We start from the raw sequence: 58,768 nt of genomic DNA, 5'->3' as shown, positions 1-58,768 counted from the left end.
AACATTACTTTTAAGATTTTTTAACTATTATTTTCAAGATTTTATTTTAATATAATTTATTTTGTTTCTTTTAATCATGTTTATAAATATTGAAAACAAATTAAAAAACATTTTCTATTAAGCGATACATTAAACAACAATTAAAAAATTCAAAGTTTTATTTTCTGGTTTTAGAAAAAGCTAAAACTTTTTATACATGCTTTTTTGTAATTTTTTAATTAATTTGTTTTTTAAAATTTTTAAGTTAAAATTTATCTAAAAATGCAGTCTTTTTTCTAAGGTTAAACATTTAATAAATGAAACAAGTAACTGATACTCTTTATAATTATATGCAATTTTAATTTCACTTTTTATTAACCGTATTATAAAAACATGGAAGACCATTAAATATGTATTCCAGTTTAATTTTATTAAAGGTATAAGTCGGATGAAATTTTAGTTTTTACTGATCATAAATTTGTAATATATATATATATACATAAACTACAAACGAAAACAAAAAGATTAATAAACTTGTTCCTTTTATATTACTGTTGCATTTATATTTTATAATGCTTCAGTTAAAAATTGTGAAACGTTATGTATTTAAGAATAACAATTCAAACATGTATTAGTGATAGTTCATTCTTTAAACTTATTTTAATTATAATATATATATTTTATATAAATTTTTTTGGATTTATTTCTATTTTTAAGCTTATACATCACTATTTAATACAAAAAAATATTTTCACAGTAAGTAGTTTATGAGTACTAAAAGAAAAAAACCAATTTTCCCCGGGTTTTTTCAAATAAACCCCAATTTTCCCCGGGGGTTTTCAATAAAACCCGGGGGGGATTCAAAAATCCCCGGGTTTTTTCAAACCCTGATTACAATGGACAATCTCTTATTTTTTTTAAAAAAAATTTCAGTCCTAACTTATTGAAAATTCTCTCCGGAATCCGAAAATCTGATTGTTTTTCCCCCCCCCCCCAAATGTGTATTTAGTTAATTATTAAACATTTAAATTGGTTATGATGTCGCATGTGCTGAATGGAAACGTGCCGTCTTCATCCTCTAATGCTATTTCTATACCCTTTTTCAATGAAAAAAAGATTTTTAAAATTTCAAACTGTTTATTTTTAACTAAAATAGCTGTAGAAATGACTATGTAGCTTTCACAGCAAATCAACACTTCTTTTCGGCTAAAAACAGTGGTGTTCAAGTTCGTAGAAAATATTATTTTATCACACTTATTTTTAATAAAAAGTAATATGCTCCATTAGAGCCTAAGTACTTAATCAAAATCAATCGTAGATTGCATAGAAAGAGTATACATTTAGATATAGGGTGGATGATTTTATTATTCGGTATTGCATTAAAATAAGTCAGTGTTTTCTTAAAGTTCATTGAAATATACCCATAATCGTTACAATCTATGTGCTAAATATTTGGGCAATATAATTTAATTGTACCTTTTTTTTTTACTAAAATTAGAGGATTTTCTTTTTTAATAAATATTTACATGTACAGTTTCTTTTCTTTTTTTTTTTACTATGCATTTATGCTCATGTCTATTCTCAATATTATTCTTTGAGTAAATACGAATTTCGCTAAAGTTAGAAAATTATTTTTACTTTTAAATTTTAATTTCTCTTCCTGCAGCAATATAGCATTTACCATGTTTGATAATTGTTGATTTTTCTCCGTATTTCTGCAAACTATTTGCTAGTGCTTGCACAGATGAATTCTAAAATAGTAAAATTAATGCATTATACATTTTTAATGAAAAAGATTTACTTAAAACAGATGGAAAAAATCTCAAGGTAAGGTTTCGGTATCGCTAAAACAAATTTTATGCTTAAAATTTCAATTAATGTAATTTAATTTAGTCTCATTATTTCAGCGAATATCATTAAGCTAAATATTTTTGTTTCACTAAAACTAAAGAATTAAATTAAATTAAATAATAAAAAAAACTTATGCGAAATGAAAAGAAATTCCAATTCACGTTTTTTTATCATTTATTAAATGTACATTAATGTTAATATCATTTCTTACCATTTTTTATTCTTTGAGTAAATAGAAATTTTTCTATGGTGAAAAGTTATTTTTGTATGTATTTACAAAATTTTATGTTAAACTAAATAAATGCATATAACCTTGATTTTAATACTCTCATAACATATACTAAGGCAATTAAAACAAAATCTACTGGAATATATTAATTTCTTTCTTTTTCGTTCAACTTAATTTTTTTTTAAAGAATGAATTTTTTTTAAAGAAGTTTTGCTGGGATCACAATTTTTTTTTAAAAAAGCTACAGCTACGCTGAAGTTAAATCCTTGCATTAAATTCAAGCTAGAATAAAAAAATAAATAACTTAAGCATTTCTACATTTTTAAAATCTAAAACTATTCAGTATAAAAGAAAATTATGAAACATTTTTATCTCTTAACATGAAAATAATTCGAAATATACCTTTAAACTAAGATTAAGATGGTTAAAAAAAAGGAAAGAACAAATTATTTTGTATTTCTAACGCATCATTTTGCAAAATTATATCAGGCATCCATAACTCATTCTAACCCTTTTTTTCTGAACTAAAAAATCTTTAATGTTCAGAACCCTCAACTATTAACAATGTTTCAATGAGTACCATATAAATCATTATATGTTATTATTATTAGAAAATATAAAAATACGTTATTTTAAACCATATTGAAGTGAGACTTCCAACAAGGTTGCGTTAAACGTTTAACGCTACATTTTTATTGGCCGGGAAATCACGTGGTAGGATCCAGTTTTCCCTCATTCATTTCCATATTGTTTTGGTTCTCACTAGCATAAAAATAATAAAAGTATTGTTTTTCTATAAATATTTTTTTAGTTTGTTTTGATACACACATAATTTAATAGGGTAGTATTTTTTATTTTCAAATTTAGCGGATAACAATTGTTAGAAATGAGTGAAAACAATCCCACGGACAATGCGACGGATTCATAAGGTTATGTCAAGGTACGTCTCTTGTGAATATCAATTGATTGTTAGGTTTTCTCTTCTGAAATTACATTATGACGCATTCACATACATTATTAATACAAATACGTTTTCCAGGGCGAGACGACGAGGCAACCACAAGCACTTCCACTGGTTCAAGAGGTCCACGAGGGAAAAATGCACAATATTACCGTGATTACAGAGCTCGGAAGCGAGTGGAGCAGGAAAAAGAGTCGTTGAATAGTACTAGTGATCCTTCTACAACTGCTGATTCTTCTACAATTAACGTCGCAGGTTGCGGAGTTTAACTTCTTCCGCGCGGAGGGACTCCACGCACTATTTTTTTTCTTTTGGATGATTTTACAATTTTAATAATATTATTTTATAAACTTCTCTTCCTATGATGAGTTTTATGTCTCAAATTTTCCAATTATTATTATTTTTTAAGTGTTTCTTTTTTCTTGATAGATTGCACTGAAGTTTAGCTTACCATTTTTTTTATTAAGCTACATTAGGATATAATTTATAATAATTATCTTTGTTCTCATATAGTTCATGTACCATCTAAAACTGTGGGATTTAGTCACGAAAATTCAAACGAAAGCAACAGTGGGTTTTAGATGAAAACGGAAGTCTTTTCAGCAATACGTATTTCTACATGGTTTTGAAAATCCTGATATTTTTAATATGTATTAATACGAAACTCGAATTGGGCATTTTTTTTGCACTGATTTTATCTAAAATCTAAGAGATTTTTTTATCGTCCTTTTAACTGTTATTGTTACTTTTTCCACAAGGTTTCGAAAGTACTTTTATTTTTGATCCGCTGCTATATATGACTTTCGAATCAGTCATTTTAATTATCTCCTTTGACCCGCGTTTTTTATTTTATTTTTTTTGTCTTAACACGTTCACGCCGGGAAAAGTGAAAATACTGGTAGCAGAACTATTTCAATATTAGATAATATTCGGGAGGAGTTATTCGATTTTCAACAATAACAATTCACTGTAAGGAAATTTATCACGGCGAAGAAGCAATTCAATATAAAAATTTCATCCGTTAAAAACAATTGGTAGTTATGGATTTTTATTATTCCCGGAAAAAAAACTAAAAAATGAAATTTATTGTTACCAGTTTTTACTTCGGTGAGCTTCCAAGATGAGACAATCTAGCGTGACCCACCGGTGGGTCACCCCGGTGTGAACGTGTTAATATTTTTATTATAATATGCTACAAAACGTGAAATTTAAATTCTGCTTACTGTTTCTGAGCTTTAAATTCTATTTTTTTGTTGCTTAAAAAACTGTTTTATGATTTAACATTCATGAAATCTATTATAATTCGCGAAATATCAGTGTCCTTGAGTTAAAAATATAAAAAACTGCATATTAAATCTTATTTTGAGCTTTTATGCTTTTGTTTTATTTTAAATGATTTTGAAGAATATCCAATTTCTTTAATTAAAAGATTTAATTTCCATTTATACTGCACAATGAAATATTTATTTTTTTCACTTTGATTAAATAACATTTCAGTTAATTTATTTTATAAATACCCGAATGTCACTTTATTGAGTTCGTTTCATATTATAATTTAGAAACAATTGTGTTGCGTTTGGGATAGAATGCATTTTTAAATCTTGCAGGGGGCGCACCTATGTACGCTACTGTAATTAAAGAAAATCGTAACGATTGGAAACGCCCATTTTCAACTGCATTTTTTCCCCATTCTTTTAGAAGTAACGCCTACACTCCTAAAGCATTTCTCAAAATACGAGTTGCATTTTATTTAGAGTTTCTGCATTTGATATGATAACTGCATTTTTTTTCTGATGCATTCCTGAATTTTTCAGAGGTGTATTCCCGCTTTATGAATCTACGCAATCCCACTGTCCGTCCTGCTCACCTCTGATTTCAGAGTAATCGCCCTTTTGGTTCCCTGTCTTTCCAGTGCAGCAGCAAACTGTCAATTCTAGTTTTCGCTGTAGTCATCTGAGATCATAGACATGTAAAACATAGCAAAGATTTTCCCGACATATTCTAAGATTCTAAGCTCAGGTGGTTATCATGTTCATCAGGCTACCAGACTTTAAAAGTTTCAAATAAAAAAATAGATATTTTTTTTAAATTTTCATTGTACCTACCAACCACCATTGAAAATGGTTAGCAAATACTTCAATAAAAATGCTACACAGTATGGAAATTTCCTGTGAAGTAATCAGAAAAATAAATCTATTACATAAATTTTTTAATTTAAGGTGGTAGATATTCAATCACATAAATATATCTATTGAGAGGATATATATCATGAGAGGATACGTTTAAATTAGTGATAAAGAAATGCCGTATGAGTTGATATATTTATAAATGCTACCTTTGTGAAATTAAATTCTTTATAGTTTCATGACTTTATTGTATTGTATAGAATTTATGAGGGAAAACATTAAGTAATTTATATAAATAGAAATTTACAAAATAAAATGTTTTTAGATTCACGTAAAGCTAATAATTTATTTTAATATTATTCTTTAATAATTTTTTAAAAAACAGTACATGTATTTAAATACTGCTTCAAATAGAAGTAATGAAAAATAAGTATTTTTCAATAAGTAATTTTTGCCGACATTCATCTATAAACTGAAATGTTTATATTCTTTATGAGTTAAATAGTATTTATTTGTATTAGCTTTTTTTCCAAAGTAGTAAAAATTGCACTGTGTATTTTCATCTTTCACAGAAGTAAAATAATCTAACTACCACTTCACATTAAATTTTCTGATCTTTTGATATAATTTTCTTCTAATAATACTTGATATTTATTTTATTTTAATCAACTTGGGTTGATTATCGTGCGTTGTAATTACTATATACATATATTTTATATTTAACCCAGACCTTCTTTAATAATATCGATCAATATAATCTTCACGATTATTTTATTTCATATTGTTTATGATTTTACTGTCATTTAATTATGCACCATGCCACTCTACATTTCTTGATTGTCTATGTCGCACGAACCCCCTCTCGATTTTTTGGTGTTGAGCACCCCCTCTTCCTCCCTACTCCATTCCTCCTCACTACTCCTCATCATCGATTTATTACTACAAATGAATCGGTTAATGCCTCTCCGCGGCAGCGCGCCCAGATTTATGTGATTTCTACCATAAAATTTGACATGACGGAATATCAAATAGCATCGATGAATACCAAGAAAGCGTGAATTTGTAAATGTTAGTTAAAGTATTAAGGCCTGTTTACACGGTCCAAGTTCTTGAATCCGAGAAATTGGAGGGATTTCTCTGTCCAAGAAATTGGATGATTCGTTGACACTGCCCAAGTTCTTGTATGTCACTGATTCGTTGAAAGAAAAACTTGCGCATGCGCATTGTTCATATTCAACATTATAATATAATACTTACAAAAGCTTAAAATTACTAAATAAATTCAAATAGAATCATAATAACACAAATAAACCGCAACACATCAATTTATTTGGACTAAAATGAATGAAAACAGAGAACAAAATGACATAATTTGCTGCCTGCTTGTTGACGTCACAAAACCTAAGACGCTGATTGGTTAAGGGAGAAAAAACTTGGATGTAAAGTAGACCATGCTCTACTATCGTCCAAGAAGTTGGACCAAGTTCTTGGATGATTGTTTACACGATCCAAGCTCAAAGCAAAACAAGTTTCCATCAATATCAATCAATCTCTGTACAAGAAATTGGACCGTCTAAACAGGCCTTTACAGTAATTGAATTTAAATAGTGGCTAATAGTACTAGGAGACTGTACTTTTACGTATCTGTAGTTATATACGGATAGTTTTCGTGCGTGTAAAACAATCTTCAGCTCCATAACATACAGGGAAAGGCTGAGGGGTGTAGGACCGAGACAGAAAAATAGGTGCTGTCTGTCTCTCAGAACATGGTGATTGGTGGTTGGCGACTGCTTTAACAAGATAAGTGTATTTTAAGTAGGATTGAGCAGTGGCCAAAAATAAGAACAAAACAGAAGAATTTCTAATGTTGGACGTTTGGAAACAGGAAAGTGCTCTAAAATAGCAATTTAATTTTCAGAGTATGAAAGATTGCTAGATCTGAAGCAATGCGAAATTCTATTACGTGTTATTCTCGATTTCTTTTTATCGATGAAGGTTGAAATTGTTGATAACGACTATCCCGACACTTAGAATAAAAAGGACTACTAAGTATAACGATTATTTGTTTTAATCGATTACGTAAAATATTGATGATATCTATTGACTTTAATGAAAACTAATTATATCTATTATTTATTAAAAATATTTAATCGATTTATTTATACCAAATTTTAAAAAAATATAACGATTAATTGAATTTTTTGATAGAAAACATCGATTAATTTTATATCGATCTTGAATCACAGTAGCAGAAGTAGCACTTTTTCCCACCTCTAATTCTAAGTGTACTGCCTGTCAGGCAACACCCGACCAAATGCTCGACGGCCTAGGTTTTTTTCGAGATCTTTTTGTGGATCTACTCTACGTGCTTGATATGCTTTGACTTGCTGGTGTTATGGACTTGATTTAGCTTTGTTAACAACTGAGGGCTAGACACAACAAATAATAACACATTCAATTTAGTCAGATAAACAAATTAAAGTTAGATAAAGGAACTCAAATTTCCTATAATAAATTAATTGTTAGTTCAAGCGTTCTGATAAGAAAGACAACTCACATTTCGCCAATGCGAACTTCGATAAGCAAAATATCTACGATATTTTAATTTAAATTGCCATTAACAGGAAACTAATGAAAGTTATTGTCATTTGATACTTTTTTAAATAATAGATTTGTATTTCTCATTATACTATTTTCGGTAAGTTTTATATTTTCAATTGTGCCCATTACTTGGACTTAGATGTTGCTCAGTATGAGTCTGAAGGCTTTCGCGGGTTCATGTGAAATGGTAATAATAGGAGGTGATAAAAGCGAATCACGGGGGAAAAAAACAGAGGCCAAAAAAAAAAAAAAAAAATCCCGAACCCCCAAAGCAAAGAGCACTGAAAAAATAAAACTAATTGCTCTGCTGCTGTTTCCTTTTTAAGATCATAGAAACCCTCTTGAAAGAAGTTAAAACTAAATAAACTGCTTATTATCAGAGATTATATGGCGACGGTAAACGGAGAGAAACTAGAAAAACATTGCTATGATTCCAGTTTTTTAAAAACATTGAGCAAGTGCTCAATGTTTTTAGTTAACTGATATGCATTGAATTAATTTTGCTGTTTTAACATATTTTCCCCCATTGAAACTATAAACTACGAATAAAAAACTACTGCAAAACGATTGTATGTTTTTAAACAGTGCTAAAATTTAAATTATATAATTCAATTTTCATGGACCTAGACATTGTGTTTAAGAAATTTAAGGAGAAGGATGGCGTATACAATATTTTTTAAATAGAAAAAAGTATTTTAAGCAATATATAATAAATGCTGAAACTGGTATCGTTTTTATGAAGCTAAATTTAAAACTAAAAACTAAATAGTAAAGTTTCTAAAAATCGAACTCATCGCTTTATTTGAGGCTTCATTCCCCCTCTCCGAACCTACGCCTATGGTTATCGTTTATATCAAACCAACAGTAGTTTACGATTTGTTCCTACGACACAATTTTAATTCAATTTGAATAGAGCACAACATAAAATAAAAATAAAAAATGCATAAATACTATTTTAATTTTTAAACTTTAGTTTTAATACGTCTATTCTTATATGTGATCAAGAAAATAAATCACTTGAACACGTTCACGCAAGTAGTAACCATTTAATTAAAGTGGTTGCTATATCTAACAAATAGTTTTAAGGATTAAAATGTACTCCTCCCTCCCCAGGGATTATTATATACGGGAAAATCTCGTATACCCTCCCTCAGGAGACGCAGCTCAGGCCCGCGCTGGAGAGTGCTGGCCGAGGGACCCGGTGAAGTACCCCCGTGGCATTTATTATACCGTTAAGATTTGCATACTGGATGGCAACAGTCTTCAAACAAATTCAAGGTACTATGCGGCTTTCAGGAGAACTCCTCCAGACATCAGTTTCCATTCGCGGCGGTTACCATGGTTACGAGAGAAAGTCACTTCGAATAGGAGTGTTGGGTGAATAGTTTTGTCTTGATCTTTGCATAGGTCAGCTTAAGTAAACCAATCGACACCTTCATATCTCCATTCCACCCCCATTAGAAATGTGCTCTTCCTTGTTACCGTAGCAGCAGACAGCCCTAGACTTATAGTCTGGCGGAGTTCTCTTCAAAGCTGCACTGTATACAATAAATAAAAACAGCTGAGTCAAAGAACTCTTAAGTACGAGTACAGAGATTATAATTTCGTCATGTATTTATGCACAGAATAACACCCAAAACAAAAGTTGAGGAAATCGTAAAAATGCAATACAAGGGAAAATTAAGACCAAAATCACAGGTACAATAAAACTGGAATGGTGTGTTGGGTGTCAAAAGACCCTTATAGCAGAACTAGTAAATTCATGAAATCGGAGCAAGAGTAGTAAATTCATGCAAAAGCGAAAAATTTAGTCAGCAATTTTAAAAGTTTAATTAGGTCAGAATAATTAAAAAATTTTAAAAGTAATAAGAGTTATGAGAAACTTAACACATAATTCTTATACAATAAATTTTCAATTTCAGTTCAAATAGTTTTAATTACAAGTTGATTATTTTTTTGGCGATGAGTCCTTTTAATATTAGTTAGATTTCACAGATTATCTTCGGATTGCTGTCTTCGTCAGCAATGCTCTAAATTCTTGAATGTCCCACGCTACTTCGCGGAATTTTTGAATCACCTATATAAATTGGATTAATAATAAAATAGAGCAGTTCGTTTTTTAAGTTAAATTCGTTAAAATAAAAATGATTGTGATTATAAAATATATTAAAATAAATTTTAAAAAAAATCCGTTTAACCCATTGGAGTCCTATTTATTAAAGTACCAGACTTGAGAGAAAACAGTCAAATTAAAAACTTGTAATAAGTTTTTGATAAAAGATTACTGAATTTTTTTTTTTATATCCAGTATCTACTTACAATATCATTTATATAATGTAGTTATCAATGCATTATCACTTTCTCAACTTAACTTAAGAAACCCACTTTTCAAAATATGCTTGACGTCTTTGAGTTATTTCAATTACAAGACAAGCTCGATCATCAGACTGCAAACGCAGAAGGATGAGCTAAGCTTTTGTTAGAATAAAATTGATTAACAACTAGATCACGATTTCAAGTGATGGATTAATAACTCTCTCATTTTAAAATAATATTAATAAAAACATTTATATAAAATTTGTAGTTTAATTTATGACTGTTTTGTATTTATTATTATTAAGAACAGCAATTCCCAACCTAATGGGGCGAAATTAAAAGAAGCTGCGACATAAAGTTTTTGATTAAATGTGATAGTTAAAAAAGATTGTGATTATACTAAAGGTTAAAATAATTCGAAATAAAAATCTTGATTTTTGAGTTTTTCATTCGAAAGAAGAAGCTTCTATAAATTTAATACCATACGATATTTTCCGCACTGTATGAATTGTGTTTGTTATACATAGTTGCACAACTTTTGATTTTTCTTATAACAAGTACTTCAGAAAATCAAATGCGTAGCTTTTTTTCGCATCAAACATGTTTTAAAAACTTTCAGGTGTTTTATATCCTATATGAAAAATGCATTTAAAGAATTATTGTTTTGCAAGTTGTTTTTGATAGCTTCTATGAAACGTTATTGACGTATGAATGATAAATGCTTTATTGTTTCAAAATTATGGATAAAGGTCATAGTTTATTGTAAGAAAAAATGACAGGGTAGCATTTGAGCTGTCACATAATGTTAATTCGTCAAAAAATGTTCTTTGGAAGAAAGAAAAGACTAGAAAGAATCGAACGACAGATGGTCAGAAATAATAAAAGCACAAGATTTTTAAGCAACTTCACCATTTACAAAAGAACTTTTTTAGTTACACACTGTTTGATAATTTTCAAATAGTACATCTTTTATGGTAGACTATTTTCGAAACAACATGGGTCTTAAACAAAAAATGTTGCTTTCAAATGGTAAAACGCAGTCACTTTCGAAGAAGGTGAAGCGAGAACTTACCAAGAAACAAATATGCAAAGGATTGGAAATTGGATCGATAACAGCCGAACTTGCAGCTAACGTTGCGGGTGATGTAAATTCCATACCAGTGATTGGCGAAGTAACAGGTATTTTTACCGCAGGAACTGCTATAGCAAGCCATACTGCAAAAGCCGGTATAGATATTACTCGTGCTGTTATGGAATGTGATGATATAAATTTCGATGAAATCAAAGAGATAATGGACAAAAAATTCAGCGAAATGGAAAGAAAACTTGATCAAATCACTAGCGCGTTAAACATGGTTTCTGAACTGGTGGGCAAAACGCTGTACACTGTAGAGAGAACAAGGCAGGAAATGAAAGAAGGATTTAAAAGAGTCATAGATTCCATCGAGAATTCAAAAATTGAAAAAGTTGTACTGAAGATAAAGAACTTTGTAGAATACTTTGAGAGCGAGAAAGAAAGAATTCAAAGTTTAGAGAAAGATGATTATGTTTCTGACCTAAAAGAATCAGAATTATTGGATTACTTGAAGAAGTCACGAACGCCGACAGGGGATAGTTTACAAACAGCCATTTTCGAAATTCTGGAGCAAAACTATGCCATTCCCGACGATCGAGAAGATAAAATAGCATTTACTGCTTTGTATGCTTTGCTTTATGGTACTCAAGCATACGTTGAGGTAATGTATTTCTTAATTGAGAAATACGCTTACCTAGCAAATGATTCTTATGAGAGATACAACTTGAAAAGTTTTAATGACTATTTCAATTTGATAAAAACTACATTTAATGGATTTAAATTTACTTTTATTGGCACTGCTAGCAAAAAAGGTTTGATTGATAAGGTTATTAAAACTTTTGATACAGTATTTAAAAGCAATTTTGATAAAAATACGAATGAGGACATAAGTCAACGGATTGATTCTTTAAATGTTATGAAAACTAATATTAAGAACATGATTTTACCTATAATAGAACAGGTCCCTGAAAACACCATTGAAATTTCATTTACTTTATCACAAGTGTATGTTCCTATAGGAGACTGGAAGACAGGAACCAAAGTGAAGTATGCTTTGCAGTACGTACAAGATGGTAAATATTCTAAAGTCAGTGATTGGACGGAGTCTTTTACAGTGCAAGAGAAGGCCAGCCCTTTCTTGAAATTATCAGTGGATCCAAATAGAAGAACAAGATTGGTTTTTAGAAGGTTGAACAGTGAAAAACCAAAACTTGTTGGTGTTGTTGATCCCTACACTACTGAATTCAGGGACATCAATAGGGATTTATATGACGCTGCCGGAAGTGTTAACGAGCAATCTGTTCTAGATGATATGGCAGAGTTGATACGAAATGGAGCAGACATTGAAATTGATTTTGAGAAGGGCAGGAAAGCTATACATGCCGCTGCGCAACACGGGAATGCCGTATTAGCATTACGTTTCATATTAGGAGCTAATGATCCGAATGTTAATGTTACTGACTCATATGGTTACAGTCCCCTACACTTAGCTGCAGACGCAGGGCGAGATGATTTTGTTCAATTGTTAGTAGACGCTGGGTCGGATATAAATGCTAAAACAGTTTCTCTACAACTAACACCACTGCATATGGTGACTCGAAAAGGTTATGAAAAAACAGTTAGCAAACTATTGTTTTATAAAAAGCTCAATGTAAATGAAAAGAATGTCGATGGGTTTACTCCTTTGCATACAGCCGTCATAGGTGGTTATAAAGTAGTCGAAGCTTTGTTCGCTAGACCTGAAATTAATATGAATGCTAAATCCAATGCTGGACTTACTCCTTTTCACCTTGCAGTAATGAAAAATGATAAGGTAGTAGTTGAATCATTACTGAAGAGTACTAAAGTGGAAGTGAATGCTGGAGATAAAAACAATATGACGGCTCTTCATTTCGCATGCATGGTGGGATATTCAGACATGGTTCGTTTGTTAGTCAATACCAAAGGAATCGATGTCAATGTAAAAGCAATTGAAAACAAATGGTCACCTTTGCATTACGCGATATTTTTTAAGCATAATGATGCTGCCATTGAGCTTTTAAAAGCAAAAGATGTAGACGTTAACTTGTTAACTGATGGGAACGTTACGCCACTTCATTTGGCAATTGTAAAGGGTCTGACAATTATAGCTTTGGACTTGTTAAGCAAAGACGCGATCGTTGATAAAACTACAGATGATGGATTAACTCCACTCCATGCAGCAGCTTTCCGTGGTATGAGCGATGTTATTCAAATATTGCACAAGAAGGGTTCAAATATTGATGCAAAAACGAAGGAAGGTCTAACACCTTTGCACGTGGCTGCAACTTCAGGACATCTAGAAGCAGTGAAAAGCCTTTTAGAACTTGGTGCTGATGTCCGCATCAGGGACTCTGAAGGTAACTCTTTTTTCTATCTCGCTGTCCAGAATGGACACACTAACATTGTCAAGTATTCCGTTGAAAACAATAAGATCGATATCAACTCTAATGATAACTGGAGACCCCAACAAGGTAAAGGACTTCAGAAAGTTGCCTATTGGGCAGTTTGCGATGCTCTCAACTTTGGTAAGATGGAAGTCGTTAAGTATCTAGTTGGACAACTGAAAAATTACGTTTGTAATCCTGTACAAACAGCAGCTGGAGCTGGATACTTAGACATTGTTAAATATTTAGTTGAGGAGGTACAAATGGATGCCAATGGTGAACCTGGAGTTTTACCTCCAATCCTTGCAGCAGCCGATAGTAATCGTTTAAACATCGTCAAATATCTAGTTGAGAAAGGCGTTGATGTCAATACTGATTTCCGTGGTATGTTTCTTATTACTCTCGTCGTCATTCGAAGACAACTTAGAATGTTAGAATATATAGTGGAACAAGGGGCGAAGGTTGATGTCAAAACTCAATCCGGTGGTACACTTTTACATGAAGCTGTTACAAATGGAAAAAATGTTTTAAAATTTCTCGTAGAGCAAAATAAAATAAACATTAACGCGCAAGACACAGATGGGAATACTGCACTGCACGTGGCTGCAAACTACAATGATTTAGAAGCTATAAATTTTCTTTGTAGTAAAGGCGCTGATGTTACGATAAAAAACAGCATCGGTGAAACTGCGTATGACACTATTCAAAAGCAGGGTGTCAAACCGAAATGCTTGACCCCAAAAAGTTATTTGCTTTTGAAACGAAACGTAGATTCAATTTTGAAGACTGATGAACTAAATTCTGAAGGAAGAAATTTATTATCTAACAACGATATTGATAATTTTCCAACAAAAACTTTTCAAGCGGAAAATAAGTTAAACAGTGGATTGAAATTTAATATGAATGACCGTGTAAAAAGTTCTTTCAAAGCAATTCCAAATCATTCCGATGGCTCTAACATTTACGAGCCTCATGCAATAAAAAATATGGATATAAATGGTACAATGCTTTTAGTTGATTTATTACTAAGAAAAATCACCGACAATAAATTGAACTTCAAGAAAGATAACGTTATGACACTACTTGAAGCTCGAGCTGGCGCTCTTAATATTGTTGAAATTTTCGATTCACTTATGGAAACTGCTGATGACGATATCGATCTTTTTGACTTGTATTCTGCAGTACGAAAAGCACTAATGAGCGGAAACAGAGATAAATTATTGGACATTTTACATGATAACATGCAGAAGATTCCTCAATTTAAATCAGAATTGTTCTTTTCCATTCTTGGAAAAAAATTGCTAAATGATAAAGTTTGATTTGAAATTATCAATTCACTTTGTTAAGTGATACTATAAGATATTGAAAATGTTCAAGTTTTAATATTTAAAATAAAATATGATTTGGAAACTTCAAGACTGAAATAGCATAAAATTTTATGGTTTTCTTTTGCTTTTTTAATTAAAGTAGGGTTTCTTTTGTTTGGAGGGGGGGGGAGATAAATAAAACCTAAAAACAATTAGCACTAATGTAAGAAATTAAAATATATACTGTTATCTATGCTGCAACAGAGATGCCTACTTGCTTCCCTTTGTGAAAAGTTTTTTTCTAGTGGTAGTGAACTTTGTGTTTTGATGTATGATTCTTATTTTAGTAAGTTTGATTAGAAGTTATTTTGCCCATCACCACCTATAAATAGTCAGGTATAATATATATACCTTCATTATATAATAAATACTACTTAAATACCCGGTTAATAAAATAATACCCCGGTTTTCTAAGATCAATCCTTTGAAAGTGTTGATAAAAGTCTTTAAGATTTAGTATTTAATTTTCTACCACTTCATAAAATATTTTGCAGAAAGAGAATCTGAATTTATATCAGATTCTTCTTATTATCAATACTATTGACTTACTGCCACAAGAGAAATTCAGAAAAGGAGCCGTATCTGAAAATGAGATGAAACCGATAGTAAAATAATTTTTATCTAATTTGTAAAAGGAGTTATATATATGACTAGCTATGAAATAATTTTGATTTTTGTCGATACATGGAATCGATTAAGAAACACAGATATTTTACTCCTTCTCGAAACAAACAGAAAAAAAATTTACAAATGGATTTTTTTCCGGTTAAAACACCTTTTTTTTCTCCTGGTCGAAGTACTTGTAACTGATACGATAGTATTTTACTTCACTTTGAGTAAAAAAAAATTTCTAGAGGATTTATTTTTTTAACCCTTTGCATGATGAACAATATTGCTTTTGATGGGGGCTCGACACAAGTTACTTATTAGAATTCATTGAGCAGGGGAATTAAACAAATTTCGGCCTTCCTAATGTTAGATGCAACTAAAGCCTTTGACCGAGTTTGGCATGACGGTCTTATAAATAAATTAATAAATTTAAATTTTTCCAACATACTAAATTTTTATCATAAGCAACTATTTAAAAAAGCAGGTCCTTTAAAATTAAAATAAATGATATTCTCTCAACCAATAGAATAAGAAGAGCTTAGGTATTCCAGGACAATATACTCGGCCCAATTTTATACATTATTTACACTTATGATTTTCCTGTCGATAGAGATGACTATATCAGCCTGACTGCTTATTTTGCAGATGATACGGGTTTTATAGTCAAATTCAGATCTGTTACTAGCACCACTAATAAACTACAGACAAAAATACACGAAATCAAAACCTGGTGCTCTAGCTGGAAGGTCGAAATTAATGCCCAAAAATCGAATTTACTCATTATTAAAAAACCTAGATGATGTACAATTAATAATACCTAAACTTTTTTTTAGTAATCATATTTATATTGTTGATAAGGCCGCTTATCTGGGCCTTACACTAAATAACAACCTGGACTGGAATGATCTTGTTAATAAAATTATTGCCAAGGCTACTGAAATATACAATAAATTAAACTGTCTATTAGGTCCCTATTCTAAAATGTCACTTAAAAACAAACGCTACACTTATCTCACACCTATAATTACTTATGCAATTACAAAGTAAATGCTAAAAAACTTAATGTTTTCTTTGTTGTTGTTGTTAATTTACGTCGCACTAGAGCTGCACAATGGGCTATTGGCGACGGTCTGGGAAACATCCCGGAGGATGATCCGAAGACATGCCATCACAATTTTGATCCTCTGCGGAGGGGATGGCACCCCCGCTTCGGTAGCCCGACGAAATGCGCGCGAAGTCGAGCACTTTAAGGTAGCACAGTTTAACGAGGACCAATACCGCACACCCTCGGTCCCTAAGCAGACTAATCCAAGTGGTCACCCACCCGCACACTGACCGCAGCCAGTGATGCTTGACTTCGGTGATCTGCTGGGAACCGTGTCTTAACGATCAGTTCACTGCGGGACTTACAATTTAAGCAAAAATTGAGATATTTAAAAAAAATTCAATTCTTCCCTCCAAAATTGTAGTAGAATTGTAGTAATGTTTTCTAAAATAAACTTCTTAGAAAGATGTTTGGTGTACCATATTTTATCCGAAATAAGGACATACGGAGAGATTTTAAATTAAAGACCCTCACAGAAAAATTAATGTCATACAATTTTTATTAAAAGGCCCAAAATTGCTCAGCTGCAAATTATAACAATATTTTTGAAGCAGAATTGCTAGTTGAAGATTCTGACATTAGACCCAATAGCTCACTTTTTTACTAGCGATGCTATTTCATCAGAGAAATTGAAATAATCCTTCCCTAATTTAATTGTTACTCTTGTTTTTATTTATAACACTGCAAGCGATAGGCGATGCAAATGATCCTCTTCTACTACGCTTCTTTCATCAACTACGCTTAACTAATTGAAAAGTTACGTGAACTCCACTTTGTATCAGATATTTGGCGGGAACCTTTCAGAGCGTTGACAAAAATAACTTTATATCTGTACATTTTAGTTTTTATTACCCAGCCACTTCATAAGAACTTTTGCAGACATCGGAGCAGTTGGCATCCAAGGAATTTCTACTATGTATGCTGAACGCATATGGATACACGTCTGAAAGCTTACACAAACACATGAAACTAACCCAGACTAGTTTAAAGTAACTTAACTAAAGACTAACCAAGTGAATATACTGAGAAAGCGAATTCGCCATTTTATAGCTGAACCATTCATTTCAACATCATATTTGAAATAGAACATAACGACACAACGACCAATTCTAACTCACGAACTTCTTCCTTTTAATTGGAAGCTGACTTCAGTATCATCTACATGTTGCCAGCAGTAGCCACCGAGAGTCACTGCCTCTCAGAAGGTTTGTAACGTCATCCTCGAAAGTGTAAGCGAACCAATCAGATTTGTATTTAAAGAGACTATAATAAATAGTTCAAACTTTTGAGCGACGTGAAATATTTTTACTTTAGCTATTTTAATAGCACTAAAATATTTTTAAGTATTGAATTTTTAGCTTTTTATTAGAATAAATCAATGTTATTTATCACGTTATAACTCAATAACATGAACTTGTAGGACTGTTTGATGCTTTTCATGAAGCAATTTTATGTGTATTTCACAATAGAAAATGAAATAAGAAATTTTTTTCTTTCAATTTTAAATCTTGATTCATAACTATTTATAATATCAAAATAATAAACCTCACTTAAGCGTATAATTTATTATTTTCTAATATGTAATCAAATAGTATTTATTTACTTATGCATTTGAAAATAAGAAATTATAGATTTTAATATGGAAACGAATACGAGATAATAAAAATATTGGATCACGACAGAAAAGAGACAAATAAAGAAATTATAATTTTATTGGCACAGTCATAAAATAGCTATTTTAAAATATGATCTAAAGAATTCTTACTGAATCGTATGATATACATTTAAATTCCAAGTGGAAATAATACAAACATAAAGACTGCAATTATTTACAAATAAACGATGCATATAATATAAAAATGGGACAAAATAATTTAGCTAAGTAATAACTATAAAGTAATAATAATAAATAAATTCTAAATAATTTAACTAAGTGTTTCGATCCTTAAGATTGCAAAACTTTAATATAATATTTACTATTTTCAAAAATAAATATAGTTTTTTGTTGTTATTGATTATTATAAGAAGAGTAAAGTATTTTCAAATCTTAAACATATAAATTTATTGATGATAATCTTTCTTATAAGATTTGTTAAAAAAATATAAAAAAATAGAGATAGATCTAGGAAATTATTTGTATAATATTCTGAGCTGAAATTGCTCAATCATTAAAAAAATTACGCACAGTAAAAGACAAGAAAAAATTGAATATTTTTATGAATTGCATTTAAAATTGTCTACAAAATTTGCTAAATCGTAATTTTAAAAAAAAAATAAGATAAAAAAATATAAAAGCATTTATTAAAATCATTTTGCCTGTTACTCAATAAGATACATCTCACTAATTGATATATTTTACATAAGGTACATTTGAATGAATATGTATACCTATAAATAAACTACTGTCTCAAAACTTATTTACATAAACTCCTACAGACTTATAAGATAAACATAAAAATAGGAATAAATAATAATAGCACATTTAATCAGGATTTTCTTAAGATTGCAAAAATCTAAATTTAAAATTTTTTTTAAATGTATATTTCTTGTTTTAGTATAGGTTATTATAAGGCAGTTCGAAAAATAATAAAGAAAATAATAACATAACAATTTAATAATATTTTTCTTATTTTGCCAGATTTGTACAAAAAGATATTACAAGGAGTAAATACTGATTGGATAATTTTAGGGAAAAATAGCCTATTCTAAGAACATAGTGAATATTCATTAATATAAGCGAACTGCATTGAATATTAATAAAAAAATTTCCTCTTTAATATTTTCTAATTAATTGTAGAGATAGAAGATTAAATTACTAAATCTAATAACTAATTATTAAGTAGTAAAAAATTATATAAGACATCATTATAAGATGTACAAAAACCGTTTATTTGTGTTATAAAGATTCATACTATACTAGGAGGCTTCGCCCCCTGCTCACTGGCGCTCACCAACCCCCGGAACTGTTTTCGCAGTTCATTTCGGATTGCTTCGCAATCCAATGCTTGCTTTGCTCGCTCATTGGATACGTTCTTAACGTATAGCTTTTGTATACTTTTTTGAATACTGAAGTTCCGAATAATCACACTATTCTAAATTTCAGTTGTTGAGAAAAGTAATTGTTGTAAATTTTGTTTTAAAGTCTTTCCCAACAGAGGGCTAAAACCATGTGTTGTAAAACAATATGAAATAGTAGTCTGCCACTGAACGCCGGATGTAAAGCATCGGCTTTGATGAAGATAATTTTGTATTTTTAATTCTCTGAAGAGCTCCACCCTAATAATGTGGAATTTGTAAAATAAATGTATATATTTTTGATTGTTGATGAAGCCCATCATTTTGTGTTTTTATCTGTGCTGAGAAGCAGAACATCTATAAGTTTTTATTTTATCACAAAAATATAAAATGTATAAAAAACAAAGAAAAGAGTAAGAAAAGGAGTATAGTCATAGAAAAAGTTCAAATTATAATATAGTATTTGTCAGTTAAAATAAAACTTTTTGTTTAAGTCATTGCTAACAATTCAAATTTCTCCGAGGCAATTCTACAGTATAAATTAAGGTAGCATTGTTAAGTTGAAACACAATATTTTTAGTTTTGATGTCAACAATACAACTCAATTTTTCACAAAAACGATTGTTTCCATTCTTAAATTCAATGTCAGCAATTCAAATTTTTCTGAGGCAACTCTTAGCCTCTAAATATTATTTTTATGTACACATTTCTAAATGTCAGTATTCAACTACAAAACAATTTAAAGTCCTCAAATTTCGCATGAAGTTGTAAAATGTAATGAAAGAGGGTCATAGCAATAATGAAAGTAGAAGTAAAGTTAGTACTGTAAAATTAAAACAATATTTTTAATCAATGAGCCAAGTTCTTCGAGAAGCAGTTGTAGAAGTAGGTTGTTTATTTAAAACTGTTTATAGAATTTCTTTAAAAACTCAATTGTTAATTTGGGCATTTGGCGATACAACACTTATAGAATTGAAGGATTTGTTACGTCAAGCGCTCAGGTTTCATAATTTTGATCTAGATTTAACAATTGTGTTTTTAAAGAAATTCTATAAAAAGTTTTAAATAAACAACCTACTTCTACAACTGCTTCTTGAAGAACTTGGCTCATTGATTAAAAATATTGTTTTAATTTTACAGTATTAACTTTACTTCTACTTTCATTATTGCTATGACCCTCTTTCATTACATTTTACAACTTCATGCTAAATTTGAGGACTTTAAGTTGTTTTGTGGTTGAATACTGACATTTAGAAATGTGTACATAAAAAAGTAATATTTAGAGGTTAAGAGTTTGCCTGAGAAAAATTTGAGTTGTTGACATTGAATTTAGCAATGGAAACAATCGTTTTTGTGAAAAATTGAATTGTATTGTTGGCATCAAAACTAAAAATATTGTGTTTCAACTTAACAATACTACCTTAATTTATACTTTAGAATTGCCTCGGAGAAATTTGAATTGTTAGAAATGACTTACAGTTGTTCTGCTTCTGAACACTGATGAAAACACAAAATGATGGGCTTCATCAACAATCAAAAATATATACATTTATTTTAGAAATTCTATATTATTAGGGTGGCGCACTTCAGAGAATTAAAAATGCAAAATTATCTTCATCAAAGCCGATGCTTTACATCTGGCGTTCAGTGGCAGACTACTATTTTATATTGTTTTACAACACATGGCTTTAGCCCTCTGGTGGGAAAGACTTTGAAACAAAACTTACAACAGTTACTATTCTCAACAACTGAAATTTAGAATAGTATGATTATGAAAGATATGTGAACTGTTTGCAATTTCAAATTAATATTAAAATGAACAGGTTTAGAATTTTCTACAGTGAAAAGTTTTCGGAACTTCAGTATTCAAAAAAGTATGCAAAAGCTAGACGTTAAGAACGTATCCAATGAGCGAGCAAAGCGAGCATTGGATTGCGAAGCAATCCGAAATGAACTGCGAAAGCAGTTCCGGGGGTTGGAGAGCGTTAGCGAGCAGGGGGAGAAGCCTCCTAGTTATATATAATAGAATAGATGAAGCATGACTTACAATTTCATTAATATTCATTTAAAATCACAACGTACAAAAATTAAAATGACTAACAATGAATTAAATTACTTTTTTATTAATATCATTTAATGCTTCCGAATTTTTTTTTTTTTTTTTTTTTACTTTTATGTATAAATATTTACAAAATTTCACTCATAAAAGTAAGCTATCGGTAAGAATAAATAAGTTTCAAGTGTTAAATAGATTTAGTAAAATTTAATAGATTTAGTAAAATTCAAACTTAGGAATTTAGAAACAAACTTAAGTCTAATTTAATTCAAGTAAATAGATTGTGTCTAACATTGCGGTAATCTGACTTCCACTTTAGGTCCCTTCTGCCCACGTCAGCCACCCACACAAAACGATGAGGTTAGGGATCAGGAAGATCTCTCACCCAGTGTTGCCAGGTGCCGATAGCCGTTCACCCCCAAATAACGTTGTAAAATCCCCTAAAAATTTGAAGGAAAAAAACTCAAAATTTTTAACTTAATGTATAAGTATTAAAAAATAGTGCAAAAGTTAAATAATGTATAGAAAATGTTGTTTTAATACTTTTTAATATCAACAAATTAATATTTTTTACATTTCAATCGTTACATTTTCTTTAATTTCTACTAAAATATTTAAGATATTTTTTTTCAATGCTTTTTGACTCGCACATTTTTTCATAAATATTTTATTATCAACGATATAGTCTTTTCAATATTTTAATTCTAACATTATGCTTAAATTTCTGATAAAATATCCAACATATTTTCGTCAACACTTTCTGATTTGTCTATGTTTTCGCTATTAAACATTTTTAACATGGAAGAAGTAGGTATTAAATTTTGACAACCATTCGAACGTTCATATGGAATGCGCAAAATAGCATCAGCTGTAGTTATAAGCATTTTATTTCTCAATTTGTCTTTAATAATAATTAATATGGAGAAACATCTATCCACAGCTGCATTTGAAAACGGAATACTTAATAAAGGTAAAACAAGAGTCGAGCTAAGTAAACTTAAGTCGAGAATCAAGCTAAGTAATAACTTACTACATTCAAATAAAGGGATAAAGCTCTAAAATTAAATCTTAATCTTTTTGTTTTGGTTTAACATTTGATTTTCATATTACCTTCTCACACATTCAGTTATAAAATTTGATATTAGAACGTAACCAAAATGAAACTAGTAAAATTCACAAATAGCCCTTAAACAAACCCCTAAAAACAAATTCCCCTAAAATACCCACTGAAGATAAAAAAAAATCCCCCTAAATTTAGGGGGAAAGCCCCTAATCTGGCAGCACTTCTCTCACCTCTTAACATCGTAACCTCCCAGCTTAACGTCGTAATTATACGAGGTTAAGCTAGATGCTAGAGGGATATAGCCACTGGGACATTGTCATTTCTACGGAAAGAATCTTCTTTCTTCAAACTCAAATCTTCGCCCAAAAGCTTAATCTCTTTGTTAGCAATGTCAGGGGCTTGGAGAGTTGACATGGTAAAACAAATCTACACAGATGCCGTGAATTAATCAACAACACGTGCCAATATGGCAGGTCCTTCTTCTTGAAAAAAGAACTAATTTGGGTAAAATTGAGGTAACTGATTTACCCCACTATTCAGTTCCACCCCAATCTCCTCTACATATAATAAATTAATGAATTTTCATGTGTGTGAGTAGGTCTGCATACCGGATTGTGGGTATATCATAGGAACTAAAAAACGGTATATCATAGTGGTGGGTATATCATAGGAACGAAACTTGATGTTCGATTTTTTTTTAAATAAAGTTTTAAATAAAATTAAATTTGTATTAATATAAATTTTTCCTAGAATTTAATTTTTTTGCATCATATAGTTCAGACCTTTTCCTTCAATGAGATCCATCTTATTTTTTTTCTCAGGACGATCTCTTTCTTTGAGAAATCCACTTTTTTGCCATCCCCCATGAAATTTTTAAATTGAGACTTTCGTGAATCTATTGCAGATTTTAACTTCGAATTTAAATAAAAATATGCTGTGAAGTTTCCTTTTTCACTTGAGACCCAAAACAAGAAAAACAAAAACAAAAAAAAAAAATTTAAATTTATGGAAAATTAAAAAAAAATTTTGACGCAATTTTAAAGACTGGAAGAGATTAGAAACTACACCATTCTTACCTGAGCAAAATTGAAGCTAAGAAATTGAAGCCGTGAACATGAATGGAAAACAATATAAAAATTATTTAATTTGATATCGAACAAATATTTCACAAAATATCGTTTTATGTAAATTTCTTGCGTGCCTACATAGATAAAAATAAGCATTTTATTTTTAGATTTTTTTAAAACTATTTTTTAAAAAAAATGTTTCCAAAAGAAATTTGGGATGACTGTTCAGATGTAGAGTGATTAATGCAAGACTTTGCTATGATGTGGAAACATTCGCTAATAGTTGACATTATAATAACATTGATTATTCATTTGATTCACTTAAATTTTCAATAACATAATGTAGCTTCTGTTGAACGTTGGATATCTTAAAAATATTTGAACAAAATGACAATAAATTAAATCAAAAATGTTTTAACTATCACAGTTCAATTTTTTATTCTTCGATAATTATAAATTAGTTAATGTGCATTAAGATTTACCTCAGTCATCACCTCCTACATCAGAAAGCCTCTACACGGTTTCTTATAAGTAGTCTGCGCAGATTATTCAAAAAGCGAACAACTTGTGCGCATGAACCCAAATTCAATTTTTAAAGTACTTGAGAGAAATTTATCATATATATTTGAGAATTGAATCTGTAGTGGTTGAGAAGTAAATAAAGCAAACCTATTATATTGATAAATTAAGCAAATTTTTAGACATATATTTGCTACCACTTTCCTTTTTTAATGGATTTCATATTAGATGGTTCTTTAACCTATTGGTTTACCTTCATGGTGGTCTGATCGGACTACCTGCAAAAAGAAAAAACCGTGTGGAGGCTTTCAGTTAGAGGAGGCGTTGCCTCAGTACAATCTCTTAAACTTCTCGATACTCGGTGAGAAATTTTATATTAAAAGTAAAACTTATGTTGAACAAAAGAATTTATACAGCGGCTTTGCTGTTCTTAATGTTACAATTCTATCTCTGTATCTAAGTAATTTTGAGTCCCCGAAAAATCTCCCAGATCAAACAACTTATCTGAGGCAATGTAAAATTACCTCAGATCCTTAATGTAATTAGATCCTTAATCCTTAATGTAATGTAAAATTACCTTTCATGTGTAATTTTTTTTTTCTGTGAAACTAACGTGTGTTGGCTTTACACGAAGGAAGAAAAAAAAAAGAAAGCCTTCACACGGTTTTTTATAGGTAGTCCGATCAGACCACTGTGAAGAATTTCCAATTACCGAGCGAGTCATTTAATACAGAATATAGTTAAAATAAGAAAGTGGTAGCAAATATATGACTAAAAATTTAGTTTATTTATGAATTTTATTGGTTTGCCTTATTCACTTGTCAACCATTACAGATTCAATTCTCAAATATATAAGATAAATTTCTGTCAATTTCTCTTATAAAAGTTTTTGGGTTCATGCGCACAACTGGTTCACTTTTTAAACAGTTTGCGCGGACTACTCATAAAAGACCGTGTGGAGGCTTCTTGATGTAGGAGGTGATGGTTAGCCCGATGATAAGAGAATTTTACCAGACTGGCTGGAAAAAAGAGAAAGCAAAAGGGAAAGAAACAAGCTTTAAATTAAAAATTTAGTTTGAAGTTACCAATGGCTAATTTTATTCATGCATGCTTCTTTTTGATACATATGCAAATAAGCTTAGACTGAGATTGTAATAAAATGTTTATAAAAGAGTTTTTAAGATAATGAGTTTAGTTATGCGAAAAAAGGTTCTACTTTTGTCTTTTAAATAAAAACTACCTTCCGAAAAATGCCTTTTGTTTACATTTTTGCTAAAATAATTAGTTTGGCCCTTTAATGTGGGTTTTTAGATACTGAGAAATTAATCTTCAAATTAGTTATAGTAGTAGAATGATTAATGTGCCGTTTATTGAAAAAAAATTATGTTTTTTATTTTTATTTTTATGTGTGAATGCTTTGTAATTATACTTATAAAGAAATACTAAATCATCAGCAAACCCGGATAATAAAATCATATTACTGCATTTACTCATTTGCTGAAAGCAAACTTAGTATAAGAGTAATATACATCGTATTTTTTGCAGCTATTTTTTACTTTTATTCATTATGATTTTATTAACTTGAAATAAATATCAATGTTATTCCCTATTTCGAATGCATTTAACTATCATGTATAGTTTAAGTAATTTTCAGTATTCTGAATTTCAATGGTATAGCTTCTGAATTTGTATGTTTTTATACCTACGTCGAAACTTTCCATTAACGAACATATTTCTCTGTCCCAAAGGTATCCACTTTACCAAGATTCCATTGGATTAAAAGTTTGTACAAGAGTAAGATATGCAATGCCTAATTTAGTTATTTCAGCTTGATTTTTTAGAAACTGATTTAATACTCGGATTTCCAAAACTACAGTTGTATTTGTGAATTATTAAGGTTATTGCAAGTCCAAACATGGATCTGTCGAACATGAATGAGTTTTATCCGGCACTGGGTACCCGATTCAAAATTTTAAAACTTAAAACTACCTCCGGGTCCCCGGTACCGGGTGCTGAAATTTTGTTACCGCTTCCGGATAATCACAGGATAAGGAAAATCTGTCCCGGTTTGGATGTCATTATATGACTTTCCATTATTTTCCCATCATTTTTGGTAATGACATTCGAGAAATTGTTTGGAAGATCCGCTTCATTGAAACTATGAAATGTCGAATCCATATTTAACTTGGTGAATGATAGATACGCGATACCGAAAACAAAACAAAAACATGGACGGACAACTGTTTGGCGATGGTCGAGAACGCTCCTTTAACGCCAATAGAAATTTTCTCTGTGTCCCATCCCTGATAGCGTCTGCTTATATACTCGTGCCTAGTACATCTCTAGCCTCAAGCTTTAATGCTACAAATCCTAACTTCCAGGGTTTCGATAATAAAATCATCACCATTTCAGTGTTCACAAAATAAGAGTTCATTTAAAAAAATTATGTTTATTTTTAATCATTCTCATTTTTTCAATATTTGGTTTGTATACTTGGCTTATATAACATGTATTATAACCATAATCAACTAAAATTTTATTAACATTATACTTTAAATTATCTCGTTAGCAGCCGTGATTGCATCGAGATTGTCATTTTTTAAAATTTTAATTGGAAGCAGAAAGTACGTCAAGAAATAAAACAACTTTCAGAGAAAAATATGTTTCATAGGCGTAAAAACATTTTTCTCTGAAATCTGTTTTACTTGTTGTTGTACTTTCTGCTTGAGTTTTCAAAATTTTTTTTATTAAAAAGGGAAAATCTTTATAACCAACTGTAAAAAAAAATTATTTCAAGATGTTAGAAACACAATACAACATTTTTTCCCCATCCATTCTATAACAAGATTGTCACATTTGAAGTAATGTGACATTTCGGAAATATGGTATTTAAAAAAAATGTAAGAAACAATTGCAATTTCGAAAAACAAAATTCCCGTAACGAATGGTTATTCTTCTTTAACATCATTCACAACTGTTACTTCATGACATTTACCATATGTGCCGAAAGTTACAACACATGTTACAAGATTAAAATTATTTATATAACCAACAAATTTTCAAATTCATAAATCTAGCTCTCGTAATATACAAAATTTATTTGTAGATACCATTTACGAAAAACAGAATGTCGAACGAAACTCTTTTACAACCTATTTCGTTTAAGAACCATAATAATATTTTCTTGGAACGCTTAAAACGAGAAGACGATGAAATAAATGAAGCTGAACTGCAAGAACGAGACAAAAAGTGCAAAGATATGGAAATATCTTCAGGAGTGTTTGGAGCTGTTAGTGATTTCTATGGCGATATTGGCGATGCTCTTGGCGCTATACCTGTCATTGGAGATATTGCTAAAGGTGTTGCACAGGGAACTGTTGCTGTAGCTAATCTGGTAAAAAACGGATTAGACATCGCTCAAACTGCTTTGGATTGTGATCAAGTTCCCTTCGATGAACTTAAACTTGTTATCAATAAAAAATTCAACGAGGTTGAAAGAAAATTGGATAAAATGACAGAAACACTTGGCGAAATTTCAGAAAAAGTAAGCACCACCTTAATAATTATTGAGACTGCAAGAGAAGAAATGAAACAGGGATTTAAGAACATTAAAGATACTATTAAAAATATAGATATCAATAATAAAATCTTTGCTATTAACAATTTTATTAGCTATTATGAGGAAGAAATGAAAGAAATAAATAGATTACCAAAAGAAGATTACATCAGGAAACTCTTAAATGAGGATAATGTTTTGAAAAAACTAAGAGATGTAAGAACTCCAGCTCAGTTGCGAGCGCCTTTAACTCAACTTTTAGATACAATATCTTACATTTTGGAAAAGGGTGAAGACGGTGTGCCTTTTTCAGCAATTGATTCAATATTTCAAGGAACACAAACCTATGCTTCCGTAATGTTTGTCCTCCTTGGGCACCATAATTATCTTGCGAATTATTATTATCTATTAGGAAGACTTGATATGTTTAATGATCAACTTGATATTATTAAAGACGTGTTCAACATGTTTTCGCATTTTTTGGCTGGGCATCAAAAACCGTTGATTGACAGAGTTATTCATATTATTGAAAGAGTCGCCAGAAATAAGGAATATTCCAGAGATAAATCCTTGCTTCCGAAGATAAATTTTCTGACGGATCTAAAAAATAAAATTAAAAGCATCAATCTGTCAATAATTGCTGAAACCCCGGGAAATGATATAACCATATCATTCGAGGAAGCTATTGAAAATCCTGGAAGTGACTGGAAAATGGGAAGTGTTGTTAAATATGCTCTGCAATTCAAACGAGGGGACATTTACTCTAGAGTAAGTAAATGGAAAAATTTTAAAATCAATCAAAAAGGAAATCCATCTTTACGAATGCCCACAGATTTACGCAGAGATCGACTGATATTTCGGCAGATTGATAACCATAAAGCAGAATTAGTAGGAATCATAAAGAAGTCAGAAATCGATTTTAAAGATATCAATAGAGATCTTTACAATGCGGCGGGAAATCCAACAGAACAAGTTGCTTTAAGAGAAGTAAATCTATACCTGCAAAATGGCGCTGATATTAGATCAGTTTTTGAAAATGGTAGAAGTGCTATTCACGCAGCTGCCCTTGCTGGCCACGATGATCTTATAAAAGTACTGCTTCAAAACAAGGTTGATATAAATGTGAGAGATGATAAGGGTTACACGCCCTTGCACATAGCGGCTCAGGCTGGGAGAGGGACTCTGGTTAATCTTTTAGTTGAAAATGGAGCAGATGAAAATGCTAAGACGAATGATGAATTACTTACTCCACTACATCTTGCAAGTCGGAGAGGTTATTTAGATTGCGTAAGAAATCTATTGAAAAATGAAACCGTGAATGAAAAGAACAAATTAGGATTTACACCACTTCATTCAGCTGTTAGTGGAGGTCACGTTATTGTTGAAACTATTGTCGAAAGAATTGAATACAGTCCAGATGTAAATGCTCAGTCAGAAAAGGACCAACTGACACCTTTGCACTTAGCTGTAATAAACGGCGACCTTAAAGTTGTCCAAAGTTTAATGAGAAGTGAAAAGATAGATTTGAATGTCAAAGATAGAAATAAGCTAACACCTCTTCATTACGCAGCCCTTGCTCCAGCATCGATAAACAACTTGATGATCGTCCAAAACTTAGTCAATGCTAAGGAAAGAGTTAACCCAAATCTAGCAAGTGAAAATCATTGGACTCCATTACATTTTGCAATATTTAACAGAAATACGGATGTAGCATTGGAATTGATAGAAACTGGAATTATTGATTTGTCTTCGCTCGTTGACGGCAATTACACGCTACTGCATTTAGCAACAGCTACTGGACTGATAAAAGTTATCCGTGAACTGTTGCAGAGGGGAGCTATTATTGAAGCCGAAACAAAGGAAGGATACACAGCACTTCATTTAGGGGCTATGAGAAAAGAGCCCGAAATAGTTCCTATGTTCATTGGGAAGGGCGCAATTGTTAAAGCCAGAACAAAAGATGGTTCCACCCCTTTGCACTATGCAGCTGCTGCAGGTAGATCTCACACAGTTCTGTATCTCTTAGAAAATGGCGGAAGTATTCGGGATGCTAATTCCGCTGGTCGATATCCCATTCATGAGGCTGTAACACGTGGTCATTCACAAGTTACGCAAATATTTCTCGATAAAGATTTTAAACTTGTTTATGAACGGGATAAGCAAGGTAAATCACCGTTTGACATAGCAGCCGAACATCTATGTGCTAATATAATTTATGACTTTGTAGATAGGGGGCTAAATTTGACTGCATGGTATGGAGATGGAAGACCACCTTTAAGTATTTTCGCAAAGATCGGAAGCTTAGAAATGGTGAAGTTCTTCCTCAGCAAAGGCTCTGATCCAAATGCTATAGACTTTGAAAACAAAAACTTTTTCGATTTGGCCGCAGAGTACGGTTTTGAAAATATTGTAGAATATGTTTTTGTCAATCAAATAATAGATTCTACAAAAATAGAGCAAGGTGTTTGTAGAGCTATTGAACACGGCCAACTGAATATTGTAAAATATTTCATCGGCACTCAAAAAGAGATGTTATGTAATCCATTACAAACCGCTGCGTTAAAAGGCCAAATGCACATTACTCAATATCTAGTTGAAGAAGCTGGCATCTATGTCAACGCTGTACAAAACCACCAAACGGCTCTGTGTAATGCTGTGAAAGGGGGATATTACAATATTGCAAAATATTTAGTTGGAAAAAGAGCAAACATTTACGATGATTGCTCCACAGATTCGAAAAAATACACTTCGCTGATTTACGCAGTCGAAAATAAGCGTGCTAAAATATTTAAGTTTTTAATTGATAAAATTCCAGATCCTAATAAACAAGATGGTTTCGGTAATGCACCTTTGTACTACACTGCGTTATTCGGATGCTTGTACTGCGCCAGGTATTTGATTAAAAAGAAAAATGTTGACGTAAATGGAAGAAATAGCAACGGAGATACAGCGTTACATATTGCATATGAAACAGCAAATGATGAATTCGTAACATTTCTTCAAAAGAATGGAGCTGAATATTTTTTGAAAAACAACGATGGAGATATACCTTTAGCAAAATATGCATCGACTGTGTCTCGAGCTCAAGCCATGATTCAAAATAAAGATCCAGAATCAGTTGGAAAATTATCAGTAAAAGATGTGATTCAGTCGATCAGAAATCAAACTCAATATGGTTATCGTTTTCGCCGAAACGTAAATTACTCTAGTAGAGTTAGATCATCAAAGACTCTCGATTCTTTAACAACAATGAAGCAATATATTATAAGTCCAGAATTAGTTAGAGGCCACTATATAAATCCAAAATCAGTTAGAGACTATGCTGCGAATCTAGAACCAGTTGGGGAGACAACAGTAAATGAAGTGAAACAGCTGCCCAGAAATCAAACCAGTTACGGTTACGTTAATTCTTCTCGCATAATAAGTTCATTAAAGGCTCTAGAACTTTTAACAACATTGAGACAAAATAGCATAAACCCAAATTCAGTTGGCAACATTGATATGAAGACAGATCCAGTTAGAGAATCAACAGTAGATGAAATGCTTCAGTTGGCCAGAAATAAAACTGAATATGGGCATAGTTTTCGACAAAACGATGACTCTTTGAGCAGATTAAGTCCATTAATAGATCGAAAATCTTTAGTAGCAATGGAACCAAAGCAAACACTAAAAACAACATATGCAGGTTTTAAGAATACAGACGTGAATGGCACGTTATTATTGCTGGATATTTTGTTGAGAAAATTCACCAAAGAAAAATACGCGCCATTTTTAGAACAAGGTACGTCTGAGATGGAGGTGAATGCTTTTGCGTTACGCATTACAGAAGCTATTGAAAAGTTTTTGACTTTGTCTGCTAACTCTCAAACAATTAAAGGTATTGATTTTTTTGAAGTGTATTTAAAAATATTTAAAGCACTCATTAGTGAAAACGAACATAAATTATCCGATATTTTATATAATCTCCTTCAAAACGCCCCTGATAAGACAATAAATAATTAAAATCAATCCTTCATATTATTAAATCTATTATCAACTTGATAACACTGGGGAACAATTTTTTTTTGTTTTATATTTCATGAGATTTTTTTGAACAGAATTTATATATTTTTGTGCAGCTTTTTTCAAATGTGCAATCAGTATCTCTCTACACCCTACAGCTTTTATGTAATTTAATAAAATAGTCCTAACGAGGATTTCTTTAAATTCATTCGAGTGAATAGTAAATGTCCCCACTTCTTTGGTATGTAGGACGTGGTAGAAAGAATGCAATACATTTTAATTTATGTTTCGATACGTTAGGAACATGCGTCTTTTGTCGTCAGTGTTATTTTCAAAAGAGCAGACAAGTGTATCCATGTGTATTTAAACCTATGTGTTCCTGATAAACTTATGCATACAAACACTTTTGCATATTAACACTTTTGAACTAAGCGGAGCAGTTGGCATCCCTGGAAGCTACTGTGCTCTCTGCGAAAGATTTAATAAAGTGGTTGAAGCTTGAAACTTCCAGAATTTTGATTAATTTTGTTAATAATTAAGAAGTGACCAATGAAAGATTGAATTTTTTACATATTAAAAAAGTTATTGTATTCATCAAGCTCTCCTTTCGGCACCTGCCTCTTTATCTGGGTTAGATTGAACGAGAAAATATAATTGGAGAATTGAAATATATGATATATACAAAATTACAAATGTGGTGGCATAATTGGAAAACATGGGCGTTTTATTGACCTTGTGTATTATTTGCTTGTCACGACTGAGACTAATTGGTATATAAATAGAAGAGTTGAGGCAGTTGGTGGCTGAGGAAGCTTTCAGTTATAACTATCAGATCATGATTTTAATATCGAGTCGTGGTGGATCAGGGGAGTGAGACTTCGCCTTCCAATGAAGTGAACCAGGTTCGAATCCCTGCTTTGGCTGGTCTATACAAATTCCGCACCCGCCTCGCACCGACCTCAGTTCTGACGCAAATTATCCTCAGTGGTAGATGGATCATGAGCTAAAGTCCCCTTGCCCTCAGGCTAACTATGGGTGGTTTTCATGGTTTTCCTCACTATGTAACGCAAATGCGGGTTAGCTCCATCAAAAAGTCCTTCACGAAGGCAAAATTTTTCCCTGTACTTGATTCAGGAGTTCCCTTGTCTTCTGGATTTGGTTTCAAAATTACGAGGCTACGGAGTTGAACATTGATAATCGTAAACTTAAAATTAGGCCGGTTGTTCAACAACAGTTATGAAATAAAATAAAATAAAATTTAATATCAAATAGTAGTAAAAAAATTAAAAATCTATTGCTTATTATAAGGAATCTAAATTGTAGGGAATAATTAGGCATATATCCAGGGATGGTATACTCCCGATGCTAGAATCACCCTTGTTCATCTCTTTACCTCAGGAACATCCCTGTATAAGAATGGGGGGTGGAGCTATCTATTAATTTTGCCTGAAAGTATCCCATCTGACAGAAAGAAATTAGTTATCGGATTATGAGTTTCTGTAGAAATTTTAAAAAAATAAGTATAGTATAAAGTAAACTGAGTTTTAACTTAGTTGATATATATTTCTTTGGATTTATTTAATCCTATTCCCAACTCTATACTGATATTTAGATGTTTGAATTTTATGGGAGTATCACATAGAAAAAATAAGTATTGTAAAAATTTTAATAGACCGAACTCAATTTTGATGCTATGGTATCAATTAATTTTAAGATATAAACACATTAATTATATGTCTGAAGATTGAACTGAATGCAGATTTTTTTAACTTGATTCTTTAATAAAAGTGTCCGCGACGTATGAAATAGTTACAATATGACGCTGTTTGTTAACGATTTAAAACATAATCAATTAATAAATGGCCAACGATTACAATTCCCACTTTCAAAATTAATTGTAGCAACCATAATTCTGTATGCGGCTGGGATTTCATTTTTACTATTTCACCGCAAAATTTAAAAAGTTATCTTAGTTAATAATATTTTACTAAGATTCATTTAAAAATAATTGTGTTTGTCGCAGTTGAACTGTACATTATAGAATCACTAGCTTGCAAACTCTTATTTTTTATGAAAATTTATCAACATTTTTAAATAAACTAGTTTTAACAATTAAAGGAATTTTTAATCTCAAATAGTAAAACATATGATTTCAAGAAATTTACCTTATAATGATAATTGTAATATTAGTATTTAATAGGTTATGTTGTTAATGAAATATTTTAAACGAAAGGAGTCAATATAAGCTTTGTGTAATAGAGACTGCTTTACTTGTACAATTTACGCAGGAGTTGGAGGAGTGGACAGTGAAAGGAGGAAAAAAAGTTAAGCATAAACAGGATTATAATTTACATTCAAAGTTTATTTTTGCTTTTTATTTCATTTAAGCACATATCTCTATAAATATGTTCATTTTATTTTTATATTAAAATTGACAATAGTATTACAAATGACTCAAATTATTGCTATTATCTCATCAAATAAACTATTGCTGAAGAAATTGGTTGGCTATCACTTTTTTCTTATGTATTATTTTCTGTTCTTATGTATTATTTATAAGTATGTATTTATTGTTCATGATAATAAGTTGACCAGAATTCTGCTGAAACTGAAAAACTGGTATAGTTCGTTCACCAGGAGTTGGCACTTGGCTCCACCTCCTCGGACGCAGAGTTCATTTCAGGGGGAGTAAGAGGAAAAACATTTCCCCGCTTGAAATCGAGATAATCTCTAATGAGTGCAAAGCCTCCACACGATTTTTTATATGTAGTCCGATCAGACCACTATGAAAGCAAACCAGTTTACGAAAGAGCCCTTTAATATAAAATCTAGTAGAAATAAGAAAGTGGTAGCAAATATATGACTTAAATTTTTTTTTAATTTTATAAGAAACCGTGTGGATTCTTTCTGATGTAGAAGGTGATGGTCAAACACAAACAGTGAATTCTTTTTCAGTCACTTACTTCGCTTTATCATCAGCTATTATACCTTTCGTGATTCTAGCTAATTTATATTTAAAAACTTTTTCCCAGCAAAATATCTAAAAAAGAACAGACTATTCAATAAAAAGAGAGAAATATCAACAAGTTTATGAAATACAATGCACATGTTCAAAATATGCACATGAGGATTGCGAAATAAATATTTTTTTTCATACGATCGCCAAATAGCAGCCTTGTTCACATCCTTCTCCCCAAAATAGCGAAATAGTGTTGTCGTTGCTAATTCCCATCTGGTCTGACGGGGTCAGACCAGATCAATGAATCCGTTAACATTGAGAAAATCCGAAACCAGAATGGGAGAGGAATGAATATTGTTCCAGTCCAGCCCTAAACAGATCAAGATGTGCTCAGGTGATGCCTGGTTTTGTTGGCATTTAGGGCAAAGAGGAAAGATCTTTTGATTTGCAGAAAATGTGAGACTTTTCAGGTGTCCACTGGCCAGTCGGGATAGGCAGGTGTTGGTTTGCCTGTCACCAGGGAGAGATAGAGAGAGTCCTGGTCTTTTTGCTTTATACCAGTAGTGAATAGGTGGAAGCAGCCACTTTTGTTTATTCTAGGCCTTTTGCCTTGCAAAAAGTTCAAGGTATGTAAGCTCTGAGGTGGAGGGGACTGGATGGTCTAGTCCCTTCTTTGCAAGAGTGGAAATCAAGGACTTCAGTGAATGGGGAGACTGTAACTTACTTTTCGGACAAGGTCCTCTGCCTAAACCTTGAGCGCGTACCTGATTATTCTGCGCGACGGACGATGCAGCATCGGGTTCATTTGTCAACTGATTCATGGGAGGGGGTATGCAGCTTCTGTTGTCCAAAGACCGGAGCACCGTGAGGTAGAAGACTGTCTTGGCTCCTGGTGGTGTTCTTTTTAGTCTGGCACCTACCCTTCGGCCTGTCAGGCTTGGGAGACCAGCCTGACCAGTAGGCTTGGGAGGCCAGTAGGCTTCGGCCAGTCAGGCTTGGGAGACTTGCTACCAGTAGCAAGCTACCTCCGGCATAGCCCTCCGGGTCATTGGTGCGCTCAAGCCTCACCGCCCCGTCAAGGCAGGAACACCATCTGGAGAATAGTATCATCCGATCGAAATAGTATCATCCGATACCACGTGATGAAGGCGGAGCCAAGTGCCAACTCCTGGTGAACGAACTATAGCAACATTTTTAAGAGAGTATTCAAAAACTCACCTCCTTACTTCTTTTAATTATTACAAAAATTATTTCTGTTAGAAAATCTCTGAAAAGAATTTCTGTTCTTTGAATAATTAATTGAAAAAGTAAAACAGTGAGTTTTTAAGGGACTCTATGGAAATTTTACTACCAGCCTTAAGAGGTTTAAGAGGACACTGGTCAGCTTAATGATAACCACATAAATATTTATGGCATTGGGATAATGCTAAAAATATTATAAGACTTAAAATAAATAAATGAAATTAAAAAAAAAACATTTAATACTGAAATACAAAAGAATGTACTGTAAAATTTATAATACCAAAGTAACATTGTAACCATTTTCCAAGAAACAATAAGAAAACAAAATACCGGGCTAGCTCTGAAATTATTTATTTATTTAGTTACTAGCAGAGCACAGAAAACAGTTACAAATTACTAAAAAACATATTAACAAAACGAAACTCACATAACACTAAACGGAGAGATTATTTTGGAGATGTTCTCCAATCGGTTGCCGCAGTTCAACTCAAAAGTTTCGCCACAAGATGGCGTGGTGGTAATTCAGTTTTAAAGTAAAGTAGTATAGTTCTGTTACAACCTCCCCCTCTGACTTCTTAGACGTCTCGGCAAGGAGTCAGGATCATTCTTATGTCTATTTAGTGCAGAAGGTGGAGATGTAGTTGGAATACCTGTTGCTACTTGAACATCTTGTATACGCTTTGGGCGTCCTCTTTTCCTCAAGGGAGCCACTGGAGTTATCTGATGTGCAACACGAAATTTATTCTGTTCTTGAAATGGGGTTAGGGCTGATACATGATATTTGCCGAGAATTTTATCTGGTTCATTGGGATCAGCAATATCGAACGTTGTTGGAGATTTTATAGCAACAATGACGTAAGGACCATCTCTCTTTGGCATGAATTTACTAGTTTTCTTCAGATGACCCTTGCTTACCGGGTGGAGGGTAACCCAAACTTTGTCTCCAAGGTTGAATATAGGATTTTCTCGGCGGCTCATATCAGCATATTTCTTTTGTTTATCTTGATGTTTCTCAACTCTCTCCTGAACTTAGTGTACAGTTCTGGAAAAACGTTTCAAATACGGAGTTATTTCTGGAACGAAATTATCATTCTCGATAACTGCTTTTATATCATGTTTAACATCATCAAGTGTTCGTAATTCTCGTGCAAATTGGAGAAAGGCGGCAGATTGTCCTGTTGATTCACATTTGGCTGTGTTTAAAGAAAACCTTATGAATGGCAACTTTTCTTTCCGTGATTGATGGTCATTACCAACAAGTATGGCCAAACGAGTTTTTAAGTCTCTGTTCTTTCTTTCAACAGGGTTAGACTGAGGATGATAGACAGGAGTCAGACATTGGTCTATATTCAGGATATAGCATAGCTGTTGCATGACCGCACTTCTAAACTGAGCACCGTTGTCACTTATTATTTTTCTGGGTAGCCCAAATCGAAGTAAGACTTCTTCCATGAGAGTTGTGGCACACTCTCTGGCTGTTGCTTCCTTTAACGCAAATAGTTCTGTCCACTTTGTAGCACAGTCCTGAACAATAAAAATCCATTTCTCACCAGTTGGTGTTTCCGGAAGAGGACCGAAGAGGTCAATTGACAGGGTCTCAAAGCGTTGACCATAAACAGGAGTTTGAAGTAACCCAGAAGGCTTTTGATTAGATGGTTTATAGCGACAGCACTCAATACAACTTTTAACATATTCTGCTATATCTTTTCTCATTCCAACCCAGTAGTATCTTTTTGCGATACGATGAAATGTTCCTTCAGATCCAAAGTGACCTGACATTGGAGAATCGTGATATTCTTTAAGGATTTCTGTTTTCCTTTGTTGGGGTATGACCAGTTGCGCCTCTTCTTCGTCTGAATCTGGAGAGTACCGGTATAGCACTCCTCTGTTCATGATATAACCACGGCCAGTCCAGGTGGCAAAGTCTATTGGTTTCTCAGGTTTCTCAAAAGCTTCAATGATCTTCCGAAGTTCATCATCTTCTAGCTGTGATTGACGTAATTGAGCTGGAGTAGTAGTGGGGATTTCAATTGATACAGCACAGATTTGGCAGGAATCTGTACTTGAATGTTCACAAATGGGTCGTGAAAGCAAGTCAGCAATAAAGTTGGAACGTTCGGGAATGTAATTGATTGCCAGGTTGTAGGATTGGATTAGTAACGCCCATCTTGCAAGTCTACCGGTCGGTGACTTAAGCGTCATCAACCACTTCAATGGTTGGTGGTCAGAAGTGATTGTGATGGACTGGCTTTCAACGTACCCTCTAAACTTGTTAAGTGCCCACACTACTGCTAGTGCTTCTTTCTCTATAGTAGAATAGTTTCGTTCTGAAGAGGTCAGCAAACGACTGGCATATTCTATTGGATGTTCTTCATTCTTCTCCCCTTGAAGCAACACTGATCCAATAGCTATATTGCTAGCATCTGTCCGAATAACGAAAGGCTTTGTACCATCAGCTTGCTTAAGAATAGGAGCGCTTGTTAATTTCATTTTTAGATCTTGGAAGGCATTTTCTTGTTCGGCTTCCCACTTCCACAATGCTTTCTTCTTTGTTAGATCGGTCAGGGGTTTAGCTATTTGCGAGAAATTTGGAATATAACGCCGATACCAGGAGCATGTCTGTACAAACGACTGCACCTGTTTGACAGTCCTTGGTGATGGCATGTCTGCTAAGGCAGCAGTCTTCTGAGGATCGACAGATATACCCTCGTTGGTTATGTAATGGCCTAAATATTTAACTTTTTCACAACAGAAGTGGCACTTTTCTCTATTAGCATTCAGCTTAAACAACGTCAATCGTTTGAAAACTTGCTCTAAGTCTGAAATATGTTTCTTGAATGTAGGAGACAGCACGATGATGTCATCCAGAAATGATAGAGCAAAGACGTCATCCAATCCGAAACGGAACCTATCCATTAGTCTTGAAAAGGTAGCCGGAGCATTTCTTAAGCCAAAGGGCATTCGGGTGAATTTATATATGCCAAATGGGCATACAAAAGCAGTTTTATGTTGGTCTTCTTTAGTCACTTCTACCTGATAATAGCCTGACCTGAGGTCAATAGTTGACATATATGGGGTAGGTTTCGCTTCATTCAACAAATCGTCTATGTGTGGCATAGGATACGTGTCGGGAACAGTCTGAGCATTCAGTTTGCGATAATCGATGCAAAGTCGCATTTTCCCAGAAGACTTGGGAATCAAAACAACAGGAGAGGCATATGGGCTTTCACATTCTTCTATAATGCCTTGTTCTAAGAGGGAATCGAGCTCCTGTTTTAACAACTCTTTCTTACTTGGGCTCATTCTATAAGGAGGTACGGAAATTGGAGGACTGTTTCCTGTGTTAATATGATGTTCGATGAATGGGGTAGTTTCTCCCCCTACTTCAAAGACACTCTGGTATTTCTTCAGTAGTACATCAGTTTCCAACCGTTGCGAGGGAGTCAATTGTTGCCCTTCATTTTCGCGAAGTTGGCAATTGTTTACTACAATCGAAGTTTCTGACTGTTCTTTATGTTGATGGGGCTTCACAAAATTATATTTTCTTCGAGGATCATCTGAAAAACTCCACTTGTTTTCAAAAAGGTTCAGCACAATTTTAGCCTTTTGAAGAAAGTCTATACCTAGAAGAGTGGAGTTGTTTTTAGCACCAGGCAGAATTATAAATGAATTTCTGAACTCTCTACCTTCTAAACGGATACTTTGTTCAGTGCGAAGTACCTCTTTTTCCGATTCCAAACCATCGGCAAAAGACACCTGCAGTGTCGTTTTTTCAAATACTGCATTCTGTTGCTGCAGAACTTGGTAGAGTGATTCACTTGCAATGGAATGACTTGCCCCACTATCAGCGAAGGCAGTACCGGACACACCTCCAATACTAATAGGCAATACAGCCGTTCGGTTAGCACATGATCGGATTTGCACAGTTCCAAAATTAAAAGAATTTACATGCCTCGAAGGATTACAATCTGGACATTTAGCCTTGGTAAAACCTGATTTACCACATCCATAACATACCAAAGAACGGTTTTCTTGTCTTCGCTGCTCCCCATGACTTGAAAAAGTCTTATTGTTTCTATGAATATCACTGGGGTGATAGTCTGTTCTACTTCTGGGTGTATAATTTTGCTTGGGAGAATAATTCCGCCTTGCAGAGGCTTGAACTTTATGATTCTTGTTCTGAAAACGTACAGCTTCGCAATCATCTAGTGTCTGCATCAAGTCGCTCGAACTTTTTATCGCACCCCAAGAATCAACGAAATGTTCTCTAACATCATTACTCACTCTTCTTTTAAGTTGGTCCGTAAGCATCAGATCTTTGAGGGATTCAAAGTCAGTAACATCTAGGCTATGTAGCCATTCTTCCAAATAATTATTTAATTGATATCCAAAATCTTTCCATAAAGTCCCAGGCAGTCTCTGGTGAGTGGTGAATTTAATTCGAAAAGATTCAGCGTTCAATTTAAATCTCTGGAGCAGGATTTTCTTTATGTACGGATAGTCTTCCAACTTGTCTTTTGGTTCAAGTAAAATAATTTGTGAAATTTCTAAAGGCAGGAGGGGTAGAAGGTGAGTTAGGTAGTCTGTTTCATTTACCTTCAATTTTTGACATTGTCTTTCGAATATTTGCAGGTAGCCTGCAATATCAGAAGTTTCTTTAAACTTGGGAATTAGATGTTGTATATTTATTTCAGCAGTTGCTTTTGAAGCAAATGTGCCAAAAGTAGGGTTTGAGCTAGCAGCCGCCAAGTTTAACTTCAAGCGTTCGATCTCTAACAACAGTTCACTCTCTTGTCTTTTACGCTCCTCTAATTCTTTGTTATCACTTTCTGTTTGATGTCTAGTTTCTATTATAGTATCAAGAAGGGTTTTAGTGAATTCTTCATCGTAAGTGTCAGATTTTAGGATAAGTTCCTTTAAATCAATAATGCGCATGGTATCACTTACCTCCAAGCCCAATTCGATGGATAAAGTTTTTAAATCGTCTTTACGGGCCTTGGCTAAGTAAGTCATTGCTATTTGTGGAGTCAGGGGGGAGGGAAAACGATGCAATATGTATTTTAATCGTTCAGATATTGTTTTTCTATTGTTCAGTTTTTAGTCCTTGCAGGTAATCTCTTTCACAAAATTTGTTTTTTTTTTTTTTGTAAATTTACCCAATCAAATAATAAAACACCTTTATTTTTAAAAAAATAATAATAATAACCCCTACAATTGTAGCATTGAAATCACAACTACTTTGTAAGTAAAACATGTGAAACAACTACATAATAATAAAACAAACCAATATTTTCAAAAGAGAGGAAATCTGGTAAAACTGATAAAATTTCGAAATCAACTTCAGTATGCACATATAGAAATTACCCCTTTAAATGCAAATTATAAGCATATTTGCAAGTTTCAATGTGTTTTACCTATTTTTTTTTTAATATTTTAATTTTTAACAATATACATGAGCACTTACAACGCTTTTCTTTACTTAAAAAACACGCAAAAGAAATTTAACGCCTTTAAAATAATACAAATATTTATAAAAATAATATCATTTTATACACCTACAGTAATGTAACTCAAGATATCAGTCACTTTTAACTCTATTACTATTTAAAGCACTCATCAACAAAGCAAAAGTAAATTAACATTCCTAAATTAAAACAAGCGGATATCATTAATTTTAACCCAATATCATTCCTTAGGTTAACTTACATATAAATCAATAGGAAAAAATATAACGAATAAAACACACTTTATATTTATCCTTCATCAAATTAATGAGAATTACTTCATGACTAAATCAATTCCATAAATTATTATCATCAAAACCATTAAGTATTAAGAATGAGCTTAAAATATAAGTCTGGCTTGAAAATCAAAAAATAACATCTGCGCCAGAATAAGTGTATATCTTATTTCTATAACAGAACGAAATATAAACTTTTTACATAAAATATTTCTCTTAAGCACCACATCTAATTACTTTTTAAAACATGTATGACTAATAAGTAATAAAACTTTCCCGTGATGCGCTATCTACTGATTTATCGCAGCTACTTAAATGAGTGACCTTCAACTTAATATTTAACAGAGCTGCTTGCTCTTATTATAAAAGATTAACTAAGTTTCAATGAATAAATTGTATTTTCACTCAAAACACTTAAATATTCTCACTTAAATTCCATATAAGAAATGATATATTTTAAGCAATATTTTTACGTTCACAACACATACATTGAAACAGTAACTTAAGTTTCTCTACGCAGTTAGAAATATTTACCATTCACACAACGTAACTAAAATATTTCTCAATAACACAAGAATTTACAATTTGGCACTTGAATATAAAAAGATTTGATGAAACTATCTCATGATCTATAAGTACAGGCTTAGAGGGAATTAAGCTAAAAAATTACACATCAGAAATAACAAACTTCTTTATATACTATTCTTCAAAAGTGCATTCTAATTGCTGATAGAAGCAAAATTATATTAATTATACACTATAACACATTTAAAATTAATTTCAAAAATAGTACTTGTTCTTCCAAGGAAAGCTGTTTCGCTTTCGTTACTCTCAATTTTAAATCTTTTTATTGTTAAAAATGCTTGCTACGAGAAGCAATTTATTTTACCATTTATCTCAAGAATAATAAAATTTTGACACTTATCTTAACTCCTTAGGAAGAAGCTTTCAGAAATGCTAGCAGCATTTTAACATTTATCTCAAGAATAATAAAATTTTAACACTTATCTTAACTCCTTAGGAAGAAGCTTTCAGAAATGCTAGCAGCATTGCTCGTGGTTATCATCCACTGTGTTTTATTCCGCCACACTCTTCATACGTAAGACTAGCAGTCTTAACCTAAAAAATGGAGTTGATCTCCAGCAACCAACACTAAAATTTTGAAAGCGGGCTCTTCAAAATAAAGCGGATATTTTAAACAAAAATTTTGTTCGGGCCCCACGTTGGGCGCCAAAATTTGTAACCATTTTCCAAGAAACAATAAGAAAACAAAATACCGGGCTAGCTCTGAAATTATTTATTTATTTAGTTACTAGCAGAGCACAGAAAACAGTTACAAATTACTAAAAAACATATTAACAAAACGAAACTCACATAACACTAAACGGATAGATTATTTTGGAGATGTTCTCCAATCGGTTGCCGCAGTTCAACTCAAAAGTTTCGCCACAAGATGGCGTGGTGGTAATTCAGTTTTAAAGTAAAGTAGTATAGTTCTGTTACAACATAACATAAAAATTATTAAATTCTGAATCCAAAATTATCATAAATTGAAGAATTAACAGATTTCACCAGTGACAGCTAAAACCGTTCTATTTTTGGTTATATGACGCATATGGCACTGCTGTAGTTGTCCTTTGAGTGTCTATACCAGGGGTGTCAAACTCACGGCCCGAGATGAACATTTTTGTGGCCCAGTCAATATATCCGGCGCAAAGTCAAAATAAAATAGAAGTGTGAATTAGAAAGGAAACTAGCATATAAAATTATAATATACTTTATTTATAAACTATTCGGATCATTTTAAATTGTACACTAGAAAATGTAAAATTCTAATTGGCTTGCGGCACCTGCCCTTCCAGGGATACTGCATCGTATCAAAAATACGCAGAAAAGAATTCAAATCTTAGATCAGAATTTGAAACAAGGTTTAAAGATTTTAATTCTTTGGAAGTCAAATTTTGTTTGTTTTCTTCGATTTTCTCAATAAATATAGACTCAGTACCCATTTATATGCAAATTGAAGTGATTGAGATTCAGTGCGACTCAAATTTGAAGGCAAAATTAATTGAAGTGGGCGTGCCTAAATTTTACAAATATTTACCTGCAAGGTTTGAAAATACTCGAAAATTCGCATATGAAATTATTTCCATGTTTGGAAGTACTTATCAGTGTGAGCAATTATTTTCTGTTATGAATGGAAATAAATCTCCTGTCCGAAACCGTATTAATAACGCTCACGTTGGATCAATTGGGTATAATATGAAAAAAGCACAACTACTTCCACTTACTAGGAATAACATTTACCTTTTAGTTTAATTAATAAACTGAGTTTTAAATATGCTTACTAAATTCATAAACTTCGGTAAAACAACAATATAAATTATTTCCAAAGGAACTAGACTAATACAATTCCAACCTGGCGAGTAGCGACTTATAACAAGACACTTCGTTTGATGCTTTTACTTGTTGCTAGAAATCAGGTTCGCAGAAAATGTTGTTTAATAGTTAAATTTAGTAGGAATAACACGATCTGTGACGTAGGCTATAGTATACCCAATTTTGAAAGTAGTCTCGGCCAATAAAATTTCTCCCGACGTAGGAGAGATAGTAGCAGAGAAGAGATGTCGAGTATCAAACAATAATTTAACTTTATATATGTTTATTACAATGTACTATTCAAAATAAAAGTATTTATTACAATGAACATTGATTTTTTTTTCTTTTTTGCGGCCCATCTAAAGTTAAACATTGTTTATTTGGCCCAAGTTAGCTTTTGAGATTGACACCCCTGGTCTATACCGTCTCGAACAAAAATATCTCTTAGTGTATGTGTTAATAATTACTTTCTTTTTCAACACTAATTCTCATTCCTCAATATCAGATTCGTAGGAGAAATTGTATCTTAAAAATTAGTTAGCTTAAAAATCCTTGAAGATTGTCGAATTTGGAATAAAGGTCACAAAAATCCCTGTGACAGGTAGACACACTAGCCCAACACATTTTGATTAATGAAAAAGAAACATCATTAGAGTTCGAAGTGTTCTAAAGCATTTATCTGTTAATATTTCAGTAATAGTACATTCTAAATTGCATATCAACTGTTTTTTGTTTTTTGGGAAGAGAGAAAAAAACGTAGTATTGTTCAAATTAATGCTACAATCATCGAAAATTTTCTTTAAAAAATATGACAAAATGTTGTAATTTTTATTTTTTAAGCATACGACTGATGATCGAATTCATATGAAAACAATTTTTTTGAAAAAAAAAATGAATTTCTTGAACATGCTCATCAAATTGAAAGTGTTCGGCAACTTGTTATTATTATATGAAGCAGTAATGCCACATTTATACAAGATCAAAATAAAATAAAATTAACCGAGAAATACCTAACTCAGAATGTTCCTGACAAATAATATATCAAATCGGATTTAAATGTCAAAAGCAAAGTTACCATGACATTCAAATGAATATTTTATTCGATACAATGCAATATACAATTTTTATATCTGAAGAATCACTTTTAGCAGAACATTTTATTTCATTGTTCATCAAGATAGATGACACATCTCTTGTAAGACGTTATTTTGAGTAATGCGAAACAATTCAAACATATTTTTTCGAATAACTTCCACAGGTGGCCGTTTCTTATATAAACTAGAATGCATCGCTTTTCCATTATTCACAATGTAGAGCTTTTTGATTGTCTGATTTCTAATATTTTCTTAGTAATACCCAATATAGCGTAAACATGAATAAAATGTACGCTATTGAAAACCAATATTCCAAAATTCGTCGGCGCAAAAGAATGACTTTTGAAGAAAGGAAAGACAAATGTAAGAAACTAAAGTATGGAACTCATGTTACTGATATGGTGAATAGTGTTGCTGATGATGTGAAAAAAATTCCCCTTATTGGTACCGTAGCCAGTATTTTTGCTTCTGGAATATCTATAATAGGTCATATTACCAAAGCTGGACTGGATATCGCTTCTACGGCCTTAGACTGCAATTCACTACCGTTCGATGAAATAAAAAGTGTTATGAAAGAGAGATTTAATGAAATTGACCGGAAGCTAGAAGACAACGCTGAGGCATTGGCAGAAATATCTGCATTGGTCAGCAAGACATTTGCAAGCGTTGAACGGACAAGAAGAGAAATGAAACAAGGCTTTAAACATATATTGCAAGCTATGGAGAACAATGAAATAAAAAAGATAGTGGTGAAAATCAACAATTTCGTGCAATATTTCGAAAATGAAAGAGAAAGAATTAAGGGACTGCCGCCGGACGAGTATGTCTTTAAACTTCAAGAGCCAAATAGTATTCTTGATTATTTGAGAGAATCCCGAACCCCTAGAGGCGATAGTTTGCAATCAGCGTTGTATGAAATTATTGACGAAGAAAATGAGTACGCCATTCCTAAAAACGAAGATGATGTTAAGGCTCTTCAAGCACTTTATGCACTTTTTTATGGTACGCAAGCGTATGTGTCTATAATGTTTTTTCTAATGGAGCAGCATTCGTATCTAGCCGATTATTATTACAAAAAGGGGAACATTGAGGAATTCAACACGCAGCTTGATTTAATAAGAACTGTTTTTGATGACTTTAAGTTTTCTCTTATAAGTAGTTTTAACAAAAAAGCATTGATGAACGAGGTAATTGATATTTTAGCAGAAGTAAAAATCAAGGATTTCATGAAAAAAAGTAGCAATAACTTTCATGGAAAAGTATCAGGTGGCTTGCTAAAATTAGTGAATCTTAAAATTAAAGTCAAAGGCATGGAATTACCATTTATAAATGATACTCCTCAACCTGTTGTTCAAATATCCCTCATACCTCCTTTAATTGAAACTCCCTTTGGCGATTGGGAAGACAGGTCTAAGGTTAGATATGCTGTTCAGCTTACGAACGGTGGCTTATATTCCAAGTTTAGTGAATGGTCTGAACCATATACGGTTCAGGGCAAGGCCAGCCCGACCCTTACAATTCCTGTAGATCATAAAAGGAGAACCAGATTAATTTTTAGAAAAATTGATGATGAGAAGCCTCAGTTGGTGGGTGTTTTGTCAGAATCTCAAACCGAATTTAAAGATATCAATCGAGATCTTTACAATGCAGCTGGTAGAATAGACGAAGATTTGGCACTGGATGAAGTGAATAAATTGTTAGAACTTGGCGCAGACCCTAATGCTGTTTTTGAGTTTGGTAGAGGGTTTTTGCATGCCGCAGCAAAAAATGGTAACGAAAAAGTAGCAATGGAATTTTTATTGAGCAAAAATGTGACGGATTTGAATGTTAAAGACAAGAAAGGTTATACCCCTCTGCATTTCGCCGCTGAATCTGGTTATTCGGGATTCATAAAATTTTTGCTGGATCATGGAGCTGATGGAAATAAGAAGATTGATTCAGGACTTTTAACACCATTGCACATTGCAGCAAAAAATGGATTCGTGAAAGCTGTTCAGACTTTAATTGATAGTAACAGTACTAATCTGAACGAAAGCGACGAGTCTGGATTTACGGCTTTGCATCATGCCACTCTTGGAGGATCCGAAATAGTTCGTACACTGATTGACAGCAAGCGTATTAATGTAAATGCCAAATCATTGACTGGATTAACTCCTCTGCATTTATCTGTAGTTAATGGTGATCTGAACGTAGCAAATTCTTTACTACATAGTAAGGAAGTAAATATAAATGAAAATGACTACAAAAAAATGACAGCTTTACATTTTGCTTCGATGGTAGGTGATGTAGATATGATTAAGTTCCTTACATCGATGGATGGAATTGACATTAATGCTTCAGCAGCAAAAAATAATTGGACTAGTTTGCATACTGCAATTTATTTCCAAAATGAATGGGCTGCTTTAGAATTATTGAAACTAAAAGCCATAAATTTAAGCTTACTTGCAGATGGAAACATCACAGCTCTACATATGTCGGTGGCTAATGGACAGTTAAACGTAGCCGCTGAATTGCTTAATAGAGAATCAGATATTGAAGCAAAAACTAGCGATGGATATTCTCCTCTTCATCTCGCTGCGATGCATACGGATCCAAAAGTATCGACAATGTTGCTTAAAAAAGGTGCTAACATGGAATCAAAGTCCAGTGAAGGTCTCACACCTCTGCACGTTGCAATTTCTTCAGACAGATTTCAAACCTTTCTCGTTTTAATTGAAGAAGGTGCAAACCTGAATGCAAAAACACCTGAAGGATCTACTCCATTACATTTAGCAACTGATTTAGGGAAGCAAAATGTAATTGTGGCATTATTAAACAAAGGAGCTGATGCTAAATCTGTGGATAAAAAAGGTCGTAAGCCAATTCATATAGCCATTATAAAGTACGATTTGCCTGTGGTCAAAGAATTCGTAAAGCATGATCCGAAAAATGTCGATCCTGATTCTGATGCGTATGAGGAAAACATCAATTTAACTTACGAAATTTTGATGAATGATATATATGATTATCTCTCCAATAAGTATTCTGAAGAATACCAAGATTTCGAAGACATGTCGCCGTATGAGATATTAGAGCAACAAGGTAAAATCGATTTGCTAAGATTATTGGTCAATGACCCGTCCCAAGAAAAAGTTATTGAGCATACATTTTCATTATATTTTAAATTAGTGCAGGATTGCGTGAAAAATGAAGAAATTCATTCTAAAAAGCCGAAATCAAAGTCACGCAGCTCGTGTGTTCCACCCATACGTTACCGACGCCATAACAATGCGTTAAGCTCATATTTCGACAAAATCAAGATTGTTGATTTTAAGTACCGAAACTCAGTAAATGTTGATGATTTTAGCAAACCAGGCAAAACATACGAATGGATGGGAGATTTTTCTTTTTATCTTAACAAAGTTTTTAACGGGTTAGAAAATTTTGCTCTTGGTACACCGAAGGCAGTTGAAAATGCAAATTATTTTATTAAGCCCGAAGCTAATTTATACTTAAATACAAATACTGCTAACAATTTGATACTTATATTAGATTTATTCATAAGAAAGCTTACGAAAGAAAAATATCATTTCCGCAATAAAGAATCATTTGATTTGGACATTCAAGCAATGGCTCTGAAAATTGCAGAACAGTTTGAAAAATTTATGGACACTCAGAATATAAACAAACAACAAATCGATTTTTCAGATATACATAGAACTGTTTACAAAATTCTGAAAACAGGAAATGCCAGTGAAATACCAAACTTTTTATGTTCTTTTATAAATTCATATGCAAACGAAATTTCTAATTTTGAAAACATGTTTTCTATTTTACATTGCTGAAGAGGAAGACTTGAAAAATAAAATAAAAAACCTTGAAACATTTATTTTAAATATATTATTGAATGATATAAAATTAAAACTTTTTGTGCTTTTATATTATGCTTAAACACTCGTTTATACGCACAAGAATTGATATTGTGTTGTTTACAACACAATGATGATATATTTAAAGTGATTGATGTATTGTGATTGATATATTTAAGTGATTGAATGATTGATATATTTAAAGCACTACTATTAGGTATATTTATTTTAAATATATTACTGAATGACGGAAAATTCCCTCAAGAATTTCAACTTTAAAACAACGATTTATTTTTCACAAAGCCAAACACAATATTTTGGAGACACTAACTATTAGATGCATGAAGTTTAAAAATGTCATTAAATGACAGAAAAATCCCACCGGAATTGAAATTTTAATAGAATATTTCACTTTTTACAGTGTTAAAGACAAATGACATTTTTGAAACAATACTATTATATACATCTATTTCAAATATCTTATTAAATGAAAGAGAATTCCCGCAAGAATTGAAATTTAAAAAGGATGTTTTATTTATCATAATGCTGAAGACAAATAATTGATGTTTTGTAAACACTACTGTTAGATACATACATTTTAAATATGTTATTAACACGTTCACGACGGGTATTGCGTCTGAAAGCGGGACGGAAAAGAGAAAATACTGTTAGAAAAACTATTTCAATATTAGATAATATTCGGGAGGAGTTAATCTATTCTCAACAATAACAATTCACTGTAAGGAAATTTATCCCGGCGAAGAAGCAATTCAATATAAAAATTGACAATTGGTAGTTATGGATTTTTATTATTCTCGGAAAAAAACTAAAAAATGAAATTTATTTGTTACCAGTTTTTACTCCGGTGCACCGCCCGATGAGACAATCTAGCGTGGCCCACCGGTGGGTCACCCCGGCGTGAACGTGTTAAATAGCAGAGAATTCTCACAAGAATTGAAATTTTATAATGATTTTTTTTTCAGTGCTAAGGGCAAATTATTGATATTTTGGAAAGACTACTATTAGATGCATTTATTTTAAATATATTATTAAATGAAAGAAAATTTTCCCAATTAAAACTTTAAAAGGTTGTTTTACTATAATTTTTTTTAGAGTGCTAAAGGCAAATTATTGATGTTTTGTAACCACTAACTATTAGATACATTTGTTTACTTAAATAGTCTATGATTTTATAAATCCGGGTCTTCTTAAATATTGACGATATTTTTCAAATTCACAAGAATTTTCTATAATTTTAATATTTACACATGTTACAATCATCCCATAATCCTTTAGGCTAATTAGGAAATGCGAAGAATAACACTGTCGGCCTAAATTAATTCAAGTTTATTGCAATAAGCTTTGACTATGTTGTTGCGTTGCTTTGTCTAAAGACAGAGTTAGTTCTAATTTTATGTTAACTTCATTTTGTAAGTCTTTATTTCACCCGGCTCTTTGCAATAAGCTTATAATATTGTGGGAATCTCGGTGTAGGCCTGAAAACTATCACGTTAACACTAGGTTTACGGGACGACTTTTGTAAGGAAAATTATAAAACCCGCTTGAATTTTTATTTTATCTCTTGTAATGACTTTTAACCATTGATCGAAGTAAATATATATTACATGCTATTTACCTCAAAAGCGTTGAAATATTGAAATTATCTATGTGGTATACCTATTTCTACGGATATGCGTCAATTTGACTCGATCATAATTTAGACAAAAGTTTAAGTAAACAAGCAATTATCACATCAATAATAAATAGGAATGTACCGACAATGCTTCGATTCGTTATCTCAAATAAAACAAGTGATAAACAACTGTTGCCGATAAGCAATAATATTAAGAACAAACGCAGAATGTCAATTGATGTCAGAGTGTCAGATTTTGAAGGTTTCAGTTGTTTAGTTCGAGTATTGAAACATAAAATACTAGAATATTTCATAAATATATATCTCATATCTTCATCGTTTTTTATAGTATACATATACATTGGCTTCTAAGTGCAGAGATGCCAACTGCTCCGGACACGCGAAAATAATTTTAAATAAAGGTAAATAACAACAAAGTATATTCTGAAATATGAAGTGGTGAATTACATGCGCCAACGAATTATTTAGAAACAGTGGTGGATAAAAATCTACTAAATTGAATTTATTAAATTAAGAATCACAATTCTTTCATACGTCAAATTGACCTGTGTCCGTAGAGATAGGTATATAAGAAACGTCCGTAAACCTAGTGTTAATAAGCGCTGGTCAATTTTTTTTTCAATTATAGCATTTAATATATTGTATTTAGTTTTGTAACCATTAATTGCCTCGATTAATTATGCTACTTAAAGTGCTCTTCTTTCACCTTAGCTGTCATTGTCAGACGACCATTAACTGTGAAAACATTTTATGATATAGAATAAAGGAGCGAGAGAAAAAAGGAATGGAATCCATGAATGAACATCTTTAAATTAAATTAAAGAGTTCCAAAATTCCGTCCATTCTCTTTACCAAACTACTGGTACTATATATTCCAGATTGCAGCAACTCTTCCCCTAACGAATTCGATCAAGGAGTCACAAATTTATAATAAATGTAATGAAGAAACGCTAAATTTATTAAATAACATATCGTGGATCTTTAATATGCGCTATAAGTTGATCAGCTAATTTTTTTCTTTCTTCGTGTGAGCGCTAGCAGAAATTAGTATACCGAAAAAAACTTGGAGGAAAAAATCTGTTGTGTAAACTAAAATGACCAAAAAAAGAAAAATACTATCTTGTATTTCCCGTAAAATTTTTGTTCTATTTAAGAAATACAATAGATATACCAATAACTGTTATAACAATAGTTTTCCATTACATACAATAGGTGTATCACTTATTATGTTAAATTAATAATGTAACTATAAATATGTGCTCTCCGTTCAATTTTTATTTGCTATAGGTTTTACATGATAAGAAAAAGTTAGAAAACTTTTGGTAAAATTCGTTCCAAAAGAAAGGAGGCGTTACTAAGGAAAGACCTTGATGCTTTTAAATAATGCTCTAAAATCAAGCCGATTCTGTTTTTGGTACTCAGTGGAAGTAAAAGTAAATATTATGAAAATTAGTTATCTATTACATACAACAGGTATAGCACGTATAAATTAATAATATAATTGTAAATATGTGCTCACCGTTCAATTTTCATTTGTTATAGGTTTTACATCAGTGGTTACCAACTGACTGCCCGCTGGCCGCTTCCGGCCAGTGAAGCCTTTTTCGTTGCCCGCGAAATAAAATATATTAGTTGTCATTTTTCTGCGGACAGTTTTCGTAAAAAACTATAGGGGTTTAAAATATTTTTCTTTCGCTTCAAAAAAAAAATTAAAATGAAAAAGAAAGAAAAAAAATAATAATTTCTTCGTTTCTGCAAAATTTTACATACCAACGGTGCAAAAAAATTTTTTTTATTTTGTGAAAATAATTTAGCATGTGCGTATCAGAAATTTTTTCGAAGAAATTCTCCGATTTAACTCTTTTAAACCACTCATTTTGGGCGAAATTATTTTAATTTGTAAATTTTAAAACGCATCAAGGAGGTAATGAATATCGTGTTTTATTTAAATTCTTTGAATTGAGCAGAAAAGAAAAAAAATTTTAATTCCAGATGCTCGAGAATTTTTTTTAATTTTTAGATTATTCCTAATAAGTCGGAAAAAATTTTTTGGATAAACTTGTGACCCGCCATTTGACTGGCCTTTTTAATTGCAGCCCCAGTCCTCATGTAAGTTGGAAACCCCTGTTTTACATGATAAAAAAAAGTTCAAGTACTAGTATAACTCGTTCCAAAAGAAAGTAGGCGTTACTTTCAATCTGAGAATGGGAAAAACCTTGATGTTTAAATAATGTTCGAAAATCAAGCCGGATTCCGCTTTTTATACTCAGTGGATGCATTATTTTTAAAAAGTGCTTAAATTATGAAAACTAAATATATCTAATAATAACCTCTGTTTCTGGAAACAGATTGACATTGACTAATAAAATCTTCATGAAAAAAAATTATAAATTAAGAATTAGTGCCTTAAAAACTTACCAGTAGAATTGCAATTTTATATATAACATAGAATTTCTTTTTCATCTCACATTCACTCTACCAATTAATAATAAACCAAGTCAAATTATACGGCTTCATGCATTTTCTTACACGAAAAGGTATGTAGCTAAGCTATAATGCTGGAAGAACAACAATACTCTTATTACTTGTACGAAACGAAATAGTTGTGACTCTGAAAAAAATCATTGCCTCAGCTGTGACTAATTTCCCAACTACTGTTGCTGTTGTATTATCACAACACCAAAAATCTCAATGAAAATATATGCTGATTTCCTGTCACAGTTAATAATTTTCCCCCCGTTTATGTTCGAATATAGCTTAGTTTATAGTATATTCATACTTGAAATTCAAAACAAATTACATGTTTTACTGAATTTGATTTTCTTTCTCTAAAGGAGACTGAATGTTTCATCATAATTTTAAATCATGCAGTTAATAAAAATGTGTAGTTCAAAAATTTATATTTTTGCGAGTTTGTTAAAGATAAAATATGTTCGAAGTAAAAGTTATTGTTTAAAGACCTGATATTTTTACAGAAGGTTAAACGACATTGCATACATTAATATTTTAAGGAATGCAATAAACATTTTTTTTCTCCCCTACCTAAATCGGCAGTTATTCTATCTTTGAAATGAAAGTGAAAAGAAGAAAATATCGAAAACTGAGTTTGTAAAGAATTAGACAAAATGAAACAAAAACGAAACACGTACTAGATAATTGATAAATAAAAAGTTTAAGAAATATGCGTAAATATTTTGAAGTTTTTTAAAAGTATTTTTATATTTATAACTAGTTATGTGTAAAAACAAGTGTTTAGTAGATATGGTACATGAGAGGTCCCAAATTCGATCCCTTGGGAGCACATGCTTGTAGTTTACGTTTTTAATTATAAATTTATAGTTTTAAAAGATTTTCAACAAATATTCTTGATGCAATTCTTTTTAGCAATTTTATATCTACCGAAATAAAATCTATATCACTTACATTATCTTTTATTTATAACTAATGATGTTGTTTTTTAATAAATGGTAAAATGTCAGGTTGAAAAAATTCTGTAAAAGGTCTGTTTTATGGCAGGAATATCTTTTTGAATATTGGATAGAAAATTAATGTCATTTTTAAAATTCTGCAAATGACTGTGTGTAACTTTAACATAACATAACCTTAACATAACTTTTTCTCCAGTTAAATAATAGTAATTCTACTACAATTTGGGAGGGGAAAATTGAATTTTTTTTAAATATCTTAATTTTTGCTTAAATTGTAAGTCCCGCAGTGGACTGATCGTTAAGACACGGTTCCCAGCAGCATCACTGGCTGCTGTCAGTGTGCGGATGTGTGACCACTTGGATCAGTCTGCGTAGGGACCGAGGATGTGCGGTATTGGTCCTCGTTAAACTGCGCTACCGTAAAGTGCTCGACTTCGCGCGCAGGTCGTCGGGCTTCCGTCTTCGGATCATCCTCCGGGATGTTTCCCAGACCGTCGCCAATAGCCCGTTGTGCAGCTCTAGTGCGACGTAAATTAACAACAACAAAAGCTTAAATTGTAAAAATCATGATGAGTATGAAGACCGATATCAATAAATATCAAATTTTAAAATAAAATGAACCACTTTAAATACAACTGAATAAATTTGAGTATAATATCTATAAATGTATATGTAGGCCATAGAAGGCGCCACTACTTAACTAATTTCAATATTTATATTATGTACGTAAAACTAAGCGATAGTAAGGCTGATAAATTTTTTCAAAAGCATTTTTTTCCCTTGGTGAGGAAACTTAAAAGTAATAAAGGTTTATAACAATAAACCTTTATTGTTAATAAAGGTTTTTATTAACAATACAAACTTTTAATTCAAACAAAGGTTTTAAACAGACAAACTTTTATGATTTTATTTTCAAACAGTGAATGATAAACAGAATTCATTTTTATTAATTGATTTGAAATAAATCAATGATGTTTAATAGATTAAGAATGACAATTGCCATTGCTCCCTTGAAGCTAAAAATTCGAAGAAAAAAATATTTGGATAATTTGTAAGTGAATAAATAAATGAACTACGCAAATAAATGAAATTATTGTTATTCAGCTCTATTTAAAAAATTAATATTGTTTTCCATGCATATGTATCTCTCTTTCTTTTTTTTACACATACATTTTAGTAAATATTACTTTAATCAAATTCTAGTCCTGAAAATTTGGTAATTTGAGGAGCAAAGAATGAGTTTAGGATTTCTTTAAAGAATTCTCTGCATACAGATTTTCTATTTAAAAATTAGAAATGAAAAATTATTAAAGCTAACTGTCAGATCTTGTAAAATTTTCAAATTTCTAAATAAAGTAATTTTGACTCCATTGAACGTCCGGATTTATGAAGCAATAAAAAAGGAACTCCTATTTTGCAAAATCAGAAAAGAAAAAAAAATTTCTGTCTCTGCTTGTAATTTAATTTTAAAATATATTTTTTTTGTCTTAATTTTAGATAAAAACTTAATTTTTATTTAGGATGTGAATATTTATAATATTAATCAATAAATATAAAATCTATGCAGCCATCACTAAAATTTTACAAAAATGCTATGTTGTTATTATTTGGTTCAAAGCACTAACTTTTAATCTAAGGTTATTAACCTGTATTTAAAAAATAAAAATTCCACAAATTGACTGAACTCTTTATTAAAAATTAGCTTAGACATTATTTAATTGATATTCTTTCATCGAAATAATTATGCTAAAGTTTAATGATAAAAAGCAAGGGCAAACTCCATGATTAAATAACCAATCCAGAAAAAAGGTTAAAATGACTGGTTAGGGCAAATATAAAGATATGTAAATAAAATAAAAAAAATTTAAAAAAAGCACATGGGAATGATAAAAAATAATAAAAATCTAAAGCCATAATAAATTTCTTAATCACCAAATAAATTCATTTTTTATTTCTAGTGAAACATATTCTATCTTTAAAAAAATTACAACAGTAAATAAATGCATAAAATGTTTTTTAATAATTAGTTTTTAAATAATTAATTTTTTTTAAATAAAAAAAATTTCCATGACCTTAAACTATTAAATCTGTCTTAAAAGTCATATTTCATTTATCATAAAATACTTTAAGCCTAATTTCTATTTGTTTAAAATGTAGCTTCATATGAAGAGAGATAATAATAGATTTAAAATTTCAGTTGGAATTATCTGGAATGTTCAGATAATTTTTCTGTAAAACACCAGAAGACAAGTGAAGGAACTGGCAAAACTTCTATTATGAATATGAACTTTATAAATTTTTTGAGCCTAGCTGAGTGGTTTAGAGGAACAGCTCAGTTCTAAGGTTACTAGAAATTTTTTTTTAACGAAATATAATACCACTTGAATGAATTAACGGATTACTGGGAGTCCTATGTTCATTATTTCTCGTCTTTTGAGCTATGCCCAGTCTCTTAACCCCTTGGGAACGGGTGATTCAGAAAAGCATTCGTACAAAATCGGAATCAAGTTGCAATTAAATAAAAAACGGGAACTTAAATGTAGTCGTTGCTAATTTGACAGACTTATTTTGCTGTTACTTTAATTATTGTTAGTTTAATCATATATATAATCAATGTTAATTGAAAGTATAATTAAATAGTTTTATTTTGAACAAAGTAATGGTGAATTAAATAAATCAAACAATTATAACTCCGCCCACAAATAAACTGCGAAAGAATTACTATGATTACCAGTTTTATCTTTTTACCCTGGTCGACGCGGAAGGGTTAAACCAACGCCTCCTATAACTGAAAGCCTCCACACGGTTTTTTACAGGTAGTCCGATCAGACCACTCTGAAGAATATCCGCTTACCGAAAGAGTCATTTAATACAGAATATAGTTAAAATAAGAAAGTGGTAGCAAATATATTACTAAAAATTTATTTTATTTATGAACATTATAGGTTTACCTTATTCACTTGTCAACCACTACAGATTTAATTTTCAAATATATAAGATAAATTTCTCTCAGTAAATTCATAGCTGCTCATCCGGAATACCAATATACATGCAGATCTCAAAATACCAACTCTATCACAGCATATATACAAGCTAAATGCAGATTTTTTCGATAAAGCCATAGAATGTAAAACAGCAAATTTTAATGAAATCTTTAAATTTGAAAATTATATCAAAGATAAAAACTACAGACCAATAGCTGCACATTTCACCTCCGACGCCTCATATCATAACTATCAAAACAAATAATTTCATCAACTTTTCTGAAAATAACGTTTACTCATGCTGATACAATTCTGAACAACTCCAAAATCAAACAAACACAGTTTAGAGCAAGCTGCTCAATTTATTTTTGATTCTTTTTTAGTTATTCAAGCAAAGAGCTTGAAACATTCATAAAAGCAACTCCATTGTCTGCTCACCTCATTGCTCAACCAAAACTGTTATAAAATTCCAGATGAATGGGATAGGGGCCGCTTCGCGGCCCAGGTGCCCAATAAAATCAAAACACTAGGACTAGGAAATTCATAGCTGCAAAATGTGCACTTTATCCTATTCTAAAAAAGAATTCTCCCCTCAGCACTAATAACAGGATTCTAATTTTTAAAATGCTTCTCACCCCCTTATTAACATATGCAGCACCCGCCTTCGGGGGGGGGCTGCAAAGACAAATCTTAAACTCTTACAGAGTGCTTATAACAAAACCCTCCGCAATATCACAAATTCACCCTGGTATTTCAGGAATAAAAATATCCGTAATGACACCTGTACGCCTAGCCTTCTTGACTTATACAAGATTAGTTCTCTCAAGTATTTTCTTAAGAGCACTGGTCACTTCAACCCCCTTATATGGTCTTCCTCTAACTACGACCCAGATGACCCTAAGTGCAGGAGACGGCCTAAGGCCATTCTCCATTACTATAATAATCTCCAAGACATCGTTTGATGATTTTTCCATCCCCCTGACTGGCTCCTCTATCATCATTACCCTTTTCCACCTTCTTGGGTTGGCCCAATACTTCGCGGAATTACTGCGGCTCATTCTGATTCAATTTACTAATACAACTACTAACAATGCTAATTACTAACTGCTCATTTTTCAATAATTATATATAAAATATAAATAATGATTTATAATAAATAAATAATTTTTATTTATTTATTTTTTATTTATCTTTTTTTTTTTTTTTTCTATATGTTTTTATTTGTCTGTGTTATCCCTGTTCTATTTTCTTTTCCTTAATTTTATTTAACTACTAACATTAAGTCTACTAACCCAAATAATTTTAATATCAATGGCCTTTGATTCAGTTTTTAATCATATAATTTACGGAGGTGGCCTTTTTGGCCAGGTACTCCGGTGCACCAATTATTAGTTTCCGCAGTTTCCACTTTTACAAAAGGTTTTGGGTTCATGCGCGCAACTGGTTCACTCTTTAAACAGTCTGAGCGGATTACTTATAAAAGACCGTGTGGAGGCTTCTTGATGTAGGAGGTGATGGTTAAACACACGCATTAGCAG

The 58,768-nt window shown here is 31.8% G+C and overlaps 3 protein-coding genes across 3 annotated transcripts; all 3 read left to right on the top strand.

Moving 5' to 3' along the window:
• Positions 1-10,953: 10,953 nt before the first annotated feature.
• LOC139426410 (alpha-latrotoxin-Sg1a-like) lies at positions 10,954-14,959 on the top strand. Its single transcript, XM_071185208.2, has one exon. The coding sequence runs from the start codon at positions 11,035-11,037 to the stop codon at positions 14,860-14,862; it is 3,828 nt and encodes a 1,275-aa protein (XP_071041309.2). The 5' UTR covers positions 10,954-11,034; the 3' UTR covers positions 14,863-14,959.
• A 12,464-nt stretch (positions 14,960-27,423) lies between these two features.
• Positions 27,424-34,402, top strand: LOC110281984 (alpha-latrotoxin-Sg1a-like). Its single transcript, XM_071185470.2, has one exon. It carries the CDS (start codon positions 27,472-27,474, stop codon positions 31,900-31,902), a length of 4,431 nt encoding a protein of 1,476 aa, XP_071041571.2. The 5' UTR covers positions 27,424-27,471; the 3' UTR covers positions 31,903-34,402.
• Positions 34,403-45,525: 11,123 nt separating this feature from the next.
• Positions 45,526-50,264, top strand: LOC107444678 (delta-latroinsectotoxin-Lt1a). The gene has a single exon (XM_016058893.5). The coding sequence runs from the start codon at positions 45,595-45,597 to the stop codon at positions 49,138-49,140; it is 3,546 nt and encodes a 1,181-aa protein (XP_015914379.4). The 5' UTR covers positions 45,526-45,594; the 3' UTR covers positions 49,141-50,264.
• Positions 50,265-58,768: the final 8,504 nt, after the last annotated feature.

Source organism: Parasteatoda tepidariorum, chromosome 5, assembly GCF_982258835.1.
Source record: "Parasteatoda tepidariorum strain Cologne lab strain chromosome 5, Ptep-v5.0, whole genome shotgun sequence".
Classification (NCBI taxonomy): domain Eukaryota; kingdom Metazoa; phylum Arthropoda; class Arachnida; order Araneae; family Theridiidae; genus Parasteatoda; species Parasteatoda tepidariorum.
This window is presented reverse-complemented; position numbering and strand designations above follow the sequence as displayed.

What these genes read in the sequence shown, in the direction of transcription:
- LOC107444678 (XM_016058893.5), top strand. Translation starts at nt 45,595, where the DNA reads ATGAATAAAATGTACGCTATTGAAAACCAATATTCCAAAATTCGTCGG.
- LOC139426410 (XM_071185208.2), top strand. Translation starts at nt 11,035, where the DNA reads ATGGTAGACTATTTTCGAAACAACATGGGTCTTAAACAAAAAATGTTG.
- LOC110281984 (XM_071185470.2), top strand. Translation starts at nt 27,472, where the DNA reads ATGTCGAACGAAACTCTTTTACAACCTATTTCGTTTAAGAACCATAAT.